This window comes from Marmota flaviventris, chromosome 6 (assembly GCF_047511675.1).
Source record: "Marmota flaviventris isolate mMarFla1 chromosome 6, mMarFla1.hap1, whole genome shotgun sequence".
Classification (NCBI taxonomy): Eukaryota; Metazoa; Chordata; class Mammalia; order Rodentia; family Sciuridae; genus Marmota; species Marmota flaviventris.
The window spans coordinates 128,101,620-128,173,708 of NC_092503.1; the positions used below are offsets into that span (position 1 = coordinate 128,101,620).

Below are 72,089 nucleotides of genomic sequence, written 5' to 3' on the forward strand. Positions count from 1 at the left end.
TAACTCTTCATTCTACTCATTTAATTTTAATAAACTAATGATAAATTCTGTGATTTAAAACACTCTACACTTATTAATATAATGCATTTTAAAAGATGCAATAGCATTTTCATAAATTGAGATTGACAAACTTGTAAGATTCAAGATTCTTTCAAAGCATAAGTACTTCACATAGAATGCAGTGTAGATAGGCTTTCCACTGAGACTCAGACAAAACTTGCTGAAAATGAGAAAAGTTCTCAGGTGTTACTGACAAAAGCCTTTTGAGGAATGTTTACCACAATATTTTTTAAATGATTGAATTGAACTTGTGAATGTGTATTTTATATTGATAATTTTTAAAATTTCTTATTTGTTTTAATTAGTTATACATGACAGTAGGATGCATTTATGCACTTTGATATATCATACATATACGGGAAATAATTTCTAATTTTTCTGAGTGTACATGTTGCAGAATCATACTGGTAATATTTTTAAACTACTTAAAACTGTTATTATTTCATTATGCAGGAGTCAAAATTGATCTATTTTAATATTTTTTCCAAAAATGGAGCATCCATACTGGTGAGTGTTACATGAACATGTCCTTGCCTAATATGATTAGAAATGTAATAAGTATGACATGTATTCCAAGATGAACACAATGAGATTAGTGAGACAAGAATGAGTTGTTAGAGCAATTCACATAAACTTGCTTAATTGTTAAATAATCTTATTTGATATCTATGAACTATGACTTAGAACTAAAAACACTTCTTACCAGCTTGCACAATGCCCCCTTCACATCCTTATTCCTCAAGGTGTAGATGAAGGGGTTGAGTGTAGGAGTCACCATTCCATAGAAGAGAGCCATAAACTTTGGCTGATCTCTTGAGATGGAAGAGGGGGGCTGAAGGTACATGCTAATGGCTGGACCATAAAACAAGAAAACCACAATGAGATGAGAAGAACATGTCCCAAAAGCCTTTTTTCTTCCTTCAGAAGACTTGATCTTAAATACAGAACTCCCAATGCTAGCATAGGAAGCAAGAATTAAACACAGAGGAACAGCTAACATAAAAATGCATACCACAGACAGTATGAGCTCATTAGCTTCCTTTTCACCACAGGCCATCTTTATCAGAACTGGAATCTCACATAATAAGTGATCCAGTTTATTAATGCCACACAGTGGCAACTGCAGTGTAAGAGTGGCTTCTAAGAAAGCATAGGCCATTCCACCCAGCCACACAATGGATACTAGTAAGATGCATATGCGCTGATTCATGATGAGGGTGTAGTGCAGAGGTCTGCAGATGGCCACGTAGCGATCAAAAGACATAATGGCCAGGAGCAGACACTCTGTGCCCCCCATTATGCTAAAGAAATAAAGCTGAACTATACACCCAATATAGCTGATTGTTTTCTTAGAGCTACCCAAATTAAACAGCATCTGAGGGACAAAGCTTGTTGTGTAACACATGTCTAAAAAGGAGAGGTTAGTGAGGAAGAAATACATGGGGCTGTGGAGATGGGGGTCTAACTTGGACACCACTATGATGATGATGTTTCCCATCATAGCCATGGGGTATGTTATCAGAAGAATTACAAATAAAGGAAGCTGTAGCCAAGGATGGTTTGCAAAGCCTAGTAGAATGAATTCATCAGGGTGGCTTTCATTAATTAGTATCATTATCTTCAACTTTTTCACATATAGGAGGATAGTAACAAAGTAGGTGAAATTAAAAAGAATGATAAAACAATTATGCATTGACTACTTGATCATAGAAGACAAAGTACCACGAGTTATGGGAGAAATAATATAAAGGGTCAAGCACCAGATAAATATCATTTCTCTTTATGACACCATAAATTAAAGAAATGTCAACAAGCAAGCCAACCATTCTGTGAGTGAGTTTCCTCCTCTGTATTTTAAGGCTAACAGTAATTATCTCCTAGAGTTCTAATGAGGAGTAAATAAAAAATAGAAGTGACTGTTTTGGAAACTCTAAAATTATGACTTTCAAACTGTCTTGCATAAAAATCAGCTGAGGAGGTTGTTAAAAATGAAAGTTTTTTTGAATTTTATCTTCAATAGTTGTTAGATGCAAGAAGCCAAGGTGCCAAATGGTTCATTTTCAAAAGCATTGGTAAAAGGCATTACTGAAATATTAAGAGCTGAAGGGTTGAGTCAGCAATAGAAGGGAGAGTGAAACCTGATGCTATTAAAGTCATTAATAGTCCAGCCCAATTGTCAGTGAAATAATTAATCATCTACATTGAGAATAAAAAGACTGTAGTATTTAACAAACTGTTAGGTATATGTAATTGAGCAGAAAGTATAGATGCTTTTGTTGTGATATTATTGCTGTTTAAATGGAGTCTATGTTGCCCAGGCTGGTCTTGAAATTGTGTGTTCAAGTGATGTTCCCACTTCAGCCTCCCAAGTATCCAGGGCTACAGCTCCATACCATCATGACTGGTTTAACTATTTTTAATATCAGTGTTCTGAATTATCAAATGAGGGAGTTGAGCTACAGTGACATTTCCCCTCAAACTCAAGAATTTTGCTTTTGTGTAATTTTCTCTTGCATAACTACCTAGATCAAACTTAGGTAAATTGATCTTTTAATGCTAAATTATTTAATTTTTCATTTTGTAGGTTGGTTGGTACCGTTTTTATGATTTTAAACATTTGTCAGTGACCTATCGACTATACAGCTACAAATACATTTTTTAACTCCAAGTAACTACAGTCAAGAAAGTTGTCAATATCCCAATTCAGACCTCTGAATTGAATGTCTGCAGACTTATTCAAATCCACAAGTTATTTTACATTTTTAGTACATACATACATTGTTTTTCACTGAAAGATACATTTAGAGCAACAAAATCCACAAATTAAAAAAATAGGATTTTGAGAAAGATTAATTAGGTAATGCAAGTTTTTTATATATAGTTTCTTTCTTTTAGTGGTGAAGTGTGCTTTATGAAATCCACAATCTTCTTTGAGATGGAGGAGATTCGGGTAGGAAGTAAAGATAGTATCCCAGTGACAAAATTGTAAGTTACTCCAGAGTCAATCAGTAGTTAAAGCTCCCAGATTGCATTCTCAAGGTTACAAATCAGTTGTAATATTCTCTGTCATGAAATCCTTAAGGCCAACCTGTGAAGTATTACAGAAAGCTATTCAGAGATAAGAAGTGGATGTTGCCCTTTGTTTTCCTCATCTAGAAGTGTGTGATTTCAATAAAATACTTTCAATTAATCCTTAATGAGCCTTCTGTGCCAAGCACTCCAATAAACTTATGCCATTAAATCATTTAGTACCTAACCCCAACCTTATGGCATCAGAAAAATTGTATATGTATATCTTAAGATGTTATTAATCATTCATTTCTGGAGTCTGCTAATGACTGGAGAGGTTCTAAAGACCAAAATGTCATCAGTGCCTTAAATTAGAAAGTGATATATCAAGTCTACATGCTTAGAGTTTCAAGATTATGTGAAAACATCTGTACTCTTGCGATGTTTCCTGAGTAAGTGTGGCTTCTGCACTTTATTTGAGCTTGACATCATTCAAAATGTTATATGAGCATGAGGACTTTAGAAATACTTGAAAAAAAAGATTTTAGGTTAAGAAATATATCATAAACTTCCACATTGTACATGAGATATTTAAAGAGCATTGTATAAACCAATTAATTCTTAAATATTCTAAAAATTGGATTATACTCACATTAACAATTGCACTATAAAATACCAACCTACTCATTTAACATTGTTATATTCACCTTTGATCTTTTTCTTCTGTAGACCATAATTAAATTTTTAAAGAGTGGGGTTGGGGTGGTGGCTCAGTGGTAGAGTGCTTGCCTAGCATGCTTGAGGCACTGCATTCGATCCTCAGACCCACATAAAAATAAACTAATGTATCCATCTAAAACTAAAGATATATAAATAAATAAATATTTTTTAAAAAATTTTAAACAGTAATGTTAGATTTGATCTTCCATTATATGTTCCATAAATATCTCTCTCCAATAATGGTATTCATTCTAATATGCTTATAGCAATTTTGTCAAATTTGTATTATTTGATACTTTCTTCATATTATTTGCCTTAGTTTCATTTTGTTTGTGAATTCCAATCACGACTGTAAAAGACAAAATTACACCAAATTTAGTTATATATCTAATTGGTTTTTATTTGCAATTCATGAACTAGGGCAGCTTCCATTCCTAACAAGCAGTACCATGAGTTTGACAAAGTAGAAACAAGAAAACCAAACCAAAAAACATCATCAATTAACATCTGGGACTGCAGGGGTTTTTTTGTTTTGTTTTGTTTTTGAAAAGGTTAAAGCAGAGGTGACTTATTTTTTATGTTGCCTCATGTGAACAGGAATATCCTGATTTTAGGGGTAAGGTATCTGTGTTGTTTCCTTAGAGCTTCAGTTTGATGGTGTGGCATCTAGCATGAGTGTCTGCACTTTGATTTAATCTTGTCTTTTGAATCCTACTGCAGGAGCTTAGTTCAAAATACTGGATAGTTCCCTATAGATATAAGCTGTCATTTTGTTTGTTATTTAATGTTATTTATCAATCAATGTTATTTAATCCAAAGTATATTTAAGCTCTAAAATTCTTTCACTCTCTCATCTTTTACATGTCATTCTTATGATATTTCAATAGTTTTAGCTCTTGGATTACATTGACTCTTGAATCTTCTACTTCCAGTGAATTTTTTTTTTTTTTTTGCCACTATTTCACTCTACAGGGATCTATTTACCCACGAATTAAAAAGTGCCAAATGTCATCCTTAGAGTCACTACTCATGTTTTTATTCTAGTTTTTTTCTTATATAATTTTTATCACATTTTATTTAAATTTGTAGAACTTTTTAGCTTTCTATATTAATTTCATAAAGAAATTATTTTTATCTGATGCAAAAATACTAAGGTAAAACACACAAATCAAATCCAAGAGATTTTCACCATGGGTTAAAAAATGTTTCATGTGACACAGTCACTTGATTGAATGAAGGCTTCATACTTCATTCAAGTATTTAACATCTGTCAGTTGCTTAACTGAAATTTAAATGCCTTTAAGTTTGGTCTATATGACAGATTACAAAGAGAAATTTAGTTGTTATCTGGATCACTGAACTATGTATTTCTACAGAGTTGATAACAGAGTTAGAAAAATTCTGAAATGATGTGCTCTCTTTCTATATATATTACTCACAACAATCTATATATATTCCAAATATCTCTGAGAACACATGACTTTTTTTAAGATGTCTGTTTACTTACCTCATGTTGATAAATATTTAGCAGAAGCAAATCATTATAATTTTTTAAGTTTTCAGAAAAAAATGGAAAAACTAATACACAAATGAGTATTTAAAAGTTTTAAATTTTAGTTTTTCAGTCAATACAAGAATTAGAAAAAAATATGGATTATGGAAGCAATAATGGAAAATATCAAGCATGCTTTATAGGCATGCTATATGTATGCTATTCCTGAGACCTCCTGGGCATTATTTACACAGACCATTCATTTATCTTTCTCCCAGAAGAGTTAGCACAGAACGTTCCTTGGGACAGAATTCTTTATGGATTCCATATACAATTAGTTACCTACAAAACTAAGCTTGGTAGCAATTTTAGATGTGTTCTAAAATAAAATTAGTGTAAAATATGTGGGCAATTTGAGTTTAAGTAGCATAGAGTTGTCCCTTGATATTCATGGAGAATTGTTTCCAGGACTCCTAAAGAACAGCAAAATCTGTATTATCAAGCTTCTTATTTTTTTAAAAAAAATGACATAACATTTGCACATAAGTATATCTTCACATACTTTAAATCATCTCTAGACTGTTGATACTATCTAATATAATGTCAATGTTATGTAAGTTGTTGTATTGTTTAGAAAATTTTAAAAATCTGTATATCCAATTTCACTGAATAATCATTGAATAGTTTTTGCCAAAATTTTTTGGCAAAAAAAAAAATTAAGGTGCAACCATTATGTGAAACTTTTTTTAATTGTGCCAGTATTATTTTTAAATTGCTACTAAAAAAATTTGCCACAAAACTGTCTTTTTTGTTAGAGCATTACAGTCATACATAGTAGTTGGATTTATTTTGACAAAGTCATACATGCAAGGAATTTTATTTTAATCCCCATTCCTCCCTTTTTCTTCCATCATCCCTCCCCCTATTCTCCTTCCTCTACTGAACTTTATTTACCTTTTACTTATTTTTGATTGGTACTTTCTACATAAAAGGGTGAAATTCCCTTTGGTACATTCATATATGCATATTACATGATTTTTCCAAATTTGTTTCATATTTCCTCCCCTTTCCCATCCTTCCTCCTACTCTACTGATCTTCCCTATTTTTTGTTTTTTCTTAAATAGCTTTCATTTTTTAAAAGTTAGTGTGTGCATTATGGGAAAAATAAAAACACAAGCAAAGAACAAGGTCATTCAGGCACAGCAGCTTAGTTGGACATTCTTCCAGGTCATGCATAATACCTACACAACATGCCATTTTGTTTGAGATCACAGCATGTATCATGCTTTTCCACACCATGAATATTTACCATTTCAAAATCCTAAAAATACATGAATATTTTTGATAACAAAGAATATACTACACCAACTCAGTTTGTTATCCTTTCTTGGGGACAAAAATTTTACTGAACACAGAAATGGAAACAGGTCTCTAAATAGATATATTGGCAGAGTTACAACTAAAATAATGCATTCCCTTAATGCTCAATATAAAATGAAACAAAGAAAAAGAACGCACCAAGCTTGTTTCATTATCAGATTTCTGCTACTAAAATATTAGTAAGGATGCGTTTTCGCAGTGAATTAAAGTATTCCTATAGTACAGCCAGAAGATGCACACACACCAATGGTTCATATCAGAATGTAAATCTTTGAGCATTTGTTCCCTGCATGCTTCCCTGTGCCCCTCTGCTGCCAGCCTAATGAAAAAGCCCTGATACAAACTGCACAGAGATAAAGCAATTGCATGCCCAAGATGCATCTTTTCTATCAATTAAGCAAAAAGATTTGCAAGTTGGCTAATTCACTAGCTCTGCCTTTTATGATTCACTGTTACCTCAGGACATCTAGAAAGCTTAGATGTTGTGAAATAAAGTATGAACTTTGTGCTCAATAAACACAAGTACTTTACTAAAAATGCACATGTACAGTTATAATCTAAACATATCTTCCAGATATGGGGATACTAGCAAAGACCACTCCCCCCAACACTCTCCTTCTTCACCAATCCAGTGACTAAACTCAGGACTACCCCTAGCTCCAAGAGGTAGATTAACAAAGGAAAACAGTTCTTCCTAAAAACTAACAAAAGGATATTACATAGGGACCATTTTGCTACTTCTAACAAGCTTTAACACCCAGCAATATTAACTAAAATGCATATATAACAATGGCTAGACAGTCTGAACTAATCTAAGGGGCATAGGTTGCTTCTCTATGCAATTTTCTTCTTCCCCCATCACTCAATGAACCTTCAACATACTCTCCAAGACATCAAGCTTAATACCATTCCCCTAAAGGGCAACCATTCCTATGTAGTAATAAAAACCACTTACAGGGCATTATTTTAACCTTCTATTTTTACCATGCATTGTGCACTTTTAAACATCTAGAAACACTAGACGTTTTCAACAAGGACTTAAGTTTCAGACTATACATACAGTAGCACTGAATAAAATTCAACACTAATTTAACAAAGGCTACACTTTGAAGTAAAAATCCCTTTTTAAAGGCTAGAATTTGAAAGTATCTTCCAAACAGGAACATTCTGGCCTAGAATACTTCCCCTTTTCATCCTTACCAATCCAGGGGGTCAGATATACTTCCTAACTGGTTTTTAAGAACAGTCTTTCCTATTAATTTTAACACCTAATGTACTAATGTACTAATGTGTTAGTTTACTATTTTGGGGGTGTTTTTGGGGGGTGGTACCAGGGATTGAATTCAGGGGCACTCAACCACTGAGCCACATCCTCAGCTTTATTTTTTATTTTATTTTGAGACAGGGTCTCACTGAGTTGCTTAATGCCTTGCCATTGCTGAGGATGGCTTTGAAATTATGATCATCCTGTCTCAGCCTCCCAAGCCGCTGGGATTACAGACATGTTCCACCACACCCAGCTTACTAACTGTTTGTCATACACTGGAAAGCTCTTTAACATATAGATAGACTAGATGTGAATTAGGACTCATTTGTCTTTATATACACTAATTATACAGTACAGTATTTCTTTTATGCACAGTGTTTTGTTTACTCAGATATAAGGGATAATAGTCAATATTGATTCACAGAAAAAAAAAGAAAATACAAAGGGCTTTATACCAATTTTTCTTCTTCCTCCTTGAACCAGCACAAATGTAATATGGACTGCTGGGAGAAGTGTTTTGATCATTCCATTTACAAAAGACAGTTATTGCTAGCAATGATGAACATTTTTTTTCATATATTTGTTGATTGTATATCATCTTCTGAGAAGTGTCTGTTCAAGTTCTTGGCCTATTTACTGATTGGGTTATGTGGGGGGGGGGGGGGCTTTTTTGGTGCTTAGTTTTTTGAGTTCTTTATAGACCCTAGAGATTAGTGTTCTATCTGATGTATAAGGGGTAAACATTTGCTCCCTGTATGTAGGCTCTTTATTCACCTCACAGACTGTTTCTTTTGCTGAGAAGAAACTTTTGTTTTAAGCCCATCCCATGTATTGATTCCTGATTTTAACTCTTGCATCACAGGAGTCTTATTAAGGAAGTTAGGGTCTGATCCCACATGAGGGAGATTAGAGCCTATTTTTTCTTCTATTAGATGCAAGGTCTCTGGTTTTATTCCCAAGTCCTTGATCCATTTTGAGTTGAGTTTTGTGAATGGTGAGAGATGAGGGTTTGATTTCATTTGTTGCATATGGATTTGCCACTCTAAGATTTCATCTTACTCCAGTCAGAATGGCAGCTATTAAGAATACAAACAACAATAAGTGTTGGTGAGGATGTGAGGAAAAAGTTACACTCATACACTGCTGGTGGGACTGCAAATTGGTGCAGCCAATATGGAAAGCAGTATGGAGATTCCTTGGAAATCTGGGAATGGAACCACCATTTGGCCCAGCTATCTCTCTCGTCAGTCTATACCAAAAGGACTTAAAAACAGCATACCACAGGGACACAGCCACATCAATATTTATAGAAGCTAAGTGAAGTTAGTCAATCCCATAAAACTAAATGCCAAATGCTTTCTCTGATATGAGGAGGCTGATTCATAGTGGGGTAGGGAGAAGAAGCATGGAAGAAATAGATGGACTCTAGATAGAGCAGAGGGGTGGAAGGGTAAGGGAGGGGTTGTAGGGTTAGAAATGATGGTGGAATGTGATGGTCATTATTATCCAAAGTACAGGTATGAAGACATGAATTGGTGTGAATATACTTTGTATACAACCAGAGATATGAAAAATTGTGCTCTATAAGTGTAATAAGAATTGTTAATGCATCCCGTTGTCATATATAAATTTTAAAAATTAATTTAAAAAATAAACTGCACTATTTAATTAGGTTATGATTTAAAAAACAAAAAAGACAGTTATTTCATTATAAATTTTAACAAAAATATCTACAAAATGTTTTACTTACTACCTCTACTTTAAACATACGTTGTGCTCTTCTAAACATCTACAAAGAGTAAATGTTTCAAATAAGGACTTAAGTTTGTCCACTATGTACATAGGAGTGTTGAAGAAACCATACACATGTGCCGCAGCCTGGCTGGCTGGGCAAAATAACCAGGGGGTGAGTGACAAGGAACTTGTGAAGGTTGATACAGCAGGAGCCACTTTATTGCCAGATAGCAGGGGTATATATACATAACTGAATACACAGCTTAACTTAATTAACATAAACTAGATACAGCAGTCAACCAATAAGGAATCCTCATCTTAATGATTACACACAGCTTAACTTAATTGACATAATCTAGACACAGCAGTCATTAAGGAATCTCTATCATCTTAATGGCTTGCTGGTGTTACTTCTCAAACCACTCCTCTTGGCAAAGTGCCAGGTGCCATCTTGACTTGTCTGTGGCTCTCAACATTTCCCCCTTTTGTTTAATTTAAATAACAAGTATGTGGCTTAGGGACCGTGCCTGTTTTAGGTTGTCCAATACTATATATGGTCCTTACCCGTCATTGGATGGTCTGACCTCAAATCGTCAGCCTCCTGTCTTAGGTTAGTACCATTGTAATTGGATCTTACCCATCTTTGACTACTGGCCCAACACACTCAGCTATACTTGTGGATAATGATCATAGTGGGTTTTACACAAACACCATAAATAATCTGCTACAAGCAGAAGGGGAGGATACAAAATGCCATGATACCAAGCCAATTGATGGCTCCAAGTAAGAAGCCCTTGGAAAAAATGTACCACAGATGACACCACCAGCAAAGATACCCCATACCCCGGTACTACCACAATTCATTGCATAACAGATAGTTCACAATGCATATAAGTAACACATAGTCCAGGTAAATCACAGTCCAGGTAAGTTCACAGTCCAGGTAAGTTCTGCAGGCAGCTTCACATTCCAGGTAATTAAATCACAGTCCAGGTAATTAAATCACAGTCCAGGTAAGTTCTGCAGGCAGCTAGCTTGATCCGAAGTCTCCTCCGGTTCTCAGCATCGCTGGAAATTCCTCCACCCTCTTCCTCACCGGCACTGGGACGAAGGCAGGAACTCCGACAATGATGGCTAAAGAAAATCCTGTAGTATTCCAGCAGGCACTAAGAAAACAACCTTCTGAACAATTTAGTACATTATCTCAAGGTTTTTTACATTTGAAATAGGCCTTAATGGTGCTCATTGTTCATTAGCCTCCAGGTGTGGGAGAACATTGTAGTTATTGACATTGGAAATGATGAAATTTCAAGGGCACCGGTGCGTCCTCTGACACTGGCTGTAACATCCCTGGGCAGCCCCAGATGCCCTGGGGAGTGTCCTGGACTCAAACTGCCATGGGGCACAGGGAGCAAGAGCTTGCGAGACTGTGCCTCCAGGTCAGGTCTGGATTTGGGCTCAAGGCAGTGGCGTCCCACTCCCCGAGTGGGGGGCGGGGAAGGGCCGGTCGCCACAGCTGCTTGGAAAGTCCCTGCTGCGCTGTGACCAGCTTGAGCATGCAGCAGGCACGCCACTTCAGGCATCTTCCAGTAACAAAAAGTATTTAGTAGTAGCCTTTTATTGCAATTTCTTCCTTGATAGTCCTTCTTCCTCTGAACTTTCTTCCTCTTTCTGACTAGAGTTCCTGGGCTTTTATCAATGTATGCCCTAACTGTTCTTGGTTCCACTGGGGTGCCTCCTTCCCTTAGTAATTAACATCCCTTCCATATTTTCGTCAATACAACACACCAAGACAAAACAAGACACAAATATACTGTATCAATCTTCTCCATTTTCTCGAAATGGCCATTTTTCCTCTCGCCCTATCTAGGGACGAGCAGATTTGCTCTCATCCTATCTATTCTAGGGACAGGCAGCTTCTCCTTGTCACTTACCCCCGAGTGTCCCGGCTGTCACTTACCATCTGCTGCAGCCTGGCTGGCTGGGCAAAATAACCGGGGGGCGAGTGACAAGGAACCTGTGAAGATTGATACAGGGGGAGCTGCTTTATTGCCAATATATACATAACTGAATGCACAGCTTAACTTAATTAACATAAACTAGACACAGCAGTCAGTCATTAAGGAATCTCTACTATCTTAATGGCTCCCTGGCACGTTACTTCTCAAACCACTCCTCTTGGCAAAGTGCCAGGCTCCATCTTGACTTGTCTGTGGCTCTCAACACACATGTAACAACAATTATATCTGAAAGTGTCTTCTAAGTAGGATCATTCTGGCCTAGAATCCTTCATTTCTTCCACTTCTTTCTTCTATGACACATATGTCACATATGAGTGTCACATGATATATTACAATTTCACTGCCAAAAGCCCTTTTCAGAAGATGCCTTTCTATGTATTTTAACACAAAGTGTACAAAATGTGTTAGTTTACTAACTCTACTTTTGTCATACATTGGCAACCTCTTTAACATCTAGAGACTAGATATTATAAAATTAAGACTCTTGTTTCTGGTATATATACAATATATACAGTTCAGCAAAGTTAAATGAAATGTACAATACAGGGCAACAGAGTGTGCTAGCAATTATCAGCTTATCTAACAAAACACCTGTTGCAACTTTCCTCCCATCTCCGTCAATCCAGTGAACAAGTACAGACAGTATTCTGTTCAGAGGTGGTTTAACAATTCCAGACATAGTATTTCCCATCAGTTGTTTTAAAAAAAAAATTTACAAAAAGATTTATCCTGCTACTTCTTTTAAATATGTCAAGCATTTCTAAATATATAGAAGGATGAGATATTCTGAATAAGAACACATCCACTATGCACACAGTACTGGTAAATAAAATAATTTGCTATCATAAATATATAGGGTAGTTCCAGCAGAGAGAGTGGTGAGAAAGGGAACACAGTCTGCTCCCTGGGACCCTCTGGGGTCCTCCACCCTAGGCCGGTGGGTGAGCTGCCCACCCCCACCCACAAGCAGGCCTCTGCTCTTCAGACTCCCAGAGTTCCCAACACACCTGTGCACTGGCTGGCCCAGACTGTGAAGGACCGGGGAGCCTCTTCCTCTTCCTGGATGACCTGATTGTGTCAGCGTCCTGTCTAACCATACCCCACAGGCTTCCAGGTCTAGATTTTTTATATGTTTAAAGTGCCTAATATGTTTTACCACTTCTACTTTTAACATATAACACATTTGTAAATTTCTTTTTGTTAAAATTCTTATGAAATGTTTGGGGGGGGGGGGAGACAATAGCCAAACCCAGTTGTGTGCTGGTTCTCAGGAACAGCATACCAGTGTGCTTTCAATGAAGCAAGAGTTTTTCCTTATGTCTATGGGTTTTTGTTGTTGTTGTTATTTTACTTTGCTGAGTACATAGTGTTCATAAAGGACAAATGAGTCCTACTTTACATCTAGTCTTTGTAGATGTCAAAGAAGTGCCAGTGTATGACAAAATTAAAATTAGTAAACAAATTTTATATTTTGTGTTAAAATTCCTAGGAATGATTGTCTTCTGAAATTTTGAGCGTTATAATCCACTGGGTTAGTGAAGGGCCAGAATGCTCATATTTTGAAGATGTTTTCAAATTAGAACCATTGTTACATCTGTGCAGTTTATTCCAGACTGTCACGTACCTAGTGGACAAATTGAGTTCTTACTTGAAACATCTAGTATCTCTACATGTTTAGAAGAGTCCAATGTATGTTAAATGTAGAGGTAGTGAAATATCACTGTGTAAATATCTTGATAAAATTCATGTGAAATATTGTCTTTCGGGAATGGAACTGTTAAACAACCACTGTGAGCAGTATAGCACCCTCTGTACTTGCTCAGTGATGTGGAGAAGGAGGGAGGGAAACAAATGCAAAAGGTAATATGTTAGTGTATTCATACTTGGAAATTTTCAGACATCAGTTTTCTGTATGTTTGTTGCATATTGTTTTGCTGTGTTTTAATATATATATTGGACAAATGAGTCCCAATTTTGCAAAATCTAGTCTCTAGATGTTAAAGAGGTTGCAAGTGTATGACTAAGTAGTAAGTAAAATTAACACATTTTGTACACTTTATGTTGAAATTCATAGGAAATTTGTCCTCTGTAAATGACTTTTAGATATGAATTTGTTCAACCATCTCTAAGTGTTATATATGCCTGTACTTGACCACTGGACTGAAAGTAGTGAGAAGGGAAAGTTTCAAAAATGAAATGGTCATATAAGATGATACCTCAGATTATTACCATTGCTACATGTGTAATTTTATTTACCAGTGCCTGTGTGCATAGTGGATGCATTCTTATGTAAAATATCTAGCCCTTCTATATATTTAGAAATGCTTGATATATTTAAAAGTAGAAGTATTAGGATAAATCTTTTTGTAAATAGCTTTTAAAAACTGGTGGGAAATACTGTGTCTGAAATTGTTAAACCACCTCTAAACAAGTACAAACAGTATTCTCTAAACAGAATACTGTCTGTACTTATTCATTGGATTGAGGGAGATGGAAGGGAAGTTGCAAAAGGTGTTTTGTTAGAGTGTGCTGGAAAATTTCAGCTTACCTGTAGTGTACATTTCATTTAACTTTGCTGAACTGTATATATTGTATATATACCAGAAACAAGAGTCTTAATTTTATAATATCTAGTCTCTAGATGTTAAAGAGGTTGCCAATGTATGACAAAAGTAGAGTTAGTAAACTAACACATTTTGTACACTTTGTGTTAAAATACATAGAAAGGCATCTTCTGAAAAGGGCTTTTGGCAGTGAAATTGTAACATCATATCATGTGACACTCATGTGATACATGTGGCATAGGAGAAAAAAGTGGAAGAAATGAAGGATTCTAGGACAGAATGATCCTACTTAGAAGATACTTTAGATTACAATTATTGTTACATGTGTGTGGTTTAATCAACACTACTATGTACATAGTAGACAAACTTAAGTCCTCCCCCTTTCCAGGTTTTGCTCTTGCTTTCACATATGAGAGAAAACATTCAACCCTTGACTTTTTAAGTCTGGCTTATTTCATTTACATGATGTTGTTCATTACCATCCATTTATCAGAAAATACCATTATTTCATTCTTTATGGCAGGATAAATTTCATTGTGTGCGCACACACACACACACACACACACACGTTTCCTTCATCTACTGATGGACATCTGTACTGATCCATCATTTTGCTATTATGTATTGTGCTGCTACAAATATTGAAGTAGCTGTTCTGTTACAGTATCCTGATTTTAAGTCTTGGGATAAATACCACAGAGTGGGATAACTTGTAGTTTCACTCCTGTTTTTGTTGTTGTTGTTATTTTGTTGGTTTGTTGGTTTTTGAGTAATCCCCATACTGCTTTCCATAGTGGTTGTACTAATATTCAGTCCCACAAACATTGTATCTTTCTCCTCACATCCTCACCAGAATTTATGATTATTTATATTCTTGATAATTGCTATTCTAACTGGAATGAGATAAAGTTTTAGTTTAATTTTGATCTACATTTCCCAGATTGTTAGAGATGTTGAACACTTTTTCATATATTTTTGGCCATTTTTGCTTCTTTTAAGAAACGTCTGTTTAGTTTTTTTTGTTTGTTTGTTTGTTTTTCCCATTTACTGGTTGAGTTATTTTTGGTTTGTTTATATATTCTGGATATTATCCCCTGTCAGAGGAACAGATGACAAAGATTTTATCTCATTCTGGGCTTTCTTTATGCTCTTCATCATTTCATGTGCAGAATTTTTTTTTTAATTTGATGACATTCCACTTACTGATTCTTAGTTTTATTTCTTTAGTTTCAGGTATCTTGTTGAGGAATTTTGTGCCTGCACCTATATGATGGAGTACTTAGCATATATATTATTCTAGCAGTTACACAGTTTCTGATCTAATTCCTAAGTCTTTAATCCATTTTGGGTTGACTTTTATGCAGGCTGAGAGATAGGGATATAATTTTATTCTTCTACCTAATATATTAATTTTCCTAGCACACTTATTGAAAAAGCTACCTTATCTCCAAAATATATTTTTGTCACTTTTCTCAACTGTCAGATGACCATAAGGGTGTGGATTTGGCTCTGTCTCTTCTATTCTATTCCATTGATTTTCATGTCTATTTTGATGCCGTGCTGTTATACCATCTTTGGTACAAGATGGGGATGCATGGAATACTTCTGAATATAAATCAAAATTGAATAGTGCAGATCAATGCACACTATTTATTCATGAAAGTTTAGAAAACATTTTTCCAGTCTGGAAAAAAAAGTTTAAAAATTGTTTTGTTTTGTTTTGTTTTGTGTGTGTGCAATATAGCCAAAATATTTTATTTAAGAAAATTTACTACTTTTTTAAAGTATGGACTTAAAGTTTAATCTTCTGAGTCCAAAGATTCTGCAATGCTATCATTTTTTATGTATCTGATGCAATAACTTTATTGCACTCTATGTGTTTATTAGTACTGCAGCACTCCAAACAAATCATGCAAATTGGCTTTTGAAAATATACTGAATACACATGTGCTCAGAATTCTAGGTTCCAAGTTCACAGTGCTTAAGTATATACACATTTATATTCCACTGATGAATATAAAATTCTGTTTACCTTTGCAGTGAGATAAAGAGTATTGTAGCAGAGAACCACCCACACGGACCTGTGCAGGACCTAGGCTCACAGGAAGCCCCATTCACCCCTCCCCTGGTGGGGCAGACACCCACCAAAGCCTAGCCTCTGGTGCAGAACCACCCCTTCCAACCAGAAGACTACCCTGGAAGCCAAGATCCAGCCCAGACCACCCACACCAGCCCGTGTGGGTCCCAGGCTCACAGCAGGCCCAGTCAACTTCTCCCCCAGCAGGGCAGACACCTGCAAGAGCCTAGCCTCTGGTGCAGGACCGCCCCTTCTGACCAGCAGACTACCACAGGAGGTCAAGCCCTGAGGCCCAGATCCACCTACACCAATTTGTGAAGGACCCAGATCCAGGATGCAGTAACATTCATTGAGGGACACCAGCAGGATCTGGAAGCCCAACATCAAGGTGAGGTACAGACAACATGCACAGATACTAAAGAATACAGAGAAAAAACTGTAATATCTCAGATCTACAATGCAAGAAAGGAAGACACAGAGACAACATGAAAAAACAAAGGAGGAAAAGTGCCCCAACCAAACCAGGACACTATAATAACACATCCCATGGACAGCGAAGTTGATGAAATGTCAGAGAAGGATTTCAAAAGGTTCATAATTAAAATGATCTGTGAGTTAAAGAATGACCTAAATGAGCAAATATAGGCAAAAATTGATCAATCCAACATGAGATAAGAGAATAAATACAGGTAGCAAAAGATTACTTCAAGAGAGATAGAGACTCTGAAAAAAACTGTCAGAAATCCTTGAAATGAAGGATACACTAAATCAAATTAAAAACTCAATAGAAATCATAACAAATAGACTAGATCGCTTGGAAGAAAGAATGTCAGATAATGAAGATAAAGTATACAATCTGGAAAATAAAGTTGATCACAAAGTGAAAATAGTTAGAAACCATGAACAGAACATCCACAAATTGTGAGACAGCATCAAAAGAACAAATCTAAGAGTTATTGGGATAGAGAAATGCACAGAGTTTCAAACCAAAGGAATGCACAATCTCTTCAATGAGATAATATCAGAAAATTTCCCAAGCATGAGGAACAAATTGGAAAACCAAATACAAGATGCTTACAGGACACCAAATGTACAAAATTGCAGTGCCTATTATACAGAATAAGGATAGAATGTTAAAAACTGCAAGAGAGAGGAATCGGATCACATATAGGGGGAGACCAATTTATATCTCAGCAGATTTTTCAACCCAGACCCTCAAAGCCAGGAGATCATGGAATAACATATACCAAGCTCTGAAAGAAAATGGACACCAACCAAGAATCTTATATCCAGCAAAACTAAGGTATAGATTGGATGATGAAATAAAAACCTTCCATGATAAACAAAAGTTAAAAAAATTTACAACTAGAAAGCCTGCACTGCAGAACATCCTCAGCAAATATTCCAAGAAGAGGGAGTGAAAAATAAATGATGAAAATCAGCAGAGGGAGGGATTACACTAAAGGAAAGTCTAATCAGAGGAGAAACCAAGTCATGTTAAATACCAAAAATAAACAAAAATGGCTGGGAATACAAATCATGTCTCAATAATAACCCTGAATGTTAATGGCCTAAACTCTCCAATCAAAAGACATAGACAAGCAGATTAGATTAAAAAAAAAAAAAAAAAACAATATGCTGCCTCCGAGACTCATCTCATAGAAAAAGACATACACACACTGAAGGTGAAGGGATGGGAAAAACCATACCACTCATATGGACTGCAGAAGCAAGCAGGGGTTTTCACCTTCATATCAAATAAAGTAGACTTCAAACTAAAGTCAATCAAAAAGGATAAAGAAGGACACTACATACTTCTCAAGGGAACCATGCACCAACAAGACTTAACAATTATATATGCCCCCCAAAATGGAGCATCTACATTCATCAAACTCTTCTCAACTTCAACAGTCAAATACACCACAACACAATAATTTTGGATGACTTTAACACATTTCTTTCATTACTATATAGATCTTCCATGCAAAAGCTGAACAAAGAAACTATAGAACTCAATAATACAATCAATAACTTAGATTGAACTGACATATATAGAATATTTTATCCTTCAACAAGAGAATACACTTTCTTCTCATCAGCTCATGGATTCTTCTCTAAAATAGACCATATACTATGGCACAAAGCAACTCTTAGCAAATATAAAAAAGTAGAGATACTACCCTGCATTCTGTCAGATCATAATGGAGTGAAATTAGAAATCAATGATAAAATAAGAAATAAAATGCACTCCAACACCTGGAGACTAAACAATATGCTACTGAATGAACAATGGGTTGCAGAAAATATCAAAGACAAGATTTACAAAATTTTAGAGGTGAATTAGAACAGAGATACAAAATATCAAAATCTCTTGGACACTATGAAACCAGTACTAAGAGGAAAGTTCATTGCATGGAATTCATTCCTTAAAAGAAGAAAAAAATCAACAAATAAATAACAACATTACTTCTCAAAGCCCTAGAAAAAGAACAAATCAACACCAAAAGCAGCAGAAGACAGAAAATAATTAAGATCAGAGCTAAAAAATAAATAAATAAAATTGAAACAAAAGAAACAATTGAAAAAAATGACAGAACAAAAAGTTGGCTCTTTGAAAAAATAAACAAAATTGAATGACCCTTAGCCATATTAATGAACAGAAGGGGAGAGAAAACTCAAATCACTAACATACATGATGAAAAAGGAAATATCACAGCATACATTACAGAAATACAGAAGATAATTAGAAATTTTGAAAACTTGTACTCAAATAAAATAGAAACTATCTAAGGCATCAACAAATTTCTAAAATCATATGATTTGCCCAAAATGAATCAGGATGATATACACAATTTAAACAGATCAATGTCAAATGATGAAATAGATTCCATCAAAAGTCAAGTTTTACAAGACCTTTAAAAAAGAACTAATACCATTACTCTTTAATTTATTTTAGGAAATATAATAAGAGGCAACACTTTCAAACTCATTCTATGAGGCCAATATCACCCTGATTCTAAAACCAGGCAAAGACACATTAAAGAAATAAGACCTCAGACCAAAATCTCTAGTGAACATAGATGCAAAACTTGTCAATAAAATTCTGGCAAATTGAATACAAAAACATATCAAAAAGATCGTGCATCATGATCAAGTGGGACTCATCCCAGGGATGCAACATACAAAAATCAATCAATGTAATTCATCATATCAATAGACTTAAAGATAAAAATCATATGATCATCTCAATAGATTCCAAAACAGAATTTGACAAAATATAACACCCATTTATATTCAAAACACTAGAAAAATTAGGGATAACAGGAACATATTTCAACATTGTAAAGGCTATCTACGCTAACCCTTAGGCCAAAATCATTCTAAACAGAGAAAAATTGAAGGCATTCCTTCTAAAACTGGAACAAGACAGGGATGCTCTCTTTCACCACTTTTATTTAACATAGTTCTTGAAAGATTAACATTAAACAGGGATGAGAGGTAGGAGGGAAAGGGAGAGAGAAGGGAAATTGCATGGAAATGGAAGGAGACCCTCAGAGTTATACAAAAGTACATACAAGAGGAAGTGAGGGGAAAGGGAAAAATAATACAAGGGGGACAAATGAATGTCAGTAGAGGGGGCAGAGAGAGAAGAGGGGAGGGGAGGGGAGGGGGGATAGTAGAGGATAGGAAAGGCAGCAGAACACAACAGACACTAGTATGGCAATATGTAAATCAATGGATGTGTAACTGATGTGATTCTGCAATCTGTATATGGGGTAAAAATGGGAGCTCATAACCCACTTGAATCAAAGTGTGAAATATGATATATCAAGAACTATGTAATGTTTTGAACAACCAACAATAAAAAATTTAAAAAAAAAAAAACATAGTTCTTGAAACACTGGCCAGAGCAATCAGACAGACAAAAGAAATTAAAGGGATACACATAGGAAAAAAGAACTCAAATTGGCAATATTTTCTGATGATATAATTCTATAACTATAAGATCCTAAAAGTTCCACCAGAAAACTTCTAGAACTAGTAAATGAATTCATCAAAGTAGCAGGATATAAAATCAACACCCATAAATCAAAGGCATTTCTATATATCAGTGATAAATCCTCAGAAAGGGAAATGAGGAAAACTACCCCATCTACAATAACCTCAAAAAATAAAAATAAAAAAAAACACCTGGGAATCAACTTAAAGAAAGAGCTGAAAGATTTATGTAATGAAAATTACAGAGCCCTAAAGAAAGAATTCAAAGAAGACCTTAAAAGATTGAAAGATTTACCTTGGATAGGCAGAATTAATATTATCAAAATGACCATACTTCCAAAAGCACTATTCGGATTTAATGCAATTCTGATCAAAATTCCAATGACATTCCTCATAGAAATAGAAAAGCAATCATGAAATTCATCTGGAAAAATAAGAGACCCAGAATAGCTAAGGCAATCCTTAGCAGGAAGAGTGAAGCAGGTGGCATCACTCTACCAGACCTTAAACTATACTACAGAGCAATAGTAACAAAAACAACATGGTATTGGCACCAAAATAGACTGGTAGACCAATGATACAGAACAGTTTCTGTACACAGAAACTAACCCACAAAATTACAATTATCTTTTATTAGACAAAGGTGCCAAAAACATGCATTAGAGAAAAACTAGCATCTTCAACAAATGGTGCTGGGAAAACTGAAAATCCAATATACTACAAAATGAAATTAAATCCCTATCTCTCACCATGCACAAAACTCAACTCAAAATGTATCCAGAACTTAGGAATAAAATCAGAGACCTTGCATCTAATAGAAGAAAAATTAGGCCCTAATCTCCATCATGTGGAATTAGGCCCCAACTTCCTTAATAAGACTCCTTTGGCACAAGAACTAAAATCAAGAATCAATAAATGGAACAAACTCAAACTAAAAAGATTCTTCTCAGCAAAAGAAACAGTCTATGAGGTGAATAGAGGGCCTACATCTTGGAAGCAAACCTTTACCCCACATCAGATAGAGCACTTATCTCCAGGGTATATAAAGAACTCAAAAAGCTAAGTACCAACAAAACAAATAACCCAATCAATAAATGGGCCAAGAACCTAAACAGACACTTCTCAGAAGATGATATACAATCAATCAACAAATATATGAAAAAATGTTCATCATCACTAGCAATTAGAGAAATGCAAATCAAAACTACTATAAGATTTCATCAGGTTGAGGCTGTGGGTCAGCGGTAGCACACTTGCCTGGCATGTGTGAGGCACTGGGTTCGATTCTCAGCATGATGTGTAAATAAATAAAGGTCTATCAGCAAATAAAGAAAAAAATTTTTAAAAAAAATTCATCTCACTCCTGTCAGAATGGCAGCTACTATGAAGACAAACACAGCTGCTGGGACTGCAAATGGGTGCAGCTAAACTGTGGAACTAACCTAGATGCCCTGCAATAGATGAATGGATAAAAAAAGAATGTGGCATTTATACACAATGGAATATTATTCAGCAATAAAAGAGAATAAAATTATGGAATTTGCTGGTAAATGGATGGAGTTAGAGAAGATAATGCTAAGTGTAGTTAGCCAATTCCAAAAAACCAAAGCCAAATGGTTTCTTTGATACAGGCAGGCTGATTCATAGTGGGATAGGGAGAGGGAGCATGGGAGAAATAGACAACTCTAGATAGGACAGAGGGGTTAGAGGGGAAGAGAGGAGGAATGGGGTTATAAATGATAGTGGAATATGATGATCATTATTATCCAAAGCACATGTATGAAGACACAAATTGGTGTGAATATACTTTGTATACAACCAGAGATACAAAAAATTGTGCTCTATATGTGTAATAAGAATTGTAATGCATTCACTGTCATATATAAATTTAAAAAGAGTATTGTAGCATTAACAATTACCTAATAAAAGGTTATAAACCAATTTTTGAACTGAAGAAACAGGATGTGAAAGTTATGCAGTGGCAACCACTGTGAAGTGAAATATGGTATTTTCGTAACAGTTGAAACCATCCTAGAGCTAACTATACAGTACATGATCTACTGTTGGTTGCATCTACTGATTCCAGAATCTGGGGACAGGGACACCTACTGAGCAAATAGAAAACAATTAGATCTGAGATTGAGTAAATCATTTGGGGGAATTAAAATATCAGATCCTTTAATATCTTGCTTCATTTTTTCTTGGAGTATATAATATTTAATTATGTCTAATAAAAGTAAAAAAGCACTAATTAATTGAAAAGGGAAGAAAATAATGAAAGCAATCTTTCTAGTGAGAAAGAGTCAAGTGATATTTAAAATGAAAACTTCAAAATATTTAACATTTTAAAAGACTGACAATTTTTCCCCACACACATAGTACATGCTATTTAGATATGTTGATAAATATTAAAATTACATACATAATCCATGAGTTCCATGAGTGCATTATTTTGAAAAATAAGTTAATGTAAAATATGAGAAAAATACTGTTAACGGGCCTAACCTTGGACCTACATGGAGGAATGCTTATCTTGCTCATTGTGCAAGCAGCGAAGTCCTAACAGAACCCTATGTTTTTTGAAAAAGTGCTGGCAGAACACTGGAAAGTTCCATTTCCTTGCTCCCTTGACAAGAACTTATTCCCCTGTTGGTGCAAAGTTGGCCTATGTGGCAGTTTCTGGACTTTAGTGTCTTGAATTCTGTAAGATGATATGTCATGCATCACCTCTGGCCTATCATGACAATTATATGTAAATTGGCACATACCTGCTATAAAAGCTATTCTTACTGAGCAATAAAGCAGATACTATTCTCTGAAACCATCTCCAGAGGAGTTTCTCCATGCCATTAAGCTCCCCACGGTTGATGCTGGAAGAGCAGGCCCCTCAGCAAAGTACATGAATAGACACTTTTCTAAAGAAGAAATAAAAATGGCCAGTTACATAAAATAATGCACAACATTACTAATAATTAGGGAAATGGAAATTAAAAACATCCTGAGACACTACTTTGTACATGTTATCATAGCTATGTTCCAAAAACTAATTGTTATCAAAGATATGGAAAAAGTGGAACCCATCTACACTGTTGGTAGGAATGTAAATTAGTATTGCCATTATGGAATCAGCATGGAAAGAAGCCAATTTAAAATTAAAAATAGAACTACCATGTGATTTAGCAATTCTACCACTTTATATCTGAATTTAAAATGTTGAAGTTATCTACACAGGGTGAGATGGGAAGCCAGAGTCTGGGGATGTCCAGGATCACACTTTTTCTAACACCTCTTTCTTTCAGGAACTAAGTAGAATCCTATTAATTGCTTCCAAAGAGCAGTGCCATCAAATACCGACTTGCCTCCCACTAATTTTCACTTCACAACTGTTTGACCACTTCAACATAATTACAATAGGGACCACCCTACCACATGAATCTTTGGAGGACACAAACCTTAAAGAAAAGAGGGATAGTAAAATGTCATGTCCCTTTCTGTTCCCAAAAATCTAGCCAAGTTAGGAGATAATGAGGACAAGCCTGGGATGGAATATCCAGATACGTATTATCTTTAAGGACACTGACTTTCCCTTATGCACACTGGGAACTATAGCAAGCTAATGTTATCTGTAGAACATTGATTACCAGAATAGTTGCTCCTTGAGTTGCTGGTTATACAAAGAAATCAAGCAAGTGCTGCTGTCATGGATTCTGTAGCCTAATGTGTAAAACCCCTCCCTCAATGATGAGTAATACAAAACTGAGGACAGTTTGGAAGAAATACATTGTACTCACTCAACTAGTTGACACTGGACAAAATGCCATTACTGGAAATGCTATCTGTTCAACCTATTCCACTGGACATTCCCATAAGCATTTCTCAATAAAGTCTATATAAGGCAATATAACACTTTTTGGTGTTCTCTTTGGTCTCCTGGCAACCTATACCACTACCCTGGCACACTGAGATGTAGATATTTGTCTACAATGTACACATTTTTAAATAAAAGTGGTGATTATGGGCATCCTCATCCTGGTTCAGATGTTAGAGAAAAAACTTTAATGATCCATTCAGTAAGATGATAGCTGGGGAATTTTCATATGTGGTCCTTATTATATTGAAGCACATTTCTTCTACATCTAATTTTTTTGAAAGTTTTTATCATGAAGAAATGCTAAATTTTATTGAATGATTTTTTCTGCCTCTATGTATATGATTATATGGGTTTTATTCTTGTTTCTGTTAAAGTCACATACCATATTTATTGATTTGTGTATGTAAATCATCTTTGCAACCCTGGGAGTTTCAAAGGTTTCAGTTCCTGGTTACTTGACCCTGTCCTCTCAGGCCTTTGATGAGTCAGAACATCACAGCAGGGAACATGTGGTGGAGCAGGATTGCTTACTTTATGTCAGTCAGAAAATAGAGAAAGAGGAAGGGGCCATGAGCAAAGTGTAACTTTCAGAGGCATGTCTTACTTCCTTCAATTAGGCTCCATCTCCTAAGTTTTCAACATGTCCAAATAGCTCATTAAAAAATAAGCTCATCAATGGTTGGATCTATTAGTGATATTAGAACCCTCATTATCCAATTACCTCCCCCAAAACCCAAAGCTAAACACTATTGCACTGAGGATCAAGCCTTCAACATATGAGCTTTGGGGGACATTTTAGATTCAAACCATAACAAATTTCATCATTCTAAAATTGCCCAGTACAACTTCTTTGTAATCTCCCTTCCACCAAAGTCAAATGTGCTTTTCATCCTTACAGTTTTTCCAGTTTCTTCATGAATAGAATCACAATGTTCACCATTTGGAATCTGACTTTTTTGAGAGAGAGAGAGAGAGAGAGAGAGAGAGAGAGAATTTTAATATTTATTTTTTAGTTTTTGGCAGACACAACATCTTTGTTTGTATATGGTGCTGAGGATCAAACCCGGCCACACGCATGCCAGGCGAGATTTTAGAAAATAAAATGTTATTTTTTTAATATTTTTATGATATCCCAAATTTTCCTCTTGGCCTACAAAGCCTAAAATATTTCTATCTAGCTTTTTAAAGAAAATTTTTCCTGTTTCCCGATCTTTCACATGGATTTTATTAATTCATTTTTTTCCTTTCAACTGTATATGAAGTTTTTTTCTCACAAGTCTTTGATGAGTAATTGTTTCCAATTTTTAATAATTTTGGATTTTTCTCTTAATGGACATTGCTGAAATTTTTACCTTCCTTGAAAACTTTATCTTCTAATCTAATCTGTGTAGCTCTATTCATTTTTGTTTGTTTGTTTGTTTCATTTTATTTTATACCAGAAATTGAACCCAGGGGCACTTAACCACTGAGCCACATCCTCAGTCTTTTTTATTTTTTTTATTTTGAAACAGGGCCTCACTAAGTTTCTGAGGTTTGCTTTGAATTTGCAATGGTGCTGCCTCAGCCTCCAGAGATGCTGGGATTATAGGCTCCATTCCATTTTCTCAGTCAATTTAGAAGTTCCTTAAATGCCCTGCCAGAGGTTTTGGAACTCACTTGAAAATATATTTTCTGACAAAAAAAATGCTTGGCCAATTCTGAATATTTTAATGTGATTTTAACAAGTTTAATGATTTCTAATCTTCAAATAATTTGATATTTCAATTATTTTGTCATCAAGAGTTATAAAGAAACATAGGTCAATGTTTTCAAAGCCCCTTTGAGTTATTATTGATTAGTATTCAATTTCTTATTTCTTCATTTCATACAAATCTAAGTCTTTGCCACCTGTTTAATTTCAACTATAGTAAAAGATAAAGTTTTTCTATTATCATTTGGTACTTGTCACAAAAATTCAAATATCTTTTCAGTTCACTATTTGTTCAATTAGTCATTCCATCTTTGAGCTTCTTTTATAAGCAACTTAGACTTCCTTGAAAATTGAATGTTCTACTTAAACTTATTTTTTCTATATTAATTTGATGTGTTTTCTCTAACTTATTAAAAACTTTACATTTTTCTCCATTCAGAGAAGAAATTCCTGTGGTGATTTTTTTTTCTGTTTACATAAAGCTAACTTCCAACTCTTTAAAAAAATCCAATATGCTGGGCACAGTGTTACATGCCTATAATCTCAGCAGCTCAGGAGGCTGAGGCAAAATAATTGCAAGTTCAAAGCGAGCCTTAGCAATTTAGTTAGGTTAGGCCCTAAGCAATTTAGGAAGACTCTGTCTCAAAATTTAAAAATTAAGAGGGCTAGGGAGGTTGCTCAGTGGTTAAGCACCCTTGGGTTCAATCCCTGGTACAAATAAAAAACAAAAATCAAATATGGCTGATATTACCACTGAGTACTGCTCCTGGAGTCCCTGCTGAAGCGTGGTGTCCACCCTGTGAACCAACTAGCCTTTTGGACTTTGGCATTTAGCTACAGGAGCCAAATATTGAAGATAATGTCTAAAAGCTTCTACTTTGCGATTGTTGGCCACCATGACAATCCAGTTTTTGAAGAGAAATTTTTGCCAGCTGGGAAAGCAGAATCCAAAGATAATCAAGGTTGTCTGATCCAATTCATGGCTCACACTCCTCTTGACCTTGTGGATGAAAACATGTGGCTTTAGAACAACATGTCCTTGAAAACTGGACAAATTCAATGTGGCCTGTGTCAATATTTGTTGCTGCAGAATATATGACATTTATTATACTTCAAGATATAAGTCAAGAAAATGGAATAAATAACTTCTTTACTGATGTCTATGATTTATATATAAAGTTTGTAATTAATCCATTTTTTAACCAATTCTATCTCAACAACTGCATTTGACAGAAAATTTCAGTTTCTTGGGAAGAAATACCTTTTAAGCTAAATGCAGAGAAATTCTGAAATAAACAATGTCACCACAATGGATTATACTCAGGAATGTATATATTATAAGTAATATATACATTTGATTAAATAGGATGGAAAATTTTTACTTGTGTCAGTTTTTCTAAATCTAAAGAAATTTGTATTTAAAATTGTTTCATGACAATTATTAACTTAATACTTGAAGTTATTTACAAAGTATTATTTCTGTAATCTTAATATTTCTATTTTAAAAATGAGAATAAAATTTGGATTTTCCTGATTCAGAGAGTTTGGTCAGAAATAGTTCATTTAAAAGTTTCATAGTCAATATTTGATAAACAAACATAAAACTAAAAGGTTCTCCAGAAATGAATTGATAGCACAATTGAAGACGTTATACATTTGAAGAAGTTATAAAAATTTATAGTATGCAACATTACTTAAGAAACTGAAATAAAGGTTTTACAGTGGTAAATGTTGTGTGCCTGCCTCAGATGCCAGGAGTATGATATAGTTCTAGAATCCTGAACTCACATATGTAAAATGAACCACCATTACAGGCCCACGGGGAAATATGTTGCCTCTGTCACCTTATGCTCCTGTATTTCCTTTCTCAAGATAGCATATTAAGGGTTAAAAGAGCTTGATGACATCTGTACTTGTAAAAAGTTGTAATGCAATTTGAGAAATGTTGTTAAAGAAAAGTTTGCATCACATTAGCATTCAGTTGTTTAGATGTACACTGGAAGGGGCCAGGAGTGGTCTCTTCTGTATTATAATAAGTGTGTATAATTTGACAGTAAAATAATGTTTCTGGAAAATCAAATATAATGAAATTTTCTGTGCTGAATGTGAACAAGAATTTTGTTCGATTCCAAATAACTTTTGATCAAGGAAGTCTAAACTTGGTCTTGTATCCTGTGTGAAGTTGCTACTACCTCCTTCTTACTGTATTTTATTTCTTAAATAAAGATGTCCAAAAAAGATGTAGGTATAGTTAAACCAAGGGGATAAAAATTATGCATACTGAAAACTAGAGAACTCTGATTAAAGAAAATGGAGAATACAAAAGGAAAAATATCCTGTGTTCATAGTTTGGGAGAAACATTACTGTGAATATATCCATACCACCCACAATGGTCAGCAGATTCACTGAAATGTCTACAAAAACTCCAAAGACATTTGTCACAGAAACATGAAAAAAATCCTAAAATCAGAATGAAACTATAAAAGATCTTGAATAGCCAAAGCAAACTTGAGCAAAAGAGCACATCTGAAGGCATCACAATACCAAACTTAAACATACTGGATAGCTATAGCAATCGAAGAAAGAACTGGCAGAAAACAAATTAAACAATGTGACAAAAGCCAACCCAGAAATAAATCCATCCATTTACAGCCAAATGATTTCAAAAAAAAGTGCCAAGAATGCACAATGAGGAAAGCAGAGTCTCTTTAATAAAATGTCTGTATATGAATGAAATTAGGCTTTTCTCATACCATTTATAAAAATTAACTGAAAATAAGTCAAAGACTGAATCATAAGATCCAAACTGCAAAACTACTGAAAGAAAACATGGGGGGAAATTTCTATGATCAATGCTCTTGGAAATCATTTTTTGAATAACACCAAAGCAGAAGCAACAAAAACAAACATAGAAAAACAAGATTACAACAAACTAAAAAGCTTCTGCACATCCAAGAAAATAAACTACAAAGTGAAAAGACAACCTACAAGTTAGGAGACAATTTTTGCAAACCATGCCTATGACAAGAGGTTAAATAACCAAAATATATAGATATATGAATCAAAAACTAAAAAGGAAAAAAAATTAATAATAGCCTCATTTTAAAAAGACAAAAGACTTCAGTAAACATTTTCAAAAGGTAAAAGTGGTCAGGTATATGGAAAATATTTACCTCTAATCACTAACATTTCTCAAGAAGATATAAAAATAGTCAGGTACATGAAAATTACTCATTACTAATCACCAGAGAAATGCAAATTAAAACCACAATGACATATTGCTTCACACATGTTAGAATGACTATCATCAAAAGGACTAAAGAGTATTGGCAAGAATGTGGAGAAAGGGAACTCTTGCATTCTGTTGGTGGGAATGTAAATTGATAGTCATTCTGAAAAATATTTTGAAATTCTTCAAAAAATTAAGAATATAAAATACCATGATCTAGCACTCCCACTACTTGATATACAACCAAAGGAAATCAATATGTAAAAGTGACTTCTATACCCATTCATTACAATATTATCCATACAATATAGAATCAATCCAGTGTCCACCAGTCAAGAGCCACCCATGGACATCATAGCTAGTGAATAGGAAAATCTGATAACTGGTAACTTCCACTAGGAATCCTGCTGGTTAAGACCACCCAGATTCATGTGAGCTCCTATTTAGTTCTGCCAAAAAAGTCCCACTCAGCACCGGAGAAGACCTGCTATAGCCACACAGCCTCTCAGAGATGGATGTGACCTGATGCCAATCAACTTGTTGACTACAAGACTCCACCTCTGAAACCTTATCCCTGCCTTTGATGTACCACCTTAAATAAACAACTGGAGCCATTTTCTAACTGTTCAGCTCCAGCTCCTGTGTGGGCTGGACCTATTATGTGCTCTGTATTTTTAAAAAATATTTATTTTTTAGTTTTAGGAGGAAACAATATCTTTGTTTTATTTTTATGTAGTGATGAGAATTGAACCCAGTGCCTCACGCATGCTAGGCAAACGTGCTACCATTTGAGCCACATCCCCAGCCCTGTGCTCTGCATTTAAAATTATTTTTCTGACTTTTCCTCTTATCTCTTTGATATTTCAGACTTTATTTTCTCAGGTGGTTTATTGCCTCCTAAATGGGAAAAATTACTCTGGCAAGGTATTGGCTGCCTCACGATATCCACCAACAAAGAAAAAGTGATACATATACACTGTAGAATACTATTAAGTCATGAAAAAGGAGATTCTGTCATTTGTAACATGGACAGATATGGATATCACATTTAAGTGTAGCCATGCACAAAGAGACAAGTACTGCATGATCTCACCCATATGTGGAATCTAAGAAACTGATCTCATAGAAGTTGAGAATATTAATGGTAGTTGTCAAAAGCCAGGAAAAGTAAGGGCAGCAAATAGAATAATTTAGTACGTGTAGATCAATCAAACTAGAACAAGACACTATGGTATACTACTGCATAGTAGGGTAACTGGATAAAAATAATATACTGTGCATTTCAAAAGACCGGAAGAAAGGATTTTGAAAGTTTTCACTATAAAAAAATTATCTTTGAGGAAATAGATTAACCTGATTTAAACATGCATTGTATACCGGTATTAAACACTATATAGTATCTCATTAATATATGCAATTTTTGTTTTTATTTATGAATTAAAAATAATATTTCAGGGAACAAAAAAAATATGTCAATGTAACAGAATGAATGGGGGTGGGGAGTTTTGGTTTGGATTAGGTAGTCAAGAAAGGCCTCTTTGAATAGATGGCATCTGAAGGATGTTTGCAACAAAGGGTGAAACTTGGAGATACAATCTTCAAAGTAAATGAAGTCAATGCAAAGACCTCTTAAACTCTGCATCCCTAGAATATCAAATGGTACAAGAAGAATGAGAGAAGGAAAAAGGGATTAACGGGCTAGGCATAATGCTTCTAGTAGTCTGGTAAGAAATCTGATTAGACATTTTGAAAAATTTCAAACTGGTAAAGTGAAAATATTTTTTAAATAGCATGTTTGATGGCCGTGTGGAAAATGGACTGAAGGAAGCAAATTAAATTAGAGAAATAAAATAAGAGGTTATTGGATAATCCAGCAAAAGAATAGGGTGGCTCCATTTCTGCTAGTAATAATAAAAACTTAAGAAAAAACCTAAAGTTTGGAATAATTCCTATTTTCAACATGAGGGCAGATAAATAACACATTGATTTCTAGCCAGTAGATAGATATTGATGTCATTTAATACAATGAATAAGACTTGGTGGTAGAAAGTTTGGGGCAGGGAGAATCAATTTATATTCCATGTATGTATAATATGTCAAAGTATATTCTACTGTCATGTTTACCTAAAAATTTAAAAATTGAATACAAAAGTTCTTTATTTTAGCAATATTCAAACTCATAGTTTTGTTACACATCCAAATGTGAGTGAGATGAGAAAATTGGAATTATCTATTTGATATGGGATTTAAAGCCTTGAAATATATACAACATTATCTAGGGGGACTATAAGATAAGGGCATAGGAATTTCAGGACTCAGTATTTCCAAAACTTCTACACAGCCTAGTTTTTCTGACATGCAGCCAATTGTGGGAACACTGTTAATTACTTATGAAAGACATTTAAAATGAAGTTAAGAGTGAAAGCAAGCAAGGGGAAAAAGTGGACATTAGGGAAGAAGAAAAGAACATCAAAGCAGTTTTAAAAGGCATTATAATCCAAGACAAAAGCACTGCGTCACAATCTAAGTAAACCAATTTCTGGATAACAATGAGAACGTTTCCAAAAATTTGCAAGAATCTAAATGATTCCTGTGTAATTCTCCAGAGTAGCAAAACCTTCGCTTATAATCACAGAATTCGAAGCAAGAGATTAGGAAAGTCACGTGCAGGAATATTCTTAAAATAGAAACATATGCATGACCATTTACATACATTTTTATTTTGCAAAAAAATGAATATTTACTCAGTTGTACTTAAATTATAAAATTCAGTTACAACTTTAAAGCAAACTTTTTGAAAAATAAAAGTAACAGCTGCATGTATAAAACTTGACTAAGGAGAAAGAAGAAACTGAGTGAAACTGAGATCATGTGAAAAGCTTAAATTATCTAGATATTTAGAATCTTGATACACAAAGTATACCAATGATTTTTTATGACCATTATTAACATTTAGAGAATACATACACAAATATACCCATACACCATACATATAATATACCCAAGATTGGTTAAAATGGATAAAGTGATTTTCAGATGCTTTGTCAAATACTTGTGCTAGCTTTCCCCAAAAATGATAAAAGCAAATGTTTGAGACAACACCACGAATACATTGAACTAAAAAAAAAAACATATTCATTTGAATGCTTACTATGTGTCAACAAGTATTGTCGTATTTTACATATATTAATCTTATGTAGTCCTTACACTAAACCTTTAAAATATTACTATTACTATCTCCCTGTCATAGGTAAGAAATCCAAGATTAATATATGTAAAATATATGTCATATTTTACATATATTAATCTTATGTAGTCCTTACACTAAACTTTTAAAGTATTACTATTACTATCTCCCTGTTGTAGGTAAGAAATCCAAGATACCTGTCCCACTTTCACAGAGCTGATAATTGTAATCAAAGATTTCAGCCCAGAAATTCTGTCCCCACAGACTAGCCACCTAATCAATAAACTATCTCAAATACAGAATATACTGATTATTATCACCAGCAAATACCTAAAACTGCTCAATGATAAGTTGTCCACATTTGAATATATCATGTGTCAGTCAATTTATGCTCATATATTTTATTAAACTGTTGATATTAATTTTAATTCATGCAAATCTTTAGAGTACATATTTGTTCCAGGATCCAGTGTTTGAATAAGTGACCTCTGAGAGAAGAACAAAACTAACTCTCGTAGGCACTGAAGTATTTGTATCACACCTCCAGGTAACCAAGACAACTGAGTAAAAATATAAATATTATGGTCCTAAACATACATCTTAGAGTAAAAGTGCTTGGAGCTTGAATAGAGATAACTACTAGAAGTAACTTTTCTAGATGATATCTGCTCAGAGCAAGTTTATTTCCAAGGCCAGTATGTGTGCTATAAATATTTTACAGAGCTAATGTTTGCAAACAATTGTTATTTGTATTATATTTGCTACCCAGAAAAAGCTTCTGAAAAATGCTCTCAGTTCCCTGCCTTTAACTTTCCTTTATATTATTTACCTCCTAAAACTGTATATGTGAAATATGAGGATATGATGCAATTCTCCAAACATTTCTTTAGCTGGCCTTTTCTATGTCACCTTAGGGAAGTCACCTGGAGGAAGTCCTGATTTAGATAATTTTTTATCATCTGAGTTTTTGGTGGTGTTACAAAATGTTGTTCAATTCTTATTCTGGATTGTCTACTTGCTTTTCATGTTTCTCTACAATCAAGACCTATGTGCAGGCTCATAAGGCAAAATAAGCAGTAAGAATTTATGACAGTTTCATCCCCTTATTTGAAGTCACATGTTCAAGGAGGAGTCCTGCTGAGAATTTTCACCTTAATAGGCTTTAGGAAAAGCAGAATTCACACAGATGCTTCAGAGAAAGCTTTCACATTGTTGGCTGTACTGTGGTCATGAATTATAACATGAAGGGATCTGTCTCTGGATCAGGGTAACATTAATCTTTCATTGTTCTTCTTTTCAGGTATATATAACAGGACTCAGTTTGACTTAATTATATAATTAATTAAGGCTTGTAAAGCAATTTGTGGGAAGGAAAAAGATCTTCAATTGTATGGACTAATTCTTCAGATTTGCCTTGCCTTAGGATGTCTGAAAATATTGTAAATCTCTGCAGAGAAATCTTCCCTTTTATCTTATAATAATGAATAAATCTAATCTTTATAGGGGAACATAAAGCTATTTCTTGATTTGTGATTTTAGACATTTTGACCAGCAGAAATACAAAGAGAAAACAGATGAAAAAGAAATATTTTATTCTTGAATATTTTGGAGCTAGAACTCATTTTTATCTGTTTATAAGTATAATAAAAATGTTGAAAAGTTATTCAAAGATTTTCATGTAAGATTTTGTTAGGCAGAAGGAGTTTTATTCCTTCCTGAATTAATATATGGAGCCTTCAGTGATAATGAAAATTTAACAATAATAGCATTAAACTGGCTTTAATTTTAGAAGAATTTTCATTTTTGCCTTTATGTAATTAACTGATGACCTACTATATTCAGAAGTTAGTCACAATTATACATACCAATGGTGTCTGTCAAAATTAGCACTAAATTATTCATCCCCCCGAGTCAGATAGTATAGTACTCTAATGATGTTTGACTGCTTCCAACACATTTTAGATTGTTATTCTCTTTCTATCCAAGTTTTTATAGAGGGGAAAACCAAGCCCAGCAGTGCTATATACTCTGTCTGTGATCACACAGCAGGTATAAGCTCTTACACTTGGTGCTATATGGATATAAGATATCAAACAAAGAAATTATGGGTTCTGAAATCCCTCCTTAAACAAGAAACATTGAAGAGGCAGCCTAAAGAGCAGGTAGAAGTTACACAGAAAAGATGACGGGTTCCCAGGACTTTAGATGGGAATGAGCTCTGACATATTAAAAATTGAGAGAAGGCTAGTAGTGAAAATGGGTAACATGATTTGTGAGATGTTCTAGCAAGGACCAAAGTATGCAGGTACAACAAGGCTATCAAGAAAAATTTAGAATATTTTTTAAATGCAAAGAAAAGTAGATGACAAGCTTTAAGCACATGGCACAATTTTATTTAATCCTGTAATCATGTAAAGGCTTAAGACTGGATGCAAGAAGTGAAAACTAAAGCCAGAATTAAGAAGAGAGATAACAGTGGCTTAGATTAGAGTAGTAGTGGTGGAAATTTTTTAAAGTGAGACGAATGAACATATCTTTGCATTCAAATTTACCAGAGTTAGTGAAGAAAATTATTGAAGATGAAGGAAATAAAAGGGTCAAGGATAAATGCCAAATCTCTTCTATAACAAATTGATATCAAATATGTTATTTGTTGAAATATGCAAAAATAACATCCTCCCTACTGCTGACATTAGACTCAGATTTTACAGGTTAATTCTCTGTCCAACTAAAACTAAAAATGTTCTAATATATCAAACTAACAAGTTTTATAGAGAATCATAGGTCACCTCATTTTAAGACCATATCATGCTAGGGATGTGGCTTAGTGGTAGATCACTTGCCTAGCAAGCACAAGGACCTGGATTCAATTCCCACCTAGAACTGCAAAAAAAATAATAATAATAATTCCAAACTTCAAAATTATGCACATGAGAAAATTAAGACTGAGTTAAGAGTGGTTTCATGAAGGTCATCTAGATTTTAAGACATCTACAAACTAATTGCCATAAAAGAACCCATAACAAATACCAAAATATTTTGTTGTAATTTTACCCTTTATCCATTTTTTAATTATTGCCCTAATCTTTTTGTTTAATTCTGTATTTTATCAAATTTAATTAATGAGTGTTGACAAATATTTTGTTTCCCCCTTCCCTTTTTCCTCTTCTCACCTAGGATATAGACTTTGTAGAATTATGGTGGGCCAAAGCAATTATAGTTCTTCATTTGACTTCATTCTGCTTGGCTTCTCTGACCATCCCAGACTGGAAATGATGCTGTCAGGAGTTGTCACCATCTTCTATTGTATCACATTGATGGGAAACACAGCCATCATTCTTGCATCTCTCCTGGATTCCCACCTGCACACACCAATGTACTTTTTCCTCAGGAATTTATCTTTTCTAGATCTGTGTTTCACAACCACCATTGTCCCTCAGATGCTGGTCAACTTATGGGGACCCAAGAAGACGATCACCTTTGTGGGTTGTATCATTCAACTCTATGTTTACATGTGGTTGGGCTCCATTGAGTGCCTTCTTCTGGCTGTCATGTCCTATGACCGTTTCACAGCTATTTGTAAGCCTTTGCATTATTTGATAATCATGAACCCTCGTCTATGTCTCAAGATGATTGTCGTGGTCTGGAGTATTAGTTTGGCCAATTCTGTAGTATTATGTACACTCACCCTGAATTTGCCTAGATGTGGAAAGAACCTTCTGGATCATTTCTTGTGCGAGTTGCCAGCTATGGTCAAGATAGCTTGTGTAGACACCACAGCAGTTGAAATGTCTGTTTTTGGTTTAGGCATTATCATTGTTCTCACACCTCTCATCCTTATCCTTATATCCTATGGTTACATTGCCAAAACTGTGCTAAAAATGAAGTCTAAAGCTGGACAATGCAAAGCAATGAATACCTGTGGATCTCATCTCACTGTGGTGTCCATATTCTATGGAACTATTATCTACATGTACCTACAACCAGGTAACAGTGCCTCCAAAGATCAGGGTAAGTTCCTCACCCTCTTTTACACCATTATCACTCCAAGTCTCAACCCCCTCATTTATACCTTAAGGAATAAGGACATGAAGGATGCACTGAAGAAGCTGATGAGAGTTCACCATGAATCTATGAAAAAAGGAACTGGGAATCATAGAAAAATATTAGAGCAAATAAAACAATGAAATATATTTTCTAATTATCTTTAATTTTTACTGAGGCAAGTAATTCTTATAGATTTTAAAACTTTGTGGATACAAACAATATTAGAACCATTCTGCTTAGCTTTTCTGTCTATAATCAGTAGGTTGCCAGGAAATACACATCACTTTTTTGTGTTTGCTTGAAATATAACTCCAAAGGACTATAACAAATTTGAATGCATTTAATTTTTTCTAAAGCTCCTCAGAAGCTGCACTGATTGTTTTGTATTTTTAATACTAATGATTACATCTTCTAAAATAGACCTGAACTAGTGCTTTTGTATACATTTTGTACATTAATTTTTTTTTACCTTATGTGGTGCTGAGAATCGAACCCAGTGCCTCACACGTGCAAGGCAGGCTCTCTACCAATGAGCTACAGCTCCAGCCCATGTACATTAATTATATACAATGACCTAGCACATTAAATTTTTGTGATGTCACTCAATATGTTTGGTTCAGATAATTTTAGTGTCTTTTTATATTGCATTATCATGAAGACTCACCTAAAACTATTTACTCTGTGTTCAGTAAAATATCAATCTTTCATAAGAGGTCTTTGTTATATCTATTACTATGTCTATTACTACTTTATTATAAAAAGAGTGAAATGGAAAATTAAGGAGTTTAAAGGTAATAGACTTATTTCTTATTCATTTATGAAAAATTCTACATTTGTCTCAACCTTAACTGAAACAATGACTAATTTGTAACTAGTTGTGAAGCTTTTGAGATAGATCTATAAAATCATGAAATGGGTGTGAATTGAAAAATGTGTAAGATTTACATGTAGCACAATTTCATAAAATGAATCTTCTGATTTCCATGTATCAAGATATGTTTAGCTTTTGTGTGAAAATGTGACTCTTTAAACTTTGAAGTTTTCTATGATCTAATGACACCTTTCCATAAGATCTCATATTTTGTCATTGTAATGAAGAGATTTCAGATACTTTACTTACATTAAATATTTTATCCTCTACCATTTGATAATTCCTGAAATAAGAAAGGAATCTGGATAACTTCTTATATAGTCAGAACACAGTAATGGCTCACAAAATATGCTAAATATGATATAGTTGATATCCTTGCCTTCATATAACAGCTCTTTTAATGTTGTATTCAGAAATACTTTAGCAACCAACAAAAGTTGTCTATAGAAAGGATCTAAGTTCTGTGGCCCTGGTGTATTTTTTCTCATATTTTGTTAGATTTATAATTAATTAATAATGTTCAGAGGAGCCAGGTGCAGTGGCACACCTATAATCCCAGCTGCTGGGGAGGCTGAGACAGGAGGATCAAGCACCTCATCCACAGTGAGGCACTAAGCAACTCACTGAGACCCTGTCTCTAAATAAAATATAAAATAGGGCTGGGATGTGGCTCAGTGGTTGAGTGACCCTGAGTTCAATCCCCAGTAATGTTCAGAAGAATATTAATTCATTTACTAACTTCAAAGATCTAAGTATACAAAAGATAATAGCCAGAGACTTTTAGAAAAATGTATTTCATACCTGTGATTATTTTTGACCTGTGTCTACTTTTTCTTGGTTCAAGTCTCTATATTTGGACTGAAATTAAGCCAATATTTCAAATATTTAATCTCTATCTGAATTAAATTTATAGGTCATTATAGAAATTACAATATCCTTTAAATATTTTGAACTTCTATAATCAGAATCTCTATACTGATCTCCCATTTGTGAAATAATTTATGGATTGAAAAGTGATAAAATATGATTCTCTTTGATGAGAAGTTTTTTTCTGACCAATGTATCATGCCAACATTTATGAGATTCACCACACATGCTTTGACCTCTTTAAAGTGTTTGAAACAAATGTATGTACAATGGTTAAAGAATGAAACAAGCATTCAACTGGGACTCAAGACTATAACTGGAATTTTCTTTACCTTGTTTAAAACATGTAATATTTCTATGCCTTTAAGATTAAAATGGGTTACCAACTTCCCTTTTCCTGTGATGTCTTTCACTGATTTAGTGTGGCTTTACTATTTTTATTAGAGATTTATAGTTATATGTAGCTGGGTTCATCCCAACAAACTCATACCTGCATGGAAATTTATTTCAGTTCATGAACCACCTTTTCATTTCCATCTTCCTTCTCTTCTCCCACTCTCCTTCCTCTACCCTAGATTTCCTTTTAATTTTTATTTATTTTTAGATAAACAAGCAAAAGGAAGTCATGTATATTAATTTGTACTTGGTTCTTTGTTATCTTTCCCTCCCCCTTTCCTTTATTCTACTCTAGCTTCCATATGAGAAAACTTACAACTTTTAAGTTTGGCTAATTTCATTTAGCATGAATATTCTTCATTTATATCCATTTACAAACAAACAAATGTCATAATTTCATATTTTATTTCATATATATATATATATATATATATAATATATATAATATATATAAATCACAATTTCTTAATACATTCATCTGTTGATGGGCATCTAATTTGATTCCCATTTAGCTATTTTGAATTTAGCTATTGTGAATTGTGCTGCTATAAACATTGATGTGGCTGTGTTGCTATACTACACCAATTTCCAATCTTTTGGGGAAATACCAAAGAGTGTAATAGCTAGGAAATATGCTGATTTCATCCCTAGTTTTGTTTTTTGTTTTTGTTTTTGTTTGTTTGCTTGTTTGTTGAGAAATCTCTGAACTGCTTTCCAGAGTGGTTGTACTATTCTGCAGTCTCACCAAGAATGTATAAGTGTACCTTTCCCCATGACCCCAATCACACCAGCATTCATTGTTTTTATTCTTGATCATTGCCATTCTGACTGGAGTGAAATGAAATCTTAGTGTAGTTTGGATTTGCATTCCCTTGTTTGCTAAAAATGTTGAACTTTTTAAAATATATTTGTGGGCCATTTGTGTTTCTTTTGAAAAGTTTATTTCTATTGCTCATTTATTGATTGGGTTATTTGGGGTTTTTGGTGTTTTTAATTCTTTGTATATTCTGGATACTAATCCCCTATTGAAGGGTAGCTGGCCAAGATTTTCTCCCATTCTTTAGGCTCTCTTCACACTCTTTCCTTTGCTATGAAGAAGCTTTTTAGTTTGATGGCATCCCACTTGATTCTTCATTTTATTTCCTGTACTTTGGGGGTCTTAAGGAAGTTGGTGCCAACACCCATATGATGGAGTGTTGATGCTATTTGATGCCAATAATACCCTGCTGCTTTTATTACCACAGCTCTGTAGTATAATTTCAAATGAGATATTGTAATGCCTCCTGCTTCACTTCTCTTGCTTAGTATTACTTTGGCTATCCTGGGTCTCATTCTTCCAAATGAATTTAAGAATTTTTTTTTCTAATTCTGTGAAGAATGTCATTGGTATCTTGATAGGGGCTGCATTGAATAATTAGTAATCAGTAATATGGCCATTTTGACAAAATTAATTCTGCCTATCCAAGAATGTGGGATGTAGTTCCATTTTTTGCAGTCTTCAATTTATTTCTTCAGTGTTCTAGAATTTTCATCCAAGAACTCTTACCTCCTTGGTTAGGTTTAAGTATTTGTTGTTTGGATTATTGTGAATAAGATGGTTTTTCTGATTTCTTCCTCAGATGAATCACTGTTAAAGTATAGGAAAGACACTGATTTGTGGGTGTTGATCTTGTATCCTACTACTTTGCTAAATTCATTTATAAACCTCAGAAGTATCAAGGCCTTAGAAAAAGAACTCCCAAACAAGTAGAGACAGGAAACAATTAAGATGGAGCTGAAATCAATGAAATTGAATAGAAAACAATACAGAATCAATGTAATTAAGAGTTGGTTCTTCAAAAGGATCAATATAATTGACAACCCCTTTACCAAATGAAAAGAAGCAAAACAATGAGATCAGAGATGGAGACATCACCACAGACCCTTCTGAAATCCATAGGATTAACAGAACCTACTCTGAAAATTTATATTCCAATAAACTAGAAAATCTGGAAGGCATGGACAAATTTCTAGATACATATGATCTGCCAAAATTATATCAAGTTAGAAAACCTGAACAGACCAATATCAAGTAATAAAATAGCAATTAAAACCTTCTAAAAAAGAAAAGCCCAGAACCTGATAGATTCTCAGCTAAGTTTTTCTATAAAGGTCTGGTAGAACTAATACTACGCTTTCTCAAATTATTCTATGAAATTTAAATGGAGGGAACATTCCCAAATACTTTTTAATGAAGGTAGTTAGCATAGCACTGTTACCAAAACCAGACAAAGATGCATCCAGAAAACTACAGACCAATATCCCTAGTGGACATAGATGCAAAAATTGTTAATATATTAGCAAACTACATTTAAAAATACATCAAAATAATATATCATGCAGTGGGCTTCATTCCAGAAGTGCAACATTGGTTCAACAGTTCAATATATGCAAATCAATAAATGTAATAACACTAAACAGTAGTGAAGACAAAAATCACATGATCATATCAATAGATGCAGAAAAGGCCTTTGACCAAATCCAACACCTATTCATGTTAAAAGCACTGTAGAAGCTAGAGATTGAAGGAACTTACCTCAAAATTGTTAAAGTCCCTTTAGGACAAACCCAAATGCATCTTCATACTAAATAGAAAAAAAACTAAAAATATTTCCTCTAACTTGAGGAACAAGATGAGTTTGTTGATTCTCACCACTACTATTTAACATAGTCCTCAAAACTTAGCCAGAGCAGTCAGGCAAGAAAAGGAAATCAAAGAGATATGAATAGGAAAATTCAAACTGTTTGATCATGGATATGATCCTATATCTAAAGATCAAAAATAAAGTAAAACTTCCACCAGACTTCTAGAGCTTATAAACGGCTTCACTATCTTTATCTCTTCTTTCACATAGACTAAAATTATCCAAAACAAATGGTAAAGGAGACCTCTTAAGTGTAAAGAGGGTGGGCAAACTTTCCAAAATGAAACAATGCTGAGGTGCCAAACTCACTTGAAGGCAGAGGAGCTCCTAAGGTTAGCCAAAGCAAATCAAATAGAATTAGTTTTGGGATTCCTACTTGCTGTAGTAGCAAATAAGATGAAGAGCAATACATACAAAGCAAAGGTTCCAGCTCTTCATCTTTTTGGAAGAAATATTACATAATATAATTAGAGAGCATCTTCCCATAAACTACCTACCACTGAATGTTAAATTAATTATCACTAATCATAAGTGTAAAGATTCTTCCTGAAAGTAATTGGTATGTCTGATTTAGAGAAGATGGAGACATTCATGAAGTAGATAGAGAACCTTTAAAGTTCTGCTCATGTGCCAAGTTCTGAATTTGGAAAATTAAATCCATTTCAAAAAAAAAAAAATATGGCAAAGCCAGAGGTTAAAAACCAACATAAAACAAAAAGTAAACTTCCTCACAAAGTAAAGGTGAGTTTATAAATGACTAAACAAATATGTATGAAATGTCTATGATGTGGAAGGCAGTATGAAAAAATCATTTATGTGGTTGAATTCTTAAATGGTTATCATAAGAACTACTTTTTTAGCAATGAAACTATAAAGAAAGCACAATATTCCTGAATCCTCCCTCCATTGACATCACTTGTTATTCAAATAGCTATGTATGAAAACAAGTCCCAAAAAAGTAGAAAATTCACTTTTACTATCACTGAATCCAAACATATGAAACCCACTTCATGTAAATAAGCAAATTGGTGAACTGACATAAATTTAAGATGCCTAATTGTTGTTTTTGTGAAGGTTCAAATATATTTGAGTAGGAGATATATACTATAAAAACAATTGAGCATCAGAATACTCAGATGTTAAATTTTAGTTAATATTACATGCCAAACATTGCATGTGTTGACAGTATGACACTGGAAATACAAAGAAATTTTAATAGAAATTTCTATACCATTTCTACTTAGAAGACTTAAATATATAAATCTGTTCTGTTTTCTCAAATTTCAAGTATATATGTTAGGTTAGTTGGGGCTTAAGACTCCTTCATCATTATAAAACTTAAAAGAATGTTCACATACCAATATTAGTATAAAATAGTGGTATAATAATTAGTATAATAATAGAATATTTGTGTTCAAATTAAAGACATAAGTGACCTATGAAAGAATTTTTGTACTTGTGATTGAACCCAATGGTGCTTCACTTCTGAGCTACACTCACAATCCTTCAATTTTTAGACAGTCTCACCAAGTTGCTGAGGCTGGCCTCAAAGTTGTGATCTACCTGTCTCAGCCTCCCAAGTCACTGGGATTATAGGCATCCACTTCAGTGCCCAACCCTATGAAATAATTCTTTCTCAGAGTGGTTTGCAAGATTCAGTCTTCTACCATAGATCCTTCAGGGATTCTCCTAGTGAATTATTTGTTATCAAAAGAACTGGGGGGCTAGGGCTGTAGCTCAGTGGTAAAGCACCTGCCTCACATGTGTGAGGAACTGGGTTTGATCCTTAGCACCACATAAAAATAAAGATAACTGGGAATGAAATACATCTGAATGTGTCAAATACATTGAGTTATCTAATTCTGAAAAATCAAAGGCATCTCCTATTCTGTTCTAGCACATAACAGATTTGGGGGCAAGATGGCTAAACTTAGGGGGAAATTCTGTCTTATGCTGATAATCAGTTTATAAATGAGGATAAATAATTAAAAATCTATGGATTAATATATATATATATATATATATATATATATATATATATATGATATAGATATTATAGGTATGTGCCAAAATAGGTGTGTACATATGTATAGCATATGTATATTATCATATGACATGCATTATATATTTGTCCCTGGATTTTTAGATTTTTTTTATTAGATATATACAGAGTATATTACATAATATAAATATGTATATGGACTAATATGTACATGTTTGTATGCATATGTGGAATATATACATTTGTGTATAATTATATACATGTATGTTATTAGGATATATATACATATATTAGTTTGAATATAATTTATATATATATATAAAACCAAGAAAGTAGTTTGAATATATCTGATGTAAATTAAACATGGGTGGGTAAAGCTAGGCTTTACAATGTTGTGTTTTAACTTAAGACACTTAGGAACGTGGTGCAGTTGAAAATAATTTATTAGAAATGCCTTCCTTCATGAATTATATATTATCAGCCTAATTCATTTTCCATCAAGGCAAAATTTCACAGATTTCTCCTACAATACAGATTAATTATTTTGCTATCTTCAATTCACATTAACTCACAAATTTAGCTGTGGCCCTTGAGCAAGTTACTTTCCTTCTCTGAACCTGTGGCTCCCCATCTGAGATTAACAATTAGATGTGATGACTGAAAACAAAACACATGTAAATAACAAATCTAGATCAAAGTATGTTTTGTGCACGTATAATCATGCCACAATGAAACCTGTGGTTCTGTATAATTATTAGGTACCAATAAACCTACATTGAGATTCCATATCATTCTAATCAAAATTTTAAGAATAAAACATGCTGGTGAGTGTTATGGGGCAGTTTGCTCGGAAAACACACCAAGTCCCAGTTCTATCCAAATTGAAGAGTCTTTATTTAGCCAGCCAGCCACAGACTGCTCCCCCACAGGTCCCATAACTGTATCTACAAGTAACAGCCCTGAGCCTGAAAATTTTAGAATATTTAAAGGCAAAAACCACATCTGGGTTGACACAGCTGCAAGGGCGACACCTACATCTGAAGATGCATCCCCAAACTTCCGGGACTATGGCAATGTTCAAGTCACTATGAGATGTATGAGATGTAGTGATGGTCAAAGCCTCTCTGCTCTGGGACAAAAGACATGAATTATTCAGAGTGGCTCCCCACACATTCCCCCTTTTTTCTTTGAAAAAGCAGGTGATGGGTTACTATTTTGAATCCCAGAATCCTTGTTTTGAAGGCTCGCCATCCTACAATTACAATACAAGAGAATTAGTAGCAAAGAGAATAATAGAAGAATATACCATGTAGAATGTTTAAGAATGTTTCCAGGGTTTAAGTCCTTCAATTATTTAAGTATTTGACTAGCTAAAGAAGTAGGATCAAAAAAATCAATTTTTATATATTTTAAATATGATGGAGCTCCAAAAGATCCATGCTGTTATTATTATTTTTTTTGCCAAATACCCAATAAATGGTTTTTCACTTTCTCCCAATCCCACTGGAAGCATTGTATTTGACAGCAGTAACATACACATACTTATAGCTAGCGTGACATGTAAGTCTTTCCTTGAATTTCAAAGCCAAAAGTTCATTACTAATATTTATGACAGTAGCCTCTAAGGTATTTAGCTTGGTCTAGGTCTCCCAATTGCTGTCATTTCCTCAAATGACACTTTTAGACAGCCAGCACAAAGATAATTGGGCACTATAGCCAAAATAATTAAATCCAGTCACAAGACTGGGAGTGTCTGTAAATCCTCCCATCATATATGAGTCATTAATAAATACTGGAATAGATTCTCTAGTTCAGACTGCTGGGTGTACTAGAGGTGGATCTGGAAAATATGTCCAATAAGTTTCTCCCCAATTCCCTTTTCCCTGACAGCTCAATAGAGCTAATATTGCAACATGCATCATCGTTGGAGATTTAACTTTTCCTTGCTGTGGAATCATTTGTGCAGCCTGCAGCATCAACTTCTTCAGGTCCTTCCAACGAAGGTAGCTTTCTCATTCTGTTTCTTGGGACCATCATTCTTCTCTTCCTTGGAGATTTCCTCTTTTTGAGGGAAGGCTTCTCTGGGTCAATCTTCAGTTGTTTGAATCTTGGTTCTATATCCTCCATAGCTGATGGCAAGTTCAGGTACCCAAATAGGACAAAAAGCACCTTCTGGGAAAATGCAAGCATAACCACTGCCCCACATAATCACTGCATCTGGTCCTTTCCATTGAACAGTCTGTAAGTCCTTCCACCAAACTTGGCCTAAAGGGCCTGTTGCTGTGGAAGACATGTGTCACTCAGGTGCAGTAGGACCTTCTGAGTCACAATTTTAAAAATTTAAAGTGAACAGAGAATTAATGAAGTTATTTTGGGGATTCCTAGTCCTATCTCCCCCTTTTAGTTTATTTGTAATTATAGCTTAAGAGATAAATGAGCTCATTCTAGAATGGCTTGACCTTGAGGGTTATAAGGCATACCTCTTTTATGGTCAATACAAAACTCTTGGCAAAATTGTTGAAAAGAAGAGGTTACATAAGCCGGTGGTGCATTATCAGTTTTAATCTGTAAAGGACAGCCTAATACTGCAAAGACAGCTAAACAATGAGAAATAACATGTTGAGTATTTTCTTTTGCATGGACTGTAGCAAAGAAAATCTAGAATAAGTATTCACAAATACATGTACATAACATTGTTTACCAAATTGAGGAATGTGAGTTACATCCATTTGCCATAATTGATTTTGCTTTAATCCATGGGGATTTACCCAGATGATAAAGATGGAGTGTGTGTAACACACTGGGGGCAGTGACATACAATTTGGCAAGCTTGTTCTCTAGTAATATTAAAATTTTTATGTAAGCTAGAAGCATTTTGATGATGTAAAGAGTGTGAAGCTTGTGTAAAGTCATACAAAGACATTTGTTGACAAACAGCATCCAATTTATCAATCTTATTACCTGATGTTAGAGGCCCTGGAAGATTAGTGTGGGCTCACATGTGACCTACAAAACATGGGTCCTTTCACATTTGCACCATCCTTTGTAGAGTATGAAATAAATTGAATAACTTTTGTGATGATGTATACCCAATAATTGAAGTTTCAATATTTTGTAACTCCAAATGCATATAAGCTGTCAGAATAAATATTGATGGACTCATTTGCAAAGTGACTTAAAGCACAAATGAGAGCATATAGTTCTGCTCGTTAGGCAGAAGCATATGAGGTTTGTATTACCTTTGTATGAGCATGACTATAAAAACCTGCTTTACCTGAGCTTGAGCCATCAGTGAATAATGTTAGTGCACCATTTATTGGTTGTGCATTTACAATCCTTGGAAATATGAATGGCATTACCAATGCAAATTGAATAATTTTATCATGAGGATAATGACTCTCTATCTGACCAGGAAAATTATCAAAAGCCACTTGCCAAAAATTAGAAGTTTGAAAGAGCCAAACATTCTTTTGAGCAGAAAAAGGAATGATTTTAATATTAGGTTCTGATCCAACTAGCTGTAAAAGTCTTGTTCTGCCCTTTATCACTAATTGAGCAACAAAATTATGAAAAGAAGACTGGGCTAAATGAATTCATTCAATAACTCCCAATGGAATCAACCTAACAAAAGAGGTGAAAGACTTATACAATGAAAACTACAGAACCCTTAAGAGAGAAATAGAAGAAGATCTTAGAAGATGGAAAAATATACCCTGTTCATGGATAGGCAGAACTAACATCATCAAAATGGCGATATTACCAAAAGTTCTCTATAGGTTTAATGCAATGCCAATCAAAATCCCAACGGCATTTCTTGTAGAAATAGAGAAAGCAATCATGAAATTCATATGGAAAAATAAAAGACCCAGAATAGCAAAAACAATGCTAAGCAGGAAGTGTGAATCAGGCGGTATAGCGATACCAGACTTCAAACTATACTACAGAGCAATAGTAACAAAAACAGCATGGTACTGGTACCAAAACAGGCGGGTGGACCAATGGTACAGAATAGAGGACACAGAAACCAATCCACAAAACTACAACTATCTTATATTTGATAAAGGGTCTAAAAGCATGCAATGGAGGAAGGATAGCATCTTCAACAAATGGTGCTGGGAAAACTGGAAATCCATATGCAACAAAATGAAACTGAATCCCTTTCTCTCGCCATGCACAAAAGTTAATTCAAAATGGATCAAGGAGCTTGATATCAAATCAGAGACGCGCCGTCTGATAGAAGAGAAAGTTGGCTACGATCTACAGTCGGTGGGGTCGGGCTCCAAATTCCTCAATAGGACACCCATAGCACAAAAGTTAATAACTAGAATCAACAAATGGGACTTACTCAAACTAAAAAGTTTTTTCTCAGCAAAAGATACAATAAGAGAGGTAAATAGAGAGCCTACATCCTGGGAACAAATCTTTACTCCTCACACCTCAGATAGAGCCCTAATATCCAGAGTATACAAAGAGCTCAAAAAATTAGACAATAAGAGAACAAACAACCCAATCAACAAATGGGCCAAGGACCTGAACAGACACTTCTCAGAGGAGGACATACAGTCAATCAACAAGTACATGAAAAAATGCTCACCATCTCTAGCAGTCAGAGAAATGCAAATCAAAACCACCCTAAGATACCATCTCACTCCAGTTAGATTGGCAGCCATTATGAAGTCAAACAACAACAAGTGCTGGCGAGGATGTGGGGAAAAGGGTACACTTGTACATTGCTGGTGGGACTGCAAATTGGTGCAGCCAATTTGGAAAGCAGTATGGAGATTTCTTGGAAAGCTGGGAATGGAGCCACCATTTGACCCAGCTATTCCCCTTCTCGGTCTATTCCCTAAAGACCTAAAAAGAGCATGCTACAGGGACACTGCTACATCGATGTTCATAGCAGCACAATTCACAATAGCTAGACTGTGGAACCAACCTAGATGCCCTTCAATGGATGAATGGATAAAAAAAATGTGGCATTTATACACAATGGAGTATTACTCTGCATTAAAAAATGACAAAATCATAGAATTTACAGGGAAATGGATGGCATTAGAGCAGATTATGCTAAGTGAAGCTAGCCAATCCCTAAAAAACAAATGTCTAATGTCTTCTTTGATATAAGGAGAGTAGCTAAGAACAGAGTAGGGTCGAAGAGCATGAGAAGAAGATTAACATTAAACAGGGATGAGAGGTGGGAGGGAAAGGGAGAGAGAAGGGAAAATGCATGGAAATGGAAGGAGACCCTCAGAGGTATACAAAAGTACATACAAGAGGAAGTGAGGGGAAGGGGAAAAATAATACAAGGGGGACAAACGAATGTCAGTAAAGGGGGCAGAGAGAGAAGAGGGGAGGGGAGGGGAGGGGAGGGGAGGGGGGATAGTAGAGGATAGGAAAGACAGCAGAATACAACAGACACTAGTATGGCAATATGTAAATCAATGGATATGTAACTGACGTGATTCTGCAATCTGTATATGGGGTAAAAATGGGAGCTCATAACCCACTTGAATCAAATTGTGAAATATGATATATCAAGAACGATGTAATGTTTTGAACAGCCAACAATAAAAAATTAAAAAAAAAAAAAAAAAAAAAAAAAAAAAAAACTCCCAATGTTTGCCATATCACCCCTGAAGGAGCATGAGCAGTTGGAAATATTAATATATAGGCTCTTGTGGATTAATTCTAGCAAATTGAGCATTTTTAATAACAATTTCAACTTTTTTTCAAAGCTGTTTTCACTTCTGCTGTGTGCTAATGAGAAGAAGTTGGAGAAGGATCTCCCTGTAACATCTGGAATAAAGGACTTAGATCTGAAGCGATTAGCTTTAAAGATAGCCTCAGCCAATTAATATTTCCTAATAATTTTTGAAAATCATTAAAGGTGTACAGCTTGACTCTTATTTGTAAGTTTTGAGGACAGATTGTATGTCCTTCACTCACATGACCTAGATAGTGAAAAGGAGATGTCTTTTGAACTTTTTGAGGTGCAATGCATAAACCCATTGCTGTGAGTGGAGTCTCTAATATGGCAAAAAATTTTAAGAGTGCATTTAAATAAGCATGAGCTAAAAGTATGTCATCCATAAAATGAATAATATATGCATCAGAGAATTTTTTCCTCACAGGCATGATAGCCTGTGCTATCAAAATTTCCACACAAGGTAGGACTATTATGAATTCCCTGAGGCAACACTTTCCAGCAATATCTTTTAACTGGTTCTTTAAAATTAATTGCTGGGATACTAAAAGCAATTTTTTTTTACAGTCATCTGAGTACGAAGCTATAGAGAAAAAAAACAATCTTTTAGATCTATTACTATCAAATAATAATCTAAAGGAATAGCTGTAGGAAAAGGAAGCCCAGATTGTAACACTCCCATGGGCTCTATGACCAGATTAATAGCATTAAGGTCATGTAATAATCTCCACTTACCAGATTTTTTCTTAATTACATAGATAGGTGTGTTCCAAGAGTTGAGCGTAGGCTCTAAAAGACCAGCTTGAAGCTATTCCTCAACTAAAATGTGGGTTATTTTAAGATTTTCCCATGTTAGGGGCCACTAACACATATTGGCTCTTCTGTTAGCCAATTAACTTTTTCAGCTTCTTTTTTTTTTGGGGGGGGGGGGCGGTCAGGGAAAAAAGCTCAGGGAACCTACCAAAAATTTTGGCTGCATGCATTTATTAATCTCTGTTGAGAAGATTGGGTCATAGGTAGGTACTCACCCTGTAAGTTTCCCTCAGTTTCCCTAGGAGAAGATCCTTGATTAAGTCCCTCAAATGACATGATAGAATTTGGAATTACTAATAATAATCGTAATCTGTTTAAAATATCTCTGCCCCATAAATTTACCAGTAACATGTCCAAAACATAAGGCTTGAAAATTCCAGTATTACCATCGTGGTCTTCCCAGCAAAGATACTAGGCACTCTGGGAAGGTTGAAAAATCTGCTCGATGCCTTCCAAATTGGCAGGCGCAATATGTAAAGGCCAGCTTTGGGGCCAAAATTAGTGAAATAAAGCAGATTTATCTGCCCCAGTATCTGTGATACCTCAAAATTTTTTATGATTGATTTTAAGTTCCAGTAGGGGACACTCCTGCTGCATTAATTGAGTACACTCTGTCCAGGAACCTGGAAGTTGAGGTCTTAGGCAAATTGTCCGCAGAATGGCAAGGTAGAAGTATTAATTGTGCAAGCACATCCTTTGTAGAGCTGAATTGCATGTTCTGATTTCACAATGACTCTTAGCTTATCTCTAAAATTTAATCAATAACTCTTGGCATTACTTGAATTCCTTCCTTAAAATTATTTTGTCCCAAAATTAGACCTATGGTACCTGGGGGTAATGGCCCACTGATTCTAATAGGAACTCACTGTGGTCCCATTTCAGGTGTTAAGTTTATTACCATGGATGGTCATAATAGTACCATCTGGGTGAAGCTGTCTGGTAATAGTGATGATGCACCATAGTTGGCTGTGATGTCAAGGCCTGCGATTCTGACTCCTCCTCCCATGTATACTGTAGAGCCCTGACTGTCAGGCCAGGGGTAGGCCCTGTCTTCTGTTTTGGGGGTTTTTATTTTTTGCCCCAAAGGAGGCAGAAATGAGGTCAGAAAGGGAGGCAGGCTGCCACCATATTTGTTCCCATTCCCCCTCGCCATGTGGCTTTCTGTCCCATGATGCCGCTGGTGCAAACTGGGAAAGGTTTCTCCCTATTATGTGGAGATTTGCAGTCCCACACCAAATGTCCAGTCCTGCCACAATTAAAATACCGACCATGAGAATGGTGTCTCCAGAATTAGGGCTGAAGTGTTGGGAAAAGGTATAATGGCAGCTACACCCAAAAAAACCCCAACATGGCACCTGAGGAGCTTCTCTTCCTGCCTCTCTCTTTCCTGCTGGCGCAAAAACCCCCGCAGGCACCAATTTCAAATCTTGCTGGCAGGAAACCTTAGCCCCAATAAGAACTAATTTCATGGGCCCCGGAACTGACATCTGGAAGAACTTACCAATAAATGAGTGACCCATCATTTACCTAAGCCCTGCCACCTCTCCTTAGATCTATATAAGCCCACAGCCTTTTGTAATAAAGTGGAACTCTCCCTGGTGAATTGTCTTGCATGGAGGAATTTTTTCATTCTGGTGCCAAAACCCGGGACACCGGTGAGCTCATTCTAACAAGAGCCCCCAGCCCAGCTCCACAGAGACACTCCGCCCTAGTCCGCTCTTTCAGATGCTGGCTCCCTGCACTCACCACTGATCTGGTTTAGGTAAGTTCCCCCTCCCCAGCTCACTAACTGTCTTTGGGCAACAAGAACTGTGACCGTGATTGTCCAGCACACTCCTGACGTCCGGTAGGGAGGAGGAAACCCACCCCACTAAGACCTTCACTGGCCGCAGTGGACCCTCTGGAGACCTGCTTCTCGTTTGGGCATAAGGCTTCTGGGTTTAGGCGAGAGGCTCTTCGGTTTCTTCCTCCTCCGCTGGAGCTGTGTCCCGCCAGAGCTGTGTTCCTCTCATTCCTGACTCTTTCACTCCAGTCAAAAACATTCCTGACGTCAGGTTGCCCATGGCCCCAGCCCAATTTGGGTCTCACAGATCGCACTTCACTGGTGACAACAGAGTAGTGCCCTCTGTATTTCCTCGCGACGGTCGGTCATTTGGGGGATGCCCACTTGATCCCCCATTTGCCCTGAGCTTCCAGAAAGCTATTCCAGCCTGGGTTTTCTCTTTGTCCCTCTCTCTTACTCTTATTCATTCTCTCTCTCTCTCTCTCTCTCTCTCTCTCTCTCTCTCTCTCTCTCTCTCTCTCTTTCTCTTCCATCTCTCCCTGTGACCATGGGTGCCTCCTCATCTATACCTGAAACCTCACCCCTCAAATGTCTAATAAAAAATCTGACCACACTCTCTCTCACACCAGATATTAAACCCAAATTTCTGATCAAATTCTGTACCCAAGATTGGCCTACATATCCACAGGATAATGGCAATCATTGGCCTTCAGAAGGCTCGTTAGATCCAAAACTCCTCCGAGACCTTTTTAACTATTGCCAGCATCTGAAAAAGTGGAGGGAGATTCCCTGCGTTGAAGGTTTTAGCCTTCTCGCACAGCACCCTGCTATCTGCTCCTCCTGTTCTCTCTCTCAAGTCCTCCTTGCTTGAAAACCCCTCCCTTCCCCTACTTCTACTCCTGACTTCACAGATTCTTCCTCATTTGACCTGGCAGATGAACCCCCACCTTATCCCCCAGCCCCATCTTCCCCTTCTCTCCCGCCATCCCCTCCTCTTCCTCCACCTGATTCCATGGATCCTCAGCCTTCCGTTTCATCCCCTCCCCTCCACCCTTGTCCACCCGCTCCACCTCCTCCTCCACAGAAATATCCCCTTCCCCTCCCTCTTCGTCCTGTCCATCACCAACTGCCTCTTTCAGTCCTCCTGTTACCAGGTCTAAGGGACTCCTTCCCACCCCCATGACAATCGCACCCCTTCGTGAGGTTGCTGGTCCCGAGGGTGTTATCAGAGTACATGTGCCCTTCTCTATGTCAGACCTTACTCAGCTAGAGAGGAAGTTAGGCTCATTCACCACTGACCCCACCACTTACATTTGGGAATTTCAATGGGTCCTGCAAGCATATAGCCTCACTCATCACGACATTTACATGCTCCTAGTCAATGCACTTCTCCCTGAGGAAAGGCAATGGGTCTGGGAACTAGCCCAGGCCCATGCTAATGAAAATCATAGAACCAATCCCAACCACCCCATGGGCCCACACGCTGTCCCAGAGCAGGATCCTCTGTGGGATTACAACACCCCTGGAGACTTACAGCCTCATGACCTTTTTGCATCCTGCCTCTTGGCGGGCCTGAAGAAGGTCACCCACAAGATCATTAATTTTCAAAAGGTGCAGGAGGTCATTCAGAAGAAGGAAGAAACACCTTCAGAATTCCTGGATAGACTAACCAAGTCCCTCCAACAGTACACAAACCTCGACCCAGAAACCCCTGACGGCCGTCATGTCTTAATGACATATTTCCTGGCCCAAAGATACCCTGACATTAAAGCCAAGCTTAAGAAGCTTAAATAGGGCCCTGCTACTCCTCAGACCAAAATCCTCACGGTCGCTTTCAAAGTTTTCCATGGTAGAGAGGACGAAAGCGAACGCCATAAGCAGTGGGCTGAAAACGCCAAATTCCAAATGTTGGCCCAGGTCATTCAGAGAAGGTCATCACTCACTGTCCTAATAAGACACCTCCTGGAGCTTGCTTCAAGTGTGGTAAGAAGGAACATTGGTCCAGGGCTTGTCCTTCACCAAGGACACCCTCCACCCCCTGCCCAAAATGCCACCAAAGGGGGCACTGAGGGGCAGACTGCCCAACAACCTGGAGGGGAGGTTGGTCAGCCACCCTGCAACCCCAGCCTCTCCAGAGGAGGATTGATGGAGCCCTGGGCCTTCCCTCCTGACTATTACCATCAAGAAGCAAGAGCCTAGGGTCACCTTCCTAGTGGATGGATGCTTCATTACCTTCCTCTTGGATACTGGTGCCACTTTTTCAGTCTTGAGGGAGTATTGGGGTCCTACCACACCCTCAAAAACTCCTATTGTTGGGGTAGGAGGTAAATAGATTTTCCCTCGAAACCCCCCCCATCATGTTATATGCAGGGATCCCTTTTGTCCTTCACACACTCCTTTCTCGTTATGAGCCATTGCCCCATTCCCCTTCTGGGAAGGGACATACTCTCACTATTGAAGGTCACCATTCACATATCACCCTACATCTCCCCTGCCTCTCATTTCCTCATGATGATCCTAGGGACAGATACACCTCCATCATGCACTCTCCCACGACTATCTAAACCAGTTAATCCTGAGGTTTGGGACACAACTACACCCTCTATGGCTAAATGCAGTCCTATTCATATTGTCTTTTGTGACACTTCAAGATATATTAGTCAACCACAATATCCACTTTCAACCACAGCCCTCCTTGGATTAGAACCCATCATCCAGGATTTATTACGGAAGGGGTATCTTAGGCCTACACACTCTCCTTTCAACACCCCCATTCTGGAAGTTAAGAAACCTAGCTGGTCCTACAGACTGGTTCAAGACCTTTGCCTCATCAACTCCTCTGTGGTCCTCATCCACCCGCTAGTGCCCAACCCCTACACCCTCCTCTCTCAGATCCCTGCTACTACTACCCACTTCTCAGTCCTAGATTTAAAGGATGCCTTCTTTTCTATTCCCTTGTCCTCAGAATCTCAGGATATCTTTGCTTTTACGTGGACTGATCCTTGCACTCGCCATTCTCGTCAGCTTACCTGGACCGTCCTCCCACAGGGATTCAGGGATAGTACCCATCTCTTTGGCCAAGTTCTTGCCCAGGACCTCACATCCTTCCACCCCACCTGTCCTGACTCTACTCTCCTTCAATATGTTTATGACCTTCTTCTATGTAGTCTCTCTTGGGAACACTCTCAATCCCACACTGCCCAGCTTCTCAATTTCCTAGCGGATAAGGGATATAGGGTGTCTCCCCACAAGGCCCAGGTTTCCCAGTCTACTGTCACCTACCTTGGTTTTTGCCTTGCACCAGGGGAAAAGGAAATAACACTGGATAGGAGGCAACTCCTCTCTAATCTTCCGGTGCCTCATACAAAAGCCGAAATACTATCATTCCTAGGACTAGCTAGTTATTTTAGTGCCTGGATCCCAAATTACTCTCTTCTAGCCAAACCCCTGTATGACCTAGCAAAGGGACCCCCTGGTGAATCTCTTGCCTCCTCCCCCTGCTACCACTTCTGCAGACTTCAGCAACTCCTCTTAAAGGCACCCACCCTTCACCCTCCCGATCTTTCAAGACCATTTCATCTACATGTCCATGAAAAAGGGGGGCAAGCACTTGGGGTCTTGGGTAAAAACTATGGGCCTACATTTGCACCTGTGGCATATTTGTCCAAGCAATTAGACCTTTCCATCTGTGGGTGGGCCCCTTGCTTAAGAGCTCTGGCTGCTGGACAAATTTTACACAAAGAAGCCTCTAAGCTGACATTCAGGGCCCCTTTAACTATCTACTCCCCACGTCATTTGAAGGATCTTTTAGCTTATAAGGGCCTTCAAACCCTTCCTCCATCCAGAGTCCTGTTGCTCCTCACTTCCTTTCTGGAAAACCCTAATATTATGTTCCTCCCCTGCCATGCACTGAACCCTGCCTCACTGCTCCCAATGACCCACACACCTGACACACCAGTTCATAATTGCTTGGACACCTTGGATGATTTCCTCCTCTGTCATTCTTCCATTTCTGAGGGACCACTCACCAAGCCTGACCTTATCTGGTTCACTGAAGGAAATTCCTTTAGGTAGAATGGCACTCATTACTCTGGATATGCTATAGTTTCAGCCACTGAGATTATAGATGCCAAAGCTCTGCCTTCAGGAACTACCAACCAGCAGGCTGAACTTGTAGCGGCCACTCGCGCCTGCCTTCTAGCACAAGGCAAATCCCTCACCCTTTATACTAACTCAAAATATGTCTTCCATATTCTATTATCCCATACTGCAATATGGAAGGAGCGAGGTCTACTTACCACTAAAGGTAATGCGATCACTAATTTGTCTCTTATAACCAATTTGATAGAGGTCTCCCACTTACCCACCCAGTTGGGAGTTGTCCATTGTAGGTCCCATCAGAAGAACGGCTCTCTTATCACTGAGGGCAACACCAAAGCTGACCAGGCGGCATGGATGGCTGCTACCACTTCCAATTATGACCCCCCTGGGGGACATATAATGGCCACATTAGACTGTCTATCTGAAGCCCCTACTTCTTCCAGTAAGAACAAGAATCTTTTTGAGTTCCTCCACACTCTATTCCATTCCAATTCTCAGTCTTTGACCCTCTTTTTACAGAGCTTCTTCTCCCTCGCCCCTCTGACAAAGCCATGCTACAGAATATAGCCTCTAATTGTCAGATCTGTCAGTGGACCAACCCTCATACTTCTTTAAGGCATAAACCGTTTCCCTCCCACCAAGCCCAGGGGGTGGGGGGGACATATTCCTGCTGCTGACTGGCAGGTAGATTTCACCAACATGCCTGCAGTATGGCGCACTAAATACCTCCTTGTCTTTGTGGACATTTTGTCTGGTTGGGTTGAGGCATTTCACACTTCCAATAAAAAGGCTTCCACTGTAGCTTCAATCTTACTGACAGACATCATCCCCAGGTTTGGTATGCCCACTTCCCTACAATCTGACAATGGCCCTGAGTTTATTTCTAGGATCACACAAAAGGTCTCTCAAGCCCTCTCCTTCAAGTGGCATTTCCACTGTCCATATCACCCCCAGGCTTCAGGGAAAGTGGAAAGGGTAAATCGGACTCTGAAGGAAGTCCTTACCAAATTGACAATGGAATTAAACTTAGACTGGGTCAAACTCCTTCCTTTGACTTTGCTTCGGATCAGAGCTCTCCCTAAGAAACCATCTTTACTGTCTCCCTTTGAGATAATGTATGGAAGACCTCTTATACCACCTGGGTTGGTCATTTCACAAGGACCTCTCTCACGAGATTTGTCTTTACCTCTCTTGTTTCATCACCACTCTGAACTCTAGAAATATCAGGACTGGCTTCTTCCAGACCCAGACTCCTCTCCAAACACTCCTCCCTTAACACCTGGGAGTTTAGTCTATTATAATTCCCCAGAGGATAAAGGGCCTCTTTCCCCAAAATGGGAAGGCCCCTATCCTGTCATTCTCTGTACCCCCACTGCCGCCAAACTCTCCTTACCCTGGATTCACATTTCTAGGTTGAAGCCATATCACCAAGAGGCCTCACCTGCTGATGACAGGACCACCCTAAAAGAACTCCAAGAGTCACCTCCTGAACCTCCCCTTTACTCTTGCTCTCCCCACCCCACTGACCCTTTAAAAATTCGTCTCTCTCATGTTTCTGCTCTTACACCCATAGCTGAGAACATATCTGAAAATGTACCTTAGATTTCTGATCCTCATCCTCATCCTAACCCCAAGGGTAATGCCTTCACCACCCTGTCCTACAAACTGTAGCCAAACTCCTCCTAGGAAGAGTTTTAAATTTTTTAACAAAACCCCTCCAAGGTACTGTTACCACAATGACCCCCAGGCCTGTGAGCACAATAACAATAGATACTGGGTGGCCATCAGGAGAAACCCAGGCCTGGCTTCCCCCACACCATGCCCAGGTGGCTGGACATTCAATAGGAAGAATTGCTGGAAGAGGATGATTGATGTACCTGATTGGCTGCCTGATTTGGTTAGGGCAAAAACAGTCAAAGAACCTCCTCTCTTTCTTAAACTTGTCAATATCTCTCTCAATCTGTTAAAGGCTACTAAAAATACAAACTATGTACAGGGATGTTGGCTATGTTTGCAGGCTGGAACTGAATCCCCCAAAATAATAGCATACCCGATAAATAGTTCTCAGGCTGTGCTCAAGGAGGCCTCTTCAATCCTAAACACCAAAGCCAAACTCTCAGGTGTCCCTCTCTACCAGGCTGCTCCAATATGTTTTCAGCCATCAGGAAACGTACCAGTAGGAAACTTATCAAAGGAGCAATGTCAACAAAAAACCTCTCTACCAAAAGGCAGTAAGGCCCACTGCCCACCAGTCTCCGAAGCACCACTCTTATGTGGGATGACTGTATACCACTGTCTGCCCCCTGGCTAGGCAGGCACATGTACTCTTGTTCTATTGTTTCCCTATGTAGACATAGTTCCAGGAGATACAGAAATACCAATCCCCCTCATGGCACACATAAGACCCAAACGGGCAATCCAATTTGTACCTTTCCTTGCTACTTTAGGAATTACAGCAGGTTTGGCCACAGGTACAGCGGGTTTGGCTATGTCCCTCACATACTATGATAAATTGTCCAAATCATTCATAGATGACCTCCAACAGGTGACTGAGTCCATACTTACCCTCCAAAATCAATTAGATTCCCTAGCGACCGTGGTCTTACAAAACCGCCAAGGCTTAGATATACTTACAGCTGAGAAAGGAGGCCTCTGCCTGTTCTTACAGGAAGAATGTTGTTTTTATGTTAATCAGTCAGACATAGTGAAAGATAAGATTAAACAGCTACAAGAACAACTAGAAAAAAGAAAGCAGCAATTGGCACAACAATCCTATTGGGACCTCTTCACAAACCCCGTCAGCCGCTGGATTCTCCCGATACTGGGACCTCTAGTTGGGGTATTTTTGCTCTGTGCCTTCCTTCCTTGTATTTTAAAATTCCTTCAAGGACAAATTAACAAAATTTCCAATCAAACTTTCAACCAGCTTCTGCTTAGGCACTACCAGCCTCTGATGACCGATGAACCCCCAACATCTTCAAGAAAATAGCTCACTCAGTGCTGAAGCTCACTACCAGGCACAATGGAATGCAATGGACATTGGACAGCGGGAGACAAGGAGCCCAGAGAACCTCTTAATCTGCCACCCTGGATTCTTGAGTCTTTATGTCCTTTTAAGCCTCCTCATGGCCCTTGGCCTCTTCTCTGTCAGTCCCCCAACATGGAACTTCTGCCAAAAACTGACCTTTGCTTTAATTTTTATCTTCATCCTGTTTTTGTTCGCTCTGATCTTCTTCAGGTGCTGGTGACGCCATGTCAAGGCAACACTTCCAATATTTCGTAGAGTCTCTGTTACAGGACAAGTGGCTGATACCAACAATCTCTTCCATCCAGGACTGGTTCGATGCCATCGATGACTTGTGGCTTCAGGGAGCTTTTATAGACTTCACCCCTACCAAAGTAGCTGTCTATAGCCACTGGGTTTTATTTCTAGTTGCCATGATATCCCCAGACCTGCCCCCCCAACATTCCTCCACTTCCTCTTCTGGCCCCACACCACACCCACACAGCAGGAAACAGCCGGATCTGACCAATGACAACGCCCCAGTTCCTAAGAAAACAAAAAGGGAGGAATGTTGGGGAAAGGTATAATGGCAGCTACACCCAAAAAAACCCCAACATGGGGCCTGAGGAGCTTCTCTTCCTGCCTCTCCCTTTCCTGCCAGTGCCAAAAACCCCTGCAGACACCAATTTCAAATCTCGTTGGCAGGAAACCTTAGCCCCAATAAGAACTAATTTTGTGGGCTCCGGAACTGACATCTGGAAGAACTTACCAATAAACGAGTGATCCGTCATTTACCTAAGCCCTGCCACCTCTCCTTAGATCTATATAAGCCCACAGCCTTTTGTAATAAAGTGGAACTCTCCCTGGTGAATTGTCTTGCATAGAGAATTCTTTCATGAAGTACCTGTTTTAAAGCCGAGGCGAGCACAAAACCTTGTAATTGTGTAGGGCCAACATCTGCACAAAGTTGAATAAATTCACAAACTGACAAACTGTCCCTTTCTTCCAATGGGGTCAGATGGTTTTCTGACAAACCTTATTGGCATTTTCAAATGCTGTTAACTATGAATTCTGAGGCATTTGAATCTCCGATTGACCTGTTAGCTGCCTGATACAGGAGCGCCATGAAATCAGAGAATTGTTCTGATCCCTGTTTTATCTGGCTAAAATCTAATTTTGCTTGATCTCAGGAAGATATCTGGAGCCATGCTCTTTTGGCACATGCAGTGATCTGATTATAAATGGCTAGATCATAATTCAATTGTCTCTCAAGGTCCAAAAATTCCCCAGTTCGTTAACATCTCCAAAAGGGCATCAAAGCCTTGCTTCCTATTCCTCTCAGCCTGTTTAGTGCAATTATCAGTCCAGTGAGATTGCCAAAGGAGATAATCACCCCTGGAAAGGCAAGACTTTGCCATTGAAATCCAGTCATTTGGGGGTAGAGGCTCGTGGCATAACAAATAAAGCAGGCTTTGAACAAAAGGTGAGTTTGGACCATAGGTATTGCAAGCGCTTTTGAGCTCTTTTAGAGTCTTAAAGGGAACTGCAGCATCCACGCAGACATGCTGGTTTTGTTCATTAATCTGTTCAAAGACTGGAAAAAGCAGAAAACCTGTAATGTCTTCCCCTGCTTCCAGCGCTCTTCTAAGGCCACGTTGTAGGGACATAAGCATGTTCAGAGTAATTACTGAACCCTATTCTCTGGGAGGAGAGCAGATAAATTTGGATGGTGGGTGCCAGGCCAGCTAGATGTAATTTAGCAAAACCCTCTTCCAAGGCTTCCTCACCTTTTGACTGAGTCCCCTCAGATTGTTACTCTTTTTCATTTGTATCTTCCTGTCCATCTTGTTCCTCTCAGTTTTGAATTTGCCTCACAGAAATCTGATCCAAGCTAGTTTCCTCTTTGGAACATGCCCCTTGGTGCTCCTCTAAACTGCTGGGTTTGACTGGCTCAGTGGAGACTAAACTATTGATTTTAGGTTTTTGCCCCAGGCAACTTGTCAGACTGAGTGAAAATTGACTCTGTCCTCAGTCCCACCACAAAAGAGAACCACTTAGAAGCAGTCTCAGGCAGTTTCTCCTGCTCCAAACTTCTAACAGCTTTCTAAAGCCCTTTCAGCAGGTCCTGGGGGACCATTGGTTCTGTTCTAGATCATCAAAAAGACACATTTCTAAAGAAGTCTAGGACTTTCTGAACACTCTCTATTGTACTTTTAGATAGCTTGGCAGAGAGGCAGCCTTTCTATAACTGCCTACCGGTCTCTCCCAAGTACATAAATCTGGTAAGTCTTGCTGACAAAACCATGGGCACACCTCGCTAACCATTTTCATGAACTGAACTAGCTAGGCCCTTCTGACTTATTTTCCTCTCATTTTCCTCAGTTGATTATTGTCTCCAGAATTGTTAAATACATTTCTTTTTCTGAAGACATGGAGACACACACACACACACACACACACACACACAGAGAGAGAGAGAGAGAGAGAGAGAGAGAGAGAACATTCAGATGTGGTCTTTTATTGGGAGGACCCTCATTCTTAGAAAGATCCATCCATAAAAGCTAAGAAAGGGCAGAGTTACAAGGTACATGTGAGTGTAATTCGATCCAAGGGCTATAGGGCAATGCCTACATCTGAATGCATCCTCAAACTTCCAGGACCAGGGCAATGTCAAGGTCACTACAAGATGTGATGGTCAAGCCTCTCCACTCCAAGATGGAAGACACAAATCATTCAGAGCAGCTCCCCACACTTCCATATGCCAAAGACAATATATATACTACCAACTATGAATGTCTAATCTGCAAGCAAGAGGCCAAAAATGAGTCTCTGATAGTGTTGACTTTTAAAGAAGACAGCCAAACAGTTTTTGGTATAAAGTTAACTCTGCTAGAACACTTCCATTGCCAAAGGACCAACTATTAATTCTTACAGATGTAGATATGCATTTCATGCATGAATTTGACCACCCTACTCAATACCTCAGCCAGCCCATATCTCTAGGAGCCTATTTGTGCTCAATAGGAAAGTCTCATGGATTTGGGATCTAAGGGTGAAAACATAAATAGCCCCACATAATTGTACTTTCAGTGACTCACTAGAAGAATATCTCCACAAATCTGATATACAGTGCTAGGGGACCTGGGTTTCCACAGGGAATTCACTATTGTCAAGGGATATAGCAAAGGTCTCAATGAAGCACAGGCTACCAGTATTTATAGAACATCTTGGACTTCCTGTGTCTAGGGATCATAAAGTTGAGAAAATAAATATCTTATCAGAAGATGGTAGAACTTTGATTACACAATGAGTGCAAGGAAGAAAGCATAGAACTTACAATCCATTAGGTGCCTCTTTGGCCAATTGAGACTGAATGGGAAAAGGATAATTATTCATTTTCTAGGGATGGCTATCAAGGGTTTAGACTAAGAATTAGTGTTTTCAGTCACACCATTAAGTAAATAATGGATACCAATAGGTGATATCTGAGGATGAAAAGAAACTAATAAAGAAGTAAGGAGATGCACACTGGTTGTGGCCTTCACAACCATAGTAATGGTGTTATCTCTAACTTTTCTCTCAGCTTTCATACAAGTCCATTGCAATTCTAGAGAAACCCCATAAGCATGTATGGTGAACCAGATCCACATGATACAAGATATGGTCTGATAGCCACAGAATCATGCTGTCCAGATCTCCCTTTGAGAAAGGGCCCAATACCAGTTGTGAGTGCAATCACTCAACAGTCTCTAGCCAACTGTGGTTTCTAGTTATTCCTGTGGCCCTTCCCAGAACAAAAGCACTGTTCCTTAGACCAGTACCTGGCTAAGCCAGTTCTGATATCTGAATAAAGAGAGACATAGGTGCCTCCTGCTTCTCAAGGACACCCCTAGAATAAAGAGTTGTGGGTGTATCACTTAAAAATACTAAAATGCTATTGAGTAAGTTTGGAAGAAATTGTGCTTCTTCATCCTTGTTTGTTAAGCAAGTTGGAACACTTGCCTAGTTTCACTAGTTCAAGACTAATCACCGACTATCCTTGTTGGTGATCTAATGCTGGGTTCACAAAATCTGACTATTCCAATAACTCAAAAAAATGACAAAGAAAGCACATAACCACACAGAATTACCTTTTCAATAATCCAGAGATGGCTCTGTGACTTTAAGGGTTCTTGGAAAGACAGAAAGCCACCAGAATACTTTATTCTTATATAGAGAACACACAAGGGGAGGTGCCATAAAACATTCTATCCCAAAAAGGGCAAAAGGGGTAGAATTACAAATGAACAGGTAAGTGTAGCTCAACCCTTCTGGGTGCTGCCTACTTGTAGGGCCATGCCTTGTTAGCCTTGTTATCTGAGTGAGGGAAAAGACTGGGACACCAGTCATGGCACTACTGTACAAGACTATAGTGATCTTTCAGGTCCCCATGGTGCATCAGGACTTAAAAGTGCATGCATTTGGAATGGCTCCCCACATATTCCCCTTTCTTAAAATTTAAAGGCAATTAGGGAATTACATCTTCCAGTCATTGGATTCTTGGTCCAAGGCCGTCATGATCTACTACTGAAACAACAAAAAAAAATATAGTAGAAAACATTATCTCAATAATACACCATGTGGAATGTTTCAACATGTTTAGGATTAAAGTTACTTAATTAACTTTGGAAGATCCAGATTGTTATTATTACCCTGCCAAACACTCAGAAGATTTTTAATCTTTTCCCAATTTTATTGGGAAGCATTGTGTTTGGCCATAGTAACATAGACATATTTAATTGGCATGGCATTTAAGCCTTTCCACAAACCATAGAGCAGAGGGCTCATTTTCATCATTCATTACAGTGACTTCTAGAGCATTTTAACTTAGTTCCAATCCTTCCATTAGCACTTATCTGACTGTGAAGGATCTTGGAAATAATTTAAGTCAAATATTAAGAAAATCCTTATGTTGTAAGTTTGAGACAGACCTAAAGGCTATAATTGTAGAAGCAAGGAATAATATTTAAAGCAGTCACTTCAAGGAACCTGAGATCAAGAGTTTGTCTAGGTTTGTTAATTGGCATAAACCTGTTTCAAAGCCTGAACATTAACATCAGCATATTATAGCTCTGAAATATTTGCTGGCAGTAACTAGTAATACAATAAGTTGTATCCTTACAGGCTACAGGATATTCATCATCCTTTCTCTTAATTCTCACGTTTAAGGAGTCTGTCAGTAATGTAAATATTTTGAAGTTAGTAGTCAAACATCAAAACATCCTTTTGGGTGCCATCTCGCTGAGGGTTAAACTTCCAGGTGTTATGGATCCTTGCATAATCATCTGTGTCAGTTCTGGCAGACCAGTCTAATATACTAATTATTTCTAGACACTAGCAAGACACTTATTGCACTTGAAAGAAGAACCGACACGAGACAAGTCACTGGAGGTGTTCCACTTTATTACAAAAGGCTGTGGGCTTATATAGATCTAAGGAGAGGTGGCAGGGCTTAGGAGAATGATGGGTCATTCATTTATTGGTAAGTTCTTCCAGATGTCGGTTCCGGGGGCCCACAAAATTAGGTCCTATTGGGGCTAAGGTTTCCTGCTAGCGGGGTTTGAATATTGGCGCTGGCGGGAGAATTTCACGCTGGCGGGAAAGAGAAAAACAGGAAAAGAAGCTCCTCAGGGGCCATGTTGGGGGTTTTTAGAGTGTGGGCTGCCATTATACCTTTTCCCAACAGCACTAGCAAGACACTTGCATGATCTATCCACTTAGGAAAGGTGCCAATTTGTATTGTAGAATGATTAGGGCAACAATACATTGTTGGATATTTTATGTAAATAACTGGCCTGTAATGGGAAAAATCTATTTTGTTAATCTTTCTGATAATTGTCCAGATAGGTAAATATAGTCTTAATCTCTAAGGACCAGCATGATTGGTTGGTTTAGATTTCACATATGCTGTCTTTTTCTCAAAAGATACTCCCAGACAGCTTGTTCACCATAGGATTAATGTATAACTGACCATTACAGCCAGTACAATTAATCTAGTTACATAGATGGACTTTCTAGTCCACACTTCAAGGCACATTAAAGGTGGACCTGAGAAATGGATCCATAGATGTCTTTTCATAATTTCTACTTATCCGACAAGCTCGTGGAGTGGCATGGCTGTAAACTCTGCAGTTGGGAGATTTACCTTCCTGTGTTAGGTTTTTTAGTAATTTTCATAATGACAGGTTTAAGCTCCTTTGAAATCTGATTTAATTTACTAAATCATGTTCAGTAATAGTAAGAGTCAGTATCACAATTTAAGAAAATTTTGAAATGTTTGTAAAATCTAGTGTGTGTCTGTGGGGGTCCTGTTTTCCCCCTTTTCTTTATTTAATAAAATTTAGTAAAGGCCTGGTATCACACATGGTATCATCAGTTTAAGTTATAGATAATAGTAAAGTATTTAAATAATAAAAAATTTATTTTCTTTAGCTGGTCATAAAGTTTGACAAATGTCATCTAGTTATGTTAAGTTCAACATTAATGTGTTGGAGAGGGACTATGGTGAATAGAAACTTAGCCTTTATTAAATTTATGACTTGATTTTGACTTTAATAGAATTATCAAAAATGAAGAATACAATAAGTTGTATATAAAGATTTATATTTTGAAATTAGCTCTAGATTAACTTAATTATTTTAATTTGGAATAAAGTGAGAGAGACAGTTTTTAACTTAGAAATGGTGGCCTTTATTAGGAGCATGAGAAATATATAGACAACTATTCAAAATAGGAAGTATGTTAATAAACCTAGAGAAGATTTTGTTTTTATCATTAATAAAAAAATTAGAAAAATGAGTAGTCTTTTATCTACCAATCCATGAAAAACTGTCATTATTATTAAACTTAGTGTTGACATAAGTAGGGGAAGTATTTTAAATACTAAAGGGTAAAAACAAGTTAACAGTATTGTTTAAGACAATGATCTAATTTAGAATTTGTATTACACAACTAACAATGACATCTTGAAGGATTATTGTCAAAACAATCTCTGTATGAAGAAATAGTTGTGTTTTATGAGCATCGTTAATAACTTTATTTAATTAAGCAAAATTAGCTCTAATAACTGTTTAATTTATAATTTTATTAATGACTTACATACATTGATATTTTTGAAATTACTCATATTAAACTTGAAAAAAGGTCTATCATGTTAATTTTCTTATTTAAATTAGTTATTGGCTGTTGAGATGATTTATTTATAGTTGTTTGTCTGATATTTTAGGAATAATTAATTTTAGCGCTATTTTTCCCAGTGATAAACTCGTGACAGGGGCTCAAATTAAGGCCTTTTTTTAATTTTTAGAGGCTTCCAAAATTTGTTTATAATTTAGAAGAGTAAAATTTTTAAGTAGGAATCTTATTTTTCTTGGGGCAAGATTAGCATTTTAATTTCTTTCTGTCTGTATGTTTGCCTTTTTTGAGGGGGTGGGGGATTCCACTTAATTATGGTGTAATATCTAAACTTGGTGAGAATTATGTTAACCTGTGTAAATCTCTTGGAATATTCAGAGTTAACTGGATGATAAACTCACCTTTAGAAAATGGGTAGTCCCCTATAAATTTAGAGTGCTATACTGTCCTTTTGAGTTTCTTTATGAAAACAGTAGGATTTTTTAAAAGCTTACTAAAATTATTTTCTAGGCATTCTGTTTACCTTTAGCATTCTACATGTCTCTAGGGAATTGTTTATGTCCCAGACAAACTGTCAGGCCCATTCCCACTTGTGTTATTGGGACATGGCCAAGATAAATTTTCTTTCTTAAATTGTTTTTAAGATAGCTAAACTTTAAAATAGAAGTCTAAGTAATAGCATAATATTTCTCTAGATAAGGTTAGATATTTGGCCTAAATTTTGAAATATATAATATATGAATTTGGATCTCTCAAAAATCTCCCTGAATTTGTTCTGGTCTATATTAATTTTGAGGGGTTCACTTTGATTTTTCTTTTTAGTAGGTAATTTTTAAGGCCTTCTCTGTTTTTGTAATTGAGGCTAGATATGAAGATGAGATACCTTTTATTGATTAATGTAATTTCCCTATATACAGACTAGTTAATTTATCCTAACAGTCTAGAAAGAACCATCAATCTCTTTCTGAGAGAAAGTCTCAAGATAGCTCTATGTTTCAGAATATTATCCTTTAATTAGGTGTTTCTTAGTTATCTTTTAGAAAATATGATTAAGGTCGATTCTCAGTGTAGGGAGTAGCATATAAATGTTACCATATTTTTTATGGATAACAGGTCCAGTCAGAGAACTTATATAATACCGATGAATTTCCAACAAAGTTTGCAATCTTTATTGTTCAAAACATATGACTTTCATTTGGAGAATATCAATCCTAATAAAATGTTCTCCCAAATCTCACAATTATCCAACAAACAAAAGTAATATGCAAGAATAAGCAGTGTCTTTGAATGAATAAAATTTAGTCTCCAAGGAGAATTGTCAAAAATCAGGATCTAAATCAGAAGTCTAATATACTTAGTGTTCAATCAAGGATGTGAATTTATTCAACAAAATTAATTCTTGCCTTAAACAGTAAGAATAATTAGGCAATAAAGACCTTTCTTAAAGAAAAGAAATTTAACATTTTAATAGGTCTTTATCATGTCAAAATATGGACAAAATCTTAGCTCACATCAGCATGGTTAAAAAAAAAAAACAGCCCAAAATATCCTTGAATTAATCAGTTAAAAATTTTATAGTCAGTCCAGTACACATAAATCTCTTTAATTGTTTTAACTTTCTATATCATCTGTCTAGATAATTACAAAAGTATTTTCCTAAATAGGAAGATCTTTATATCATTAAAATCTAGAATATAAAGACCTTGATTCTCCCAAAGATTTCTTTCTTTCTTCTTTTTAGGACTTCCATTGTGTGCTTCCTCTGTTGAAGCATCTTCTTTTCCTTTTAGAATTTTTTCTGGTTATAATTTGGAATAATTTCTGAAAACTTTAGAATCTAAACTAATTATTGTACCTTGATAAGAAATATCTCAATGAAAATATAGTTAAAGCCCTTAGATATTTCTGTGGACAGAATTATATTTGTTTATCATCTTACAAAGTTTATATAATATTTTGAGAGTTAGAGCCTACTTGAAGGTTGTATTATTGCTTGAAAGCAAATTTATAGTAAACTACATTTATCTCAACTATCTAACTAGAAGGCAGAGCATCAGATAAATGCATGTATAAGAAATATATAAATTATGTGATTTCTGTTGAAAAAATTAGGTAAATATATATTAAACAATTAGCCATATATGCTAATTACTTTATGGATTAACAATTAAAGGTTATCCAAATACCTAGGAAAAAATATACATATTAAGAATAGGGCATAACTTATAATTGTATAAACCTTATGAAACCACGTAGTTTTTTTTTAACTTTGGATTCGTAGTGCACTTTTTATATTTGTGACATCACATAATAAGATCCTTGTGTATACATTTATTTCTTGTAATTATATAATCAGGAATAAGAATGTGACAAGAAAATGCATCCCATGACCTTCAAAATTCAAAGCAAAATATAAAGAAGCATATGTTGGATATGTCCCATCAATAGCATTATTTAGTAACACAACCATAGAGAAAAAAAATCAGGTCATTTAACTCAAAAATAACTTCAATTCAGGGCTATGACATGGAGCCTGTGAAATCAGAAGCTGTCTCTAAAGGAATTATTTTGTTAGGTTTGAAAATCCACAGGGCAAAGGATGGACAGGTGGGCATCTTTAAGTAAAATATAGGCTCTGCAGTTCTATTTGCTAGCCTGTGTAAGACAGAAGGCACAGGTTAGTACTTGGAAGTCCCACCAAAAGCCCGACTGGCCTAACAATGGAAAGGACCAATAGGAAGGTCTGAGAAAACATGGGAGGCCGGGCTTGCCATGTGGCTAGGGAACTCCTGTGGACCCTCCACAGGCCGAAGTTTATCTGAAATTCGTGACCACCCTCTCCTGGCACAGCATGTTCTGACTCAGGAGCCCCACCTGCACAGTGTTGTAGCAGGGCAGCCTAGCTCATAGCCTTGCATTGTTCACCCTTGTTTTTCTGTGAGTGGTTGCCTTAGTAACCGTGGAAGCCTGGAGTTTGTTGTTGGTGCTGAAGGCAATGAAGGCCCCCTTTGGTCGGCTACATCTTTGCCTGTACTTTGGCTGTACTTGGTTACCCTGGTGGAAGTCTTTGGTGCTGGCTGTCCTGGCATTTGGCATTCGGCCAGTTTTGTGTCTGAGTCCCAAGTCTGTGTTAGTGTCCCATGAGACCGTGGACCCAGTGGTTTCCCAGTCAAGGGGAGGCAGGAGCAGGGGAGCCGGTGGGTGTGGCCGCCTCCTCCACTGTGGTTTGGGCTCTCCTGTGCAAGCTTTGGAAAGGCTTATGGTGGTTGTGCCCTGGGGTAAGCCAAGGGAAGTCAGTCCTTTCCTCGGGCTGGGATCCCTCCTTGACCTTATCGCATACAGCCGTTTTGCTGTGCACATGTCCCAGTCTTTCCTGATTTGTACCCGTTTGGAATCCCTTTGGGGCAGCGCTGCATGGGTGCTCCCGGGGATGCCCTGATAGAACCCCAAATCCATAAGTGGGTCGGTGGTCCTGCCTGCGCTGCTGCAGCTGTTCCTCCATCTCTGTATTCTCCCTTCCCAGGGCATGAGCGCCCCATAAATCCTCCAACTCAAAAGCTGTTCTAGCGGCAGATGCTGGCAAGAGCAGGTTGCTTTCGCACAGGCCAGGTTATTTTAAGATTAGAAGTATTGCCAGTGGCAGGTTAGAGCCCTGCATCTGTGTGAGAGCAGCTGAGTTACAGCTTACTCAATTTTAATTCTTGGTAAGGATGCAGTGGGAGGCTGAGCAAATTTATTTGCCTAATTCAAATTGTCTAAATAATTCAAAAATAAGAACTAGAGAAATTAAAAAAGTACTTCTTTTAGAAACAGAGAACTTCTGGAATTTTAATGTCTCACAAATAAACAATCTTTCTCCCTTCATTCTCACAAAAATTCTTACTTAAAACCTTTCAAAACATAAAAACCACATTAGTGTCAGGATAAGTCATAAAAGCATGTTTATGAGAGAGGGCTACACTTTAACCATATACATCTTATTGAGTACCTTAAAATAATCCCAGCAGGGCCTCCATTTATCACCAACTATCCTTGCTGGTGACCTAATGCTGGGTTCACAAAATCTGACTATTCCAATAACTCAAGAAAATGACAAAGAAAGCACACAGTAATAATCCAGAGATGACTCTGTGACTTTAAGGGTCCTTGGAAAGAGCCACCAGAATTCTTTATTCTTAAGTAGGGAACCCCCAGGAGGAAGTTCCATGGAACATTCTATCCCAAAAAGGGCAAAGGAGTAGGATTACAAAGGAACAGGTGAGTGTAGCTCAACCACTCTGGGTACTGCCTACTCTTAGGGCCACACCTTGTTAGCTTTGTTATCTGAGTGAGGGAAAAGATCGAGACACAAGTCATGGCACTACTGCACCAGACTACAGTGATCTTTCAGATCCCCGTGTTACATCAGGACTTAAAGGTGTGTGCATTTGGAGTGGTTCCCCACATAAGACCTTTCTTTTTAGGCAGAAAGATACAGAACACTGTTCAACTCCAACATCAGCAAGCAGAGCTGACAGAAAACCCTGGTAGTCTATGCCAGAAATACCTCAGGATCACACCAGGGGAAGTCATAAGTTTTTCTCTGTGGTACACTGCAACTATGCTAAGTGAAACAAGAGCAGATGGTCTATTGAAGCACTTGAGCCTGATGCTAAGAATCTGGTCCTGTGATTGAGATATGAGACCCAATCTCAGGATTGCTATATGAAAGTGCTTACTCTCACTTTCCCTTCACCTTTTTCATTCATATTCTGAAATTAATATGTCAACCTATATGTTACTAGGGTAGACATAGGATTAGATATTTTAATGGGATGTCAGTTGTTTTATCTTGCTTTTATTCCCTTTCCCTTTCCCATTCTCAGGCGATGGCCTTCATTTCAAATTCCTGAAATTTTACTTTTTTTATCTGTTCCCAGGAGCCAACTGTCAACCAAAAGAACTGACTCAACATGAGCATTATTCTAGTCAGTGCCAGATGGTTAAGCTCTTGTAATGCCACTTTCTGCATATAGTCACTGATCTGATGTTCATATCAATTCACTATACTTCCCCAAAAGACTTAAGGGGAAACTTGAAACACTAGTCTTCCCCATTTCTCAGTTACTAGCATCCTCAATAAAGCTTACTTTGTCCAATACTCATGTCTTGGACATTGACTGTGTAATGGGACTTCCTAACCTTACTTCAGCAACCATTTGACTATGAAGGGTGGGAAACTATCTCCAACAGAAAATAAAAGCTTCAAATTAATGATGTTGGAGGAAAGGTTTGTCATTGTTTTTATCTCAGATTCCCATTCCAGAAAAATAAGCAAAGGTATACATATAAGCTTAATTGAGGACATGGTCCTAGGGAAGAATGTAGGTTTAAGGACAGCAGGATAGCCAGTATGAGTCTATATTGCTGAGTTGAATGTTTGCATTAGTGTCAATGGTCAGCTTTTCCAGAAATACCTGAGAATTATGAAATACATCTCAGGACTTGTAGTGATAAAGAGATACATGTATTCACTGGCTTCAGCTCCCATCCATCACGGTTTGTTCCCAGAGGCTAATTCTCTCATATTTCTAGTCTGGTTAGCATTAACACCTAGTGGATTTCCAATGGCATATTACATGCTTTCAAGATAAAGAAAAATCCTGGAGCAGAGGTTGGGAGGTAACATGTATGGGACCAAGTTGAGATGCTGTTGGGTTAAATATATACATATGTAGTGGGAAGAGGTGGCAAGGCAGATGGGATTGGAAGTGGTACATGAAGAGGTGCCAATACACAAGGCAGTGTAAGAAAAATGTGACAATGTAAAGATGCATATCAAATAGGATTTCAAGTATCAGAATAAATGGAGATTTTCTAGTCACATGATTCAGCCAGCTTTTACCTTAATTTGTTTAAAGGAAAAATGTTTATAATAATGATAAAGGAGAAATGGAAATTAAGATTAACCTAAACAAACCTTATAAGTACCAATAAAGAGTGTTTAAAAATGAATAACAAAAACCAAAGGCATGGAGAGCTGATGTCACCATCCCTGTTATCAACTGATCGCAGCTCATTCAGCTATAGAACAGGTAATTTCAGGCTGCCATTCGCCTGTGTCTCACAGACAAATTACTCAGGCTCAGTGCTAAAGAACCTGCAGAAACTGCTTCTTGGAGCCTGCTCCTATCAGAACATACACCGAGCCTGGAACGGCCGAATTCCAGCTCCCGGAACTGCTCGGCCCAGGGCTAAAGAACTCGTGGAAACTGCTTCTCGATCCGGGTCCTGCTGAATACTGTGGAGGTAAATACCAACCGAGCCTTCATAGGCAGTGGCAACAGGATTGAGACGGGGCTT

General features: G+C 36.8%; 2 protein-coding genes and 1 pseudogene across 2 annotated transcripts; 2 read left to right on the forward strand and 1 right to left on the reverse strand.

Annotated features, from left to right (window-relative positions):
- Positions 1 to 733: 733 nt before the first annotated feature.
- Positions 734 to 1,675, reverse strand: LOC114080206 (olfactory receptor 2B11-like). The gene has a single exon (XM_027921793.3). The coding sequence runs from the start codon at positions 1,673 to 1,675 to the stop codon at positions 734 to 736; it is 942 nt and encodes a 313-aa protein (XP_027777594.3).
- Positions 1,676 to 26,744: 25,069 nt separating this feature from the next.
- LOC114080217 (trafficking protein particle complex subunit 2-like) lies at positions 26,745 to 27,158 on the forward strand (annotated as a pseudogene).
- Positions 27,159 to 35,499: 8,341 nt separating this feature from the next.
- Positions 35,500 to 36,489, forward strand: LOC114080207 (olfactory receptor 2W1). The gene has a single exon (XM_027921794.3). The coding sequence runs from the start codon at positions 35,500 to 35,502 to the stop codon at positions 36,487 to 36,489; it is 990 nt and encodes a 329-aa protein (XP_027777595.3).
- The last annotated feature ends 35,600 nt before the right edge of the window (positions 36,490 to 72,089 follow it).

Excerpts from the sequence above, each read along its gene's own strand:
- LOC114080206 (XM_027921793.3), bottom strand. The coding sequence starts at position 1,675 with ATGATACTAATTAATGAAAGCCACCCTGATGAATTCATTCTACTAGGC.
- LOC114080207 (XM_027921794.3), top strand. The coding sequence starts at position 35,500 with ATGGTGGGCCAAAGCAATTATAGTTCTTCATTTGACTTCATTCTGCTT.